General features: G+C 33.6%; 7 protein-coding genes and 2 pseudogenes across 13 annotated transcripts; 7 read left to right on the top strand and 2 right to left on the bottom strand.

The window, feature by feature from the left end:
* Positions 1 to 18,625: 18,625 nt before the first annotated feature.
* LOC110670433 (transcription factor MTB1) lies at positions 18,626 to 21,339 on the top strand. Its single transcript, XM_021832477.2, has 2 exons — positions 18,626 to 18,836; positions 18,964 to 21,339. The coding sequence occupies exon 2, from the start codon at positions 19,181 to 19,183 to the stop codon at positions 21,038 to 21,040; it is 1,860 nt and encodes a 619-aa protein (XP_021688169.2). The 5' UTR covers positions 18,626 to 18,836; positions 18,964 to 19,180; the 3' UTR covers positions 21,041 to 21,339.
* A 2,964-nt stretch (positions 21,340 to 24,303) lies between these two features.
* LOC110670474 (protein DEFECTIVE IN MERISTEM SILENCING 3) lies at positions 24,304 to 27,245 on the top strand. 3 transcript variants are annotated; one of them, XM_021832537.2, is made up of 6 exons: positions 24,304 to 24,439; positions 25,412 to 25,517; positions 25,675 to 25,909; positions 26,102 to 26,293; positions 26,368 to 26,688; positions 26,863 to 27,245. In XM_021832537.2, the coding sequence occupies exons 1-6, from the start codon at positions 24,419 to 24,421 to the stop codon at positions 26,909 to 26,911; spliced, it is 924 nt and encodes a 307-aa protein (XP_021688229.2). In that variant the 5' UTR covers positions 24,304 to 24,418; the 3' UTR covers positions 26,912 to 27,245. The 3 variants fall into 3 exon arrangements, with proteins under 3 accessions (XP_021688229.2, XP_021688227.2, XP_021688228.2); XM_021832535.2 differs by having other exon boundaries at positions 26,858 to 27,245; XM_021832536.2 differs by having other exon boundaries at positions 25,668 to 25,909; positions 26,858 to 27,245.
* Positions 27,246 to 27,950: 705 nt separating this feature from the next.
* LOC110670450 (uncharacterized) lies at positions 27,951 to 30,122 on the bottom strand (annotated as a pseudogene).
* Positions 30,123 to 30,913: 791 nt separating this feature from the next.
* Positions 30,914 to 38,595, top strand: LOC110670473 (cytochrome P450 703A2-like; annotated as a pseudogene).
* Positions 38,596 to 41,473: 2,878 nt separating this feature from the next.
* LOC110670442 (aspartyl protease family protein 2) lies at positions 41,474 to 43,215 on the top strand. The gene has a single exon (XM_021832501.2). It carries the CDS (start codon positions 41,556 to 41,558, stop codon positions 43,005 to 43,007), a length of 1,452 nt encoding a protein of 483 aa, XP_021688193.2. The 5' UTR covers positions 41,474 to 41,555; the 3' UTR covers positions 43,008 to 43,215.
* A 5,262-nt stretch (positions 43,216 to 48,477) lies between these two features.
* LOC110670441 (E3 ubiquitin-protein ligase SINAT3) lies at positions 48,478 to 53,120 on the top strand. Of its 2 annotated transcripts, none has more exons than XM_021832500.2 (3): positions 48,478 to 49,235; positions 50,425 to 50,811; positions 51,907 to 52,576. In XM_021832500.2, exons 1-3 carry the CDS (start codon positions 49,008 to 49,010, stop codon positions 52,171 to 52,173), a joined length of 882 nt encoding a protein of 293 aa, XP_021688192.2. In that variant the 5' UTR covers positions 48,478 to 49,007; the 3' UTR covers positions 52,174 to 52,576. The 2 variants fall into 2 exon arrangements, with proteins under 2 accessions (XP_021688192.2, XP_021688191.2); XM_021832499.2 differs by lacking the exon at positions 51,907 to 52,576 and adding an exon at positions 52,584 to 53,120 and having other exon boundaries at positions 48,506 to 49,235.
* A 1,076-nt stretch (positions 53,121 to 54,196) lies between these two features.
* Positions 54,197 to 57,584, top strand: LOC110670446 (E3 ubiquitin-protein ligase SINAT3). Of its 3 annotated transcripts, none has more exons than XM_021832505.2 (3): positions 54,197 to 54,840; positions 55,996 to 56,382; positions 56,975 to 57,584. In XM_021832505.2, the coding sequence occupies exons 1-3, from the start codon at positions 54,619 to 54,621 to the stop codon at positions 57,335 to 57,337; spliced, it is 972 nt and encodes a 323-aa protein (XP_021688197.1). In that variant the 5' UTR covers positions 54,197 to 54,618; the 3' UTR covers positions 57,338 to 57,584. The 3 variants fall into 3 exon arrangements, with proteins under 3 accessions (XP_021688197.1, XP_058008469.1, XP_021688198.1); XM_058152486.1 differs by having other exon boundaries at positions 54,206 to 54,840; positions 56,996 to 57,584; XM_021832506.2 differs by lacking the exon at positions 54,197 to 54,840 and adding an exon at positions 55,024 to 55,118.
* Positions 57,585 to 58,658: 1,074 nt separating this feature from the next.
* On the top strand, positions 58,659 to 64,595 carry LOC110670468 (uncharacterized). Of its 2 annotated transcripts, XM_021832528.2 has the most exons (6): positions 58,659 to 59,038; positions 59,141 to 61,115; positions 61,404 to 62,050; positions 62,645 to 62,854; positions 63,411 to 63,634; positions 63,775 to 64,595. In XM_021832528.2, the coding sequence occupies exons 1-6, from the start codon at positions 58,796 to 58,798 to the stop codon at positions 63,815 to 63,817; spliced, it is 3,342 nt and encodes a 1,113-aa protein (XP_021688220.2). In that variant the 5' UTR covers positions 58,659 to 58,795; the 3' UTR covers positions 63,818 to 64,595. The 2 variants fall into 2 exon arrangements, with proteins under 2 accessions (XP_021688220.2, XP_021688219.2); XM_021832527.2 differs by having other exon boundaries at positions 58,659 to 61,115.
* Positions 64,596 to 64,753: 158 nt separating this feature from the next.
* LOC110670469 (phosphatidylinositol 4-kinase gamma 4) lies at positions 64,754 to 67,488 on the bottom strand. Its single transcript, XM_021832530.2, has 2 exons — positions 65,639 to 67,488; positions 64,754 to 65,353 (listed from the first exon to the last, which is right to left on the bottom strand). Exons 1-2 carry the CDS (start codon positions 67,010 to 67,012, stop codon positions 64,967 to 64,969), a joined length of 1,761 nt encoding a protein of 586 aa, XP_021688222.2. The 5' UTR covers positions 67,013 to 67,488; the 3' UTR covers positions 64,754 to 64,966.
* Between the last annotated feature and the right edge of the window lie 3,466 nt (positions 67,489 to 70,954).

Genomic DNA, 70,954 nt, shown 5'->3' with positions numbered 1-70,954 from the left:
TTCTTAAATATTGTTCCACATGCCCTCCAAGACCGAAAGGACGGCATTCTAAATTCAAGAATGTCTCAAAGCTTGGATCTTCCTCTGTCACTGCTGTTACTGCTACTGAGGGTTCTACTGCCATCACCATGAGTGATCTTGAGGCACTATTCAAACAGGTTATCTCTTCTAATTCTCTTGCTGCCATGTCTGCCACTCCGGGTAATTCTTATTGGCTTTTTGACTTTGCATGTTATAATTATATGACCACTAATGTTAAATTCTTGTTTTCTGCAAAACCTGTATCTTCCTTACCACCAATCCATACTGAAAATGGTACTAAAATGAACATTACACATACTGGTCATGTGTCTATCTCAAATCTTCATCTCCTTAACACCTATTATATCCCTAATTTGGCACTTAATCTTATTTCTGTTGGTCAGTTGTGTGAAAAATGACTAAATGTTATTTTTTTCTCCCCATGGTGTCCAGGTACAGGATCCACAATCGGGACAGATTCTTGGGGAGGGTCGCAGAGTGGGTCGATTATTTGAGCTTGCATCTTTACATCTTCCTCAGAGATTTGTGTCTGCAGCTACAATCCCTAATTCCTCCATTCACCAATGGCATCTTCATCTTGGTCATGCTTCTGCCAGTAAAATTCAACCTTTAATTTCTCGTGGATTATTATGATTTACTAAGTTTGAGTCATTTAATTGTTTAAATTGCCAGCTTGCAAAACAACATGCATTATCTTTTTCTTATAATAATACTACTTCAGACACTCCTTTTGGTCTAATTCATTTTGACATTTGGGGTCCTTCTCCTATTTCTTTAATAAATGGTTTTCGTTATTTTGTGATATTTATTTATGATTATTCTCAGTTTACTTGGATATATTTTTTGAAACATTGATCTGAGTTATCACAAATTTACATCACATTTGCAAAAATGATTAAAACTCAGTTATCTTGTGACATTAAAATTCTCTGAACAGACAATGCTATGGAATATCGAGATTCTTTTTTATTTCAGTTTCTTAGTCAACAAGGCACTGTTGTTCAATGTTCTTGTCCTCACACCTCTCAACAGAATGGGCGAGCCGAACGCGAGCATCGCCATATTCTTGATTCTGTACGTAATCTTCTTCTTTCTGCCTCATGTCCAGAAAAATTTTGGAGAGAAGCAGCTCTTCATGCTGTTTATATTATTAACCGTCTTCCTACCTTGGTTCTTCATATTTTATCTACTTTTGAAAAGTTGTTTGGACAACCTCCTGACTATTCCATCCTCAAACCTTTTGGATGTGTTTTTTTTTGTTCTTTTACAACCTCATGAACATACCAAATTAGAACCCCGTGCTCGTCTATGTTGTTTTCTTGGTTATGGCATTGAACACAAAGGGTATCATTGTTGGGATCCTGTTTCTAATAAGTTACGAATCTCTCGTCATGTTACCTTTTGGGATAATATTATGTTCTCTTCTCTTTCCGAATTTCATCACTCTGTCAATACTGACTCTCCTTTTTTCACTGACTCCTCTAAAGAGCTGTTTCCAAGTCCTGATCCAGGTGATTGTGATGTGCTCAATATTAGCCCAACTACACTTGACCCTGTTGAATCTGCACCAGTTGTTGATCCAGTACCTGCATCTGCATCTCCTCCTAGCACTACTCTTCGTCATTCTACCGTGTAAGAGAAACTCCTCATTATCTTTCTGATTTTCACTGTTACTATACTATTGCAACCCTTCATGAGCCTTGTTCTTATCATGAGCCAAGTACTGACCCTCTTTGGCAGCAAGCTATGACTGATGAACTTCAGGCTTTAGAGAAAACTCATACTTGGGATTTAGTTGATTTTCCAACAAATAAGACCCCTATTGGTTGCAAATAGATTTACAAAATCAAGACCCGTTCTGATGGAACTATTGAACGCTACAAAGCTCGCTTAGTAGCCAAAGGGTACACTCAAGAGTATGGTATCGACTATGAAGAAACTTTTGCTCCAGTGGCCCGATTAACATCTATTCATAGTCTCTTAGCTATTGCTATAGTTCGTAAATGGAAACTTTTCCAGATGGATGTCAAGAATGCTTTTCTTCATGGTGATTTAATAGAAGAGGTTTATATGTATCCTCCTCTTGGTTATCATTCTCCTCATAAGGTTTGCAAACTTCGGCGAGCCTTATATGGATTAAAACAAGCTCCCAGGGCCTGGCTTGCCAAATTTAGTTCCACTCTTGCTCAACTTGGTTTTCTCTCTACTCTACATGATTCTGCATTATTCACTTGCCGAACTGACAATGGTATTGTTCTTCTGTTGCTTTATGTTAATGATATGATAATAACGGGAGATGATTCATCTGGTATTTCAGAGTTACAATATTATCTCAATTAGCATTTTGAAATGAAAGACCTGGGTTCTCTTAGCTATTTTTTGGGTCTTAAAGTTTCTCAAAATTCTAATGGCTATTATCTATCTCAAGCCAAGTATGCATCCGACTTACTTTCTCGAGCAGGCATCACTGATAGCAAAACAGTATCAACCCCAATGGAGCTCAATTGCAAACTTACACCTCTTGATGGCACTCCTCTTGATGATCCTACTTTATATCGGCAGCTTGTCGAGAGTCTTGTTTATCTCACAGTTACTCGACCTGATATTTCATATGCTGTTCATCTGGTTAGTCAGTTTATGTCTGCTCCTCGCTCAACTCATTTCTTTGCAGTACTTCGAATCCTTCGTTATATCAAAGGCATTCTTTTTTATGGTTTGCACTTTTCCGCTACCTCCTCCCTAGTATTATCTGGCTACTTTGATGCTGATTGGACTGGTGATCTGACAGATCGTCACTCTACAACTGGTTATTGTTTCTTCTTGGGTAATTCTCTTATCTCTTGATGTAGCAAAAAGCAAACTGTTGTTGCACGTTCTAGCACAGAATCTGAATATCGTGCTCTTGCTAATGCTACATCTGAATTACTTTGGTTACGGTGGTTATTAACTGATTTGGGTGTCACTCATTCTTCTGCTACAATACTTCATTGCGATAATAGAAGTGCCATACAGATTTTCTCATAATGATGTATTTCATTAGCGTACCAAACACATCGAAATTGATTGTCATTTTATACGTCATTATGTTGCTCATGGCACCATATGTTTGATTCCTGTCTCCTCTGTCAGCCAAACCGCTGATATATTCACCAAAACGCATCATCCCGCTCGCTTTCAGGATCTCTTAAACAAACTCAAGTTGGCACCTGTGCTACCACCTTGAGTTTGAGGGGGGGGGTGTTAGCATAATTATAGCAATTAGCATGATTATAGGAGATTTGTGTAGCATAATTACAGCAATTAGCATGATTATAGAAGATTTGTGTATCATAATTATAATAATTATTATTCTTGTCTAAATTAGCTTATATTCTCATGTATAAATAGATGTAATATATCTGTAAATAAGACACAGATAAATACACAATCATTTCCTTCATTACTTGTATTCTTTCTTCTAAAAATATATATATAATTAAGTGACTTTTTGAAATAATACATGAAAATCAATGGCTTTGAGTAAAAGTAATCCAAAGAAGTAAAGAATATGAAGATTAATATGAAGCCAACTAATGTCACAAGTTTTGCCCATGCTTTTATTCTATTTTTCTCTATCTTTTTCTGCAGTGGTTTAAACTCTGAATGATAGTAAAATTCACATCTAAACTCAAACTCAACCTTAAAATCCAGTGCTAAAGCTAAGAAAAACTCTTGTTAACAGCTCACTTCCACGAAAGTCTACGAGAAGCAACCCAAAGAAAAGAATTAAGTTATAATACCGTCTTAAAAAGCCTAAGTCCAACCTTAAAACTCAAATGTTAAAATCAGGATACTAAAAAATTATAAAGAAGTTTTAAAATCTATAAGTAAGCAATTTGAAATAAGAAATTAAGAAAAATTTTTGTTAACAAGCTTAAGTAACGGTAGTATTATAAGGTATTTTGGTCCTCATTGAATTTAATTTTTTTTTTCTAATTTAATATCTTTGTTATTGTTGAACACTTTTTCTTCCCTTGATTTCCTTTTATTTAAATATTAACGTCGATACTCATCTTTATTGTTGCCTCAACATGATCAAGAGTTAATGAGGAATGCAACATTTAAAGCTAGGAAACCAATAACGTATATGTGTACTTTACTCACAATTTTGAATTTTTTTGCAAAAATTTTATTACTTAAAAAATTAAAAATAATGTGCCATTAAATTTTTAGTTTAGTTAGATCAATAAAAAAAATATATAAATTTAAATTATTAGAATATTGATCATTAAATTTTTTGTTCAATGATGTGAATAGAAAAATATTAATCAATAACAGATGCAATATTTAGATATAGGGCCAATGATGAATACAATATTTAAATTGTCTTGTGTACACTACTCAATTTTTTTTTTATTACTTAAAATGAAATTTAAAAAATATGGGTCATTAACTTTTCAACTTAGTGAGGTCAATAAAAAAACTTTTAAATTATTAATACGTGGGCTTTTTTTAAAAAAGAAAAAATTAGCTAATAAAAAAAATGTACCTTTTAAGATTTTGTTATAAATTTGGGTAAATGTGAAATTATTCAATACACTCAGTACATATGTACCCTTACTTGTATTTATGTGGGGTCTATTTTCCTTAATTCACATAGGGCTCACATTTTTATAATTGAGGAGCATTACACTCAGCATATACAATAATCTACCCTATGTAATACCCTTAATTTTTAAATTAATTATTTTATGAGTAAATATTAATATTTTATTTTATTTAAATTTTGAGAAATTATTTGAAATTTTTCGGATTTTAGAAATCGGATTCGATTTTCCGAACAATGTAAAACTTTGATGATTTTTAAAAAATTAATTTAAAGACCACGTAATAAAACTAAAAATATATTTAGATTCTACGAATTTTTTTTTAGTTTTCTAAAATTTTTTCGGAATTTTTGAGCCTCTGTTTTTGTCCCAGGTCTGAGTAAAAAATTTAATTTCCGATATCTTGAATCGAATCGGCCGAATCGAACCTGACTGGGTTGGACTGACCCAATCAAACCGGTCCTTTTCTTTTTTCTTTCCTTCTCCCTCGCGCGTCCCGACTCTCTCTCTTCCCTTCCCTTTTTCTCTCTCCTCTCTCCTCCCCACTGTAGGTCGCCGCTACCCAACCCTTCCCCTTACGCTGGCGACCACCCTGGTACCCTTCCCCTTGCCGACGGCCCCCTGAAATCACCGGAAAATGCGACCCAAAACTCCTTTTCGCATAGCGCACCACTTCAGCTTCCCAAGCTGATTCAGACCGATCCGACTACCGATTGGACCGGGTCTTATCTCAAAACTCATCTACACCTCGAGAGCTTTCCATAGATAACAAGAACACCAAAATCCATCAAGCAGTTTGTCCAAATTTTGTCCGGAAAGTTTTAGCACATTTCTAATTTTAGACTAAATTTCTCGTAAATCGTGAACCCCACAAAAAATCTAAAAGTACCAGAGTGCTCCCCACGGTAAGAGCTGCGCGAAAATACCTATTTCGAATTTTTTCGACATCATTTTTTGATGGGTCCCATAGAACTTCGCAATTTTTTTCGAGCACTAAATGAGCTTAATAAATTCCGTAAAAATTACGTACTAACCCTCGTGTTGTGAGCTTTGCGTAAGTACCTTCAATTCTCGGAAATTCAACAGTTGCTTGGGTCTATAATTTCAGGTCGGACAGGCAGGCTACCGAAAAAGTTTCAAAATTGGGTCGAAATTATAGGCTATCCCACCATTTTCAAATGTTTTGGATGCGTCCCCAAGGTCAGAATTGGCATAGGTAAACCCAAACCTTACTTTTTCTTAATTATCTATTGTTTGATTACGATTAAAAATCTATAAAATATTTGTGCTAGGTTAAAAAATTATAATTCCTTTTGCATTAGCTTAATAATATTGTTAAGGACCGCAGGGCCAAATTTTAGAATTTTTAGAGTTCATTTGGGTAGTTTTTGCAAAAAGGTTAATTATAGAAACTAAATTATAATTTTTTAAATTGTGGCAGTTGACTGTTTGGATAGGCCCAGGAGGGGCCATGTGATGTGATTGAGTTATGGATGTGTGACTTGTGGATATAGAAGTGTATTTTGAACCCTTTTTGCAGGTTGAGTAGGTCATAGGTATAGGGAAGACTCTGCCAAATTTTTCTGCATGACTTAGGGCGTCTTTGATCCTTTCTAAACTTTTATTGTGTCAAATACATTAAATAATTGCAATGAAATTGTCAGGTGAACTGGGACAGCCTTCCTCCTTTGCCTAGTCGCCGCAGTGACCTTGGTTCAAGTCTGTTAGGCATGCCCATGCATCACTTATAAATATGTATCTATGTAGTTAAACACTAGGCACATTTTATATTAAATTCTTAATTGATGAAGTGCCATGGATATTGTTTATGGTAATTTGGAGCAATGGGCGTGCGTGTGGTGTGTGGTATTGGATATGGATATGATGAGTAGACGTGGCTTGAGAGACACTCGCTGGGATCCGACCCTTTATGAATAAGTTGGGATAGGCACGGCTCAAGATGATCTCGCTGGCCCCCGCATTTGGTTTATCAAGCGAAAGTCCGGCTTGAGAGACACTCACTGGCAGAGGTTGGATTAAGAGAGCTGTATAGTGATTTGCTCCCATATATGTATTGTTTGAATATTATTGGGTACGTGAGTGCTCCAAATTGCCTTTTTGTTGTTATGATGTGATTTGTATGAAAATTATGATGATGTTGCATTCCATCCTTTAGGATGCATTAGCTTTAGATAACCATAGAAATTGTGGTTAAAATTGATATTTTACTCTCTGAGTCGAACGCTCACTCCTGTTCACCTTATTTTTCCATGATACAGGAGATCTCTTGTTGAGTTCTAACCTGCTTCTCTCCCTCGCAGGTCATCTTTTTATGTTTGTGATATTTTGTATAATTTTGCTAACTTCTAGAATTTTGCATGTGTTAAAAGTACTTACATGATTTGGGTCTATATTATAATTGTCATGTTAGACCTGTAAACGTATTAAATGCATGTATGATTAGACTGGATGAGGGAGCTGAGCTCTCATTTGATTCTACGATATTATGAGTATGTGGAAGGTAAGTTGAGCTCCCTATATTGTTATATATTGTGTTTATAAGTTGGGCGAGTCAAAAACTCCCTGTTGTATGGTCTACATGATGGCCAAACTCTGTCCTATTGATTCTTGAATTAGGCCTAAAATGAGCCTTATGATTGGGTTGAGGAATAGTTAAACTTACTATTGGCCTCGGGGGCTTTAGGCTAGCTCAGGTCCTAGTGCCAGTCCAGCCCATAAGTTGGATCGTGACACCCTAAGTGTGAAAGTACTATATTAAGGATATATGCACATTTAAACAATTCTAAATTAAAATTAATTTTTGCATGAAAAGAATGACACCCTTTTGGCCTAAGTCCGATATTGTACAGATGCTGCATTTGGACCTAAAACTCATGTCTCACAATTTAAATCTTTTTAAAATTTATTTTTATTATTTAAAAGTAAATTTTAAAAATGTAGCACAGTAATTTTTTCAATTTAATTAGACCAATAAGAAATAATATTTTAAATTATTAGAATATAAAATTATTAATTTTTTTATTTAATTGGATAAATATAAAAACTCCACTTTTTATAATTTCATTAGAAATTCTAAGTTTAAATATAGATTCTGTTAAATATATTTGCATATTTTAACCAATTCAAATTAAAAATAAAAAATTTAGCATTAGTTTTTTTATTTAATCATACTATTAAAAAATTTTTAACTTTTTAAACTTTTGTTAGAAAGTCTTTAAAGTTAAATGTGAGAATCTATAAGATATATGTCTATATTTTAATTCTTTTAAATTAAAAAAAAAAAATTAATGTCTGATATCCATCGTTGGCCATATTTAAAAAAACGAAAAATTAAGCTTACCACTAAGTACACATATTTAATTTTAACAATTCCCTATAATATATATACTCGACAAAAAAGTTAATCCCATGCCTATATATATGCACTAGGATTTCAATAAATATATATATATATATATATATATATATATATATATATATATATATGTTGGGGCAATCGATAATACCATTAATTGGAAGAGCTTATGGGGGTAAAGGCCAACTAAATACATGAGACACACATCACGATCCTGGTACTTGTGATTCACCTCTCTAATGTCGCGATTTCGATTGGCTCCCATGGGCACATCTAGCTGTTTCCTTATTGTGCCCATCTCTCCTCCCTCTCTCTGTCTCTCAAGCTTTTCCAAGCACACCCCCCCCCCCCCCCCCTCTCTCTCTCTCTCTCTCTCTCTCTCTCTCTCTCTCTCTCTGAGGTGGAGTGAAATTAGGGTTCTGTAATTAGAAGTTTTTTTTGGGTAAAAAAAGAAGAAATCATTATTTTTGAGACCCTGTTAAATTAGATAACGCTGTTAAGACGCATGTTACTCTGTATAGAATAATCTATATATATAAAAGTAAATACGTATTCTTAAGAGACGGGTATTTTCTTTCATATTATTGCAATGTGGTATTTTCATAGATATAAATTATTTAATAGTTATTCTATTAATATTATAATAAGTATATATTAAACATATATTAATTACATATATTTATATATTTATACTTATTGTAGATTAATTTTTTATTTAACGTGCTATGCATGCTATTGGTATTTGTTAATAGTATTTGTAGTCTAATTTTCTTTATATGTAATTTTTTAATAATTTTTAATATATCATATTAGATTAATATTACTTAATTAAAAAATAAATATCCATTAAATATAAAAAATTTTTAAATTATAGTATTTTAAAATATTAAATTTTATAAAATTTTATAGTGAAAGTTAAAAACAACTTTTAACTAAAAACTCTATCTTATAATAATAACAATAATAATTTTTTCTTTACGTACATTTTCAATTATTCTCTTTATAATCTACATATAAATATTAAATATTAAATTTCATTATTAAATTAAAATAATAATATTAATGTTAATTTAATTAATTTTATAAATAAAAATTTTTACTAAAATAAAAATTATAAAATATCTATTAAATTAAATTTTATTATATCTTTAATTAGTTTATAATTTTATGAAAAGTTATCTGTTATAATTAAATTTAATTATTAATATATAATAAATAAATAAGTAAAAATATTAATTATTACAATGTAATCTCAATTTAGAGGAATTATCAAACTGAAATAAGAATTCTAATATTATTGTAATTTTATGTCAATTTACTTTCGTAATATATGCATGATTTATTTAAATTTTGTTATCATCAATGTGTTTATTAAATTCTAAATTTTTAAATTTAAATTATAATTATGTTAGAATTATAACTATAATTATAGTCATAGAATTATAAATTGACATATAAATACTTTGCTAGTAATAATTTTCTAACATAATTTTCAATAAAAATCAATTTGAGCAAAAAAATACAATAAAAATTATTATAAATAATTGATATTAAATAACAAAAAATATAATAATAATTGTTGTTATAAATAATCAATTAACTTTTATGATAATAATAAAGAATTTTAATTAGAGTTTATTAAAAAATAATTTTAATAAATTGCTAATTTATTAAGTAATCGTTTTGTTAGAAAAAAGAATATGGCACATAGTAAATTAGAGTTTAATATTTTGCTATGCTGAACTATATACATGTGTTGTTATAAATAGAAATTAAACTCTTATGATTTCTATGCTGAGCTATCTACTTGACAATGGAATCGAATTGAAATTTTAATATAATTTTGATTTGCTTTTTCAATATTTTGATTTTAATTTGATTTTATTTTTTATATTCAAATTTTACTTCGATTTAGTCAGGTTGCAGTTCAATTTTTTATTTTTGAAATAATTTTATGCAATTGTTATTATAATATTCATACATTATGATTGAAGTTCTAAAGCTAGTTGTTAATATATAATATATCATATAATATAACTTAACGTTAAATATATTATATAATATATTAGAATATTTATAATTAAAATTATAAAGTAATTTAATGTAATTATAATTAAAATTATTAAGAAAAAAATAAATAAATTTTAATATTAAATTTTATATTGAATATTGAAATTTAATATAATATTGAAACATTTGTAAGTCCTGAGTCTTAAACAACCTACAACTTGTAAGGAAACTCGTTACAAGACGATAGACTACAACTTACAAAAAAATTGCTACGAGAAGATAAACAACAACTTAAAAGAAAAGAAATATTATAAATTGATAGGCAGTATAATGCTAGTTGTATAATATTATTTGTAGCAAATTATAATTCTAAGGTAATTGAAATAATACAGATATATACAAAAAATATTAAAATATTTTTAACTTGTAATTTTTATCTAAAATGCAATTATTTTTATTTAATTTTATATCGAAATTAATAGGAAAATATTATATCGAAATCTACATGTTAATATATCATATTTAAAATGAAAATATATTGAGTTTTTATAAATTAAAATTAATTATATAAGAAACCAATGTAAAAAAATGATGTATAATGTTTAAGAACTTCAATTAATTAGATTAAAAAGATGAAAGGAAAAATAAAAATAAATTTATATGAATGTGATTTATTATATTATGTTGTTATACTTTATTAAGATTTTCTTTTTTTTTTTAATTTTAACATTTTAATTCTTTAAAAAAATAAAAATTTATATCCAATTAAATCTATTTTTTATTTATTGTGTCATAAATAAATGAGAAAATAGAGACACTAAATGATAGGATTTTTACTTCCTCATAAGTAAATTATAACTAAAATTAAATTTAAATGTTTATAATTTTAAATTTTTTGTAAATATATAAATTTAATAATATATGTTTAACTAGTCAAATTATGTATTATTATAGTAAATATTTTTTAAAATTTTATATTTTAAAATGTATTTTTAAATATTAATTATAATTATATCACAATTTAAGTATATTTGCGAGATTGAAATTAAAATTTTATTAAGATAAATTAAAATTTTATTGAGATTATAATTACTTAAAAAAATATGAAATTAAAATTTTTAAATAAAACCCTATTTATAGTTTTTTTTTTTTAATTACAAGATTTTGCATAAAAGTTGGTTGGATTTTATATAAACTTCTACTGTAGCATGGCATTGAGTTTGAAAGATTGAAAATGATTTTATGAATAAAAATATCATTTTAAATATTCTTAAAAAAATGTTATTTTGTTATTAATTTGTAAAAATAAAAAATAATTAACCTTCTTTGTATATAATAAATACCAAGACAATAGCCCATACTCGAATTTGATTAATCATCAGCCCATAAAATTAGCTTACGAGTGTAATGGGCCTAACTGCACAATCTTACTTCCTTCAAGTCCTTTACAAACATCATAATCCCACTTATTAGCACTTTCTTTGTTTATGAGAAATTAAATGGGCTATAACAATTTAATTGTAATGCTTTTCACTCAAATAAAATTGAAATAATTCATTCATTATGATTTATAAAAATTGTAAGAGAAATTATAAAAAATTTTTTATAAATTATAAAAAAAGATTTATGTGATTTCACTTATTTTTATTTTTAATTATTTACTTTATAATAAAAAGTACGTTGAAGTTTCAACGGATTAATGATTAATAAATCACGACTTTCTATCTTTGTTTTATCAAAAGTTATTAATGAATTAAATAAATAATATTTAACATATTAAAATGATATAAAAATGAACAAAAGTTAAATTACAGTGAATGAGCTACTGCCATTTAACTCATATGCGCTGCTGCATCCCGCAATTCTTATTCCTGCGCTAGTGAAGACAGCCGTCGACTCTCATTAAGTGATGAATCTCTGCTGCAGCCACTGCTGCGTTCCTTCCTATCTGCAAAAGATTAGTTCGAAAGAAATGCAATAAAGATTTCCAAATATGGAGGAGTAACACACCTTAGCTGCATCCAATCCCTTGCCTTTGTCAAGTTGAGCCATCTGTACGTATAACCAAGAAGGTAAGTTCTCTGAGTATTGATCTGCAACTGAAACTGTAGATCCCATCTTCAGCAGTGCAACAACTACTTGCTCATCCTTTGCAGTGCAAATTCGACGTCGTGTGATGGATTGGTTTATGTTGGCATCTGGTGTGTATATATATATATATATATTCGTTAAATTATTAAAAAATAATTTTATATTTTTGATAAATTATTTTTTTAATTAAAAGTATTGAATTTTAACGACAAAAGACGGAATAATGCAAAAGAAATTGAGACCCGTTTCCGTTGTTACATACTTCAAATGCCACCAAGGCCTGCTTTTAGGAGGTGTTGAGGCCCATGCCAGGCATGAGGATTCCATCTTTGCACAAAAATGAATATAACAATGGGGGGATGATGTGCACTGTTTCCAAACAAATCATTTCAATGAATTATAAATTAATAAATAATAAGACTATAAATTTGATTTCACTAACTTAGTAAAATTTACAACTAAATATCATATTCTATATTTTATATTGGGGTGTGCAGCTTTCAGTGTAAACTGAAAAACCAAACCGAACCGAGCCATTCAGTTCAATTGGTTTGGTTCTTTAGTTCTGTCGGTTCGGTTCGATTTAAAATTTTTAATATATTCGATTTTTTATTTAATTCGATTTTTTATCAGTTAAAACCGATTAAACCAAATAGTAAAGGGCCCAACTAATTTTTCAGCCCAATATGTATAAATTTCAAGGCTTAAGTTGCATAAGCCTAAACCCAAAAAGTAAAAAATATAATATTTTCAATTTAACAGATCAGAACTGAATTGAATCATTATTTTTTTAGTTTGGTTCTGTTTGATTATTTTTAGGTGATCGATTCGATTCGATTTACATTTTTAAGTGATTCAAATTTTTATTTTCAATATTCAATTTGGTTCAGAATCGAACAAATTGAATGCTCTTCCCTAATTTTATAAATAAGAATCTAAACATTGCGACAGGTGAAAATACTCACAAATAATCACTCACATAAAAAAAATAAAGAAAAAAAAATAAAAAATAACTGATATTAATTAAAAAACTTTGACATTTATTTCAACGATAAGTATCTATGCTTAAAGGATGCTTAATTTGAGAAAACAATGTTCTTTCAATTGAAGTGAACAATAATATTCATATTTAATTATATTATAAAATAATCGAAAATTTTTTGTTTTGGCGAAGACAACTGAAAATAAACATATTAATTATTATTAATAATAATAAACTAACGATGGTGCTTCATAATAAAATATAAAACCCTTCTATGGCTTTGAGCTGAATTTCCTAACACAAATTATTAACTCTTAATATTAAATTAATTAAAATCAATTATATACAATTTTATTATTTAATTTTATTTAAAACTTGTTTCATATAAGTATTAAAAAATTATAAATATTTTAAAATTATTTTTCTTCACACCATTTTCTTATAGGCAACGGTAGGAATAAATTAAAGGAATTTAATATTAAAAGAATCATATGCAAGATCGAAACCCAATTATAAAAATATGAAATATTATACTTTATCTTTTGATTAAGGGCTCTATGTGCCATCTTAGTACCGGTTTAGCATTATATTTTGAGGCATCAAACTACTTTTTTTAATAAAAAAATATCGTTTTAGGTGATTTTGAAAAAAATAATTTACAAAAAAATTATTTTATTATTTTTTAATTAAAATTTATCAAATATAATTCAAAATTATTTTTTAATATTTTTTTAATAATATATTTTAAAAATTAATTTTCTTAACAGCATATTCAGTTGTAATACCAAACAAACCCTCAAATCTTAATTTATTTATTGTGGTTACATATTGTCTTTCAAGTTCTTTGTTTGCTTTCAATCAAATCTTATTTAATTACTAATAAATTCTATTACTGTAACGAGTTGATAATGCTAATGCTCCATCTCTAATAATTGGAACCCAAAAGGATTCATCTATTACTTGTTTAATCATTCACTTGGCCACCAGGTGATGCTGCTCTTCACATGCAATATTAAATAACCAAGCTTATAGATCATTTATGTAGCTAACGTATTGCCACTTGTACTCCAGAATGGAAATTATCAAACTGACGGGAGCTTTGATCTTATTAATAAAGTGGGTCCACTTAATATGAATTAAATTTTTTAAATAAAATATCGAAATTCCTAGCTAATTCCCTAAATTGCTTTTGAAGATCCTCACCGTCACCCCCGAATCCATTCTCACGCTTCATAATTATTCACTGTCAAAGCTTTAAGGTTTTCCCCATCAATCTTGCCTTTTTTATCTTCACTTTAACTTCTAGGTTTTGCCCAATTATTTTCAGCAAGCATTCTTTCTTGGGTTTGCTTCACTGGGTTGGGTGTTTTGTGTTGGTTTAGCTCAAAGTCAGGGGCTTTCATATAGTTGATTTGTCTTTAGTGGGTGGTGGAATAGGCCCCCAAACGTCCTTAATTTTATGTGGTCTCCTCTGATTGCAAAACTGGAGGTGGTGTGTTGATTCTTTTGCAAATTGACAGCAACGCTTTTTTCCAAGCGGGGGAAGATGATGTGATATCCTTTGATGCCCAAATCGATTCTCAATCACTAAAATTTCCAAACTGTACTAAAATATATTTTAAAATAGCACGAGACAACACGGAATTCACAGACGTGTATGTCACGTCAGCAATTTTTTAATCAATATCTTTGAATTTTGTTGTTTTGGGGTCCCTTATTATTAAGGAGTCAATTACACATAAGTCATGACTTCATTTACTATTGGACCAAAATTTAAAGAACTGTTTGGACCTTCGGCCACGATATATTATCCGTGTGGGTCTTTCGTCCATTTAAAATTGAAATTGAGAGGAAAAAATAATTTTTTTTAAATTAATTCTATTAAAAAATATTTAATTATTTTAAAATTTGTTAAAAAAAAAAATCTATGCTACTGTGATCTAGATCATCAAATCCACGAGAGCAATAAAAATAGGTTAGTCACAGGTTGCCTAACCGTGTTGCTGGAATGGAGTCAAATAGGTTAATTTACTATATAACTTCTTAATTAATTGCTGATTTAGTCTGAATAATAATTTATGTATAATTTAGTGAGAAAGCCACTTTCATTAAATAACTCTTATAATACAAATAATAAATTTATAACTACAAACTTTTTATTAAAAATATATAATAAATATTTTTATTACAATAATACAATATATAGAAACTTATTTAATCAATGGTAAAAATTTAATAGTGCTAAATTAAATAAAATAAAAAATAAATTTCAACAAATTTATTTTCATAAAAATAATAATAATTTTTTTTAATAATAATGCTGAAATTTCGTTAAAAAAAAAAATCATCGTGATCATATATTAAAACAAGGGCTTTGACTACTTCTGTGTGGGTCCGACGTAGGTACGTCAAGGGCAAAGTGAGCACGTGAACCGTGTGGCCTCTTTTTCATGTTGAAAATTCAAAAAGCTCTAAACTCGCCCCTACAGTGCAGAAACTATTGAACATCTAAAATGAGCATCATTGATCATAGACTATCATTGGAATATGAAAATGGTTTTGTCTTTTTTTTTTATTTCTTTTAATTAAATTGCAAAAGCTGTGCATTACAAGGCCTCTTTTCATTATCCGGTTATAATTAAATTAAATTTATAAAATTTAATTATTTTATTAAAAATAATCATAATTCGGTTCGATCACCAACTAAAAACAAGAGTTTTTTACCATAGGAGTGAAAGGAGAAAATACTAACAAGAAGGGATTTATTGGAAAAAAATTACGAATTGAAGGTAAATAAAAAATAAAACACAAATTATATTATCATTAATTAAGCAAGACGCTAATATTGATACCACTTATAAAAACTGCATCGAAATTACCCAATTATCACTTCTTTATGGGATAAGATCTCGAAACGTATCAAAGACGCTCACCATGTAATGCACGTGGACCGCGTGCGCGGTGTTAAACGTGTATGCTTTGCAGTGGATTGATAGAGCCGCCCAAAACGCGTGACCGTGGAGTTGGCGTCGCGTGATAAATGAATTTTTTGAATGTCGTGGGACTTTTAGAAGGCTGTCAGCCTGTCATGTTTGTTGGAGATTGGAAGAAGGAAACGCGGATATGGACGAGCCTCCTTTTTAAAATAATAATAATAATAATTCAATTTTCTTTTAATTAAATAATCATTTAACAAATTATATCTAAAAATTCAAAAAAAAAAAATCATTCATTATTTTTTACATATTTAATAATAATTATTGATTATTATATATTATTTAATTTTAATATATTATATAATTAACATAATATATTTATAATTAACATAATATATTTATAATTTTTATATATGATTCCTCATAATATAATACCTAACTTTGCTACTACTCAAATGTTAAAATATTAAAAGTTATTGGGAAACAAAGAGAACAAGGAGATTAACGTTGGTTTGGTATCCCTTTCAACTTCAAATTGCATTAGATTCTAATGGGGCATTGCATAAAGCATAATTGAGTGAATAAATCTCGATAATATTAATGTAGTATTATTTTATTAAGCTTCAAACCTCAAACTTATCAAAAATTTCTGGTTTATCTTTCAACGTCATCATGTCCCCAGGCCCAACAAGAAGCACCGGTGTGAATTCTGGCATGTGATTGTGATTTTATTGCTTTTACTTAATCAACACAACCAATAGGCCCCACTTTGGTCAACCTCGTTTACTTTCGCTATTCCGTATTTCTTCTTATCCCTGTACTTACTGTACCTGATTCCCAATTACACTTAATTTGAACGAGTCTTTGCTTCATTAACTTAAATTAAATTTATTAAAAAAATTTAAAATAATTAAATAATTTTTTAAAATGAATTTTAATCTCTCAATTATTATTCGAATCCTACATACAAGCGTCAAGCCGTTCTCTGAATCACATACCTATACCAAAGCTGAAAGAAGACCTTTTTTTTTTCCAGATGTAAGAAATTTTTTATTTTATTTTTTGTAAATTAATAATTTTAGTTTTTATATTACCATCACTATTAATCTATTATGTTCATAACATTAAAAAAAATAAAATATGATTTTTTTTGTCATAATAATAACATTTTTTTTTGGTCATGTGTTGACTCCATCTTGAATTAAAAAATAAATATAATATTGTAGAGCAAAAGGAAAACAAGTAGCATTATAAAAAAGAAAATTATCATTTGGTAATCGCTTAAACTTCATAAATGATTTGCCTTTTTAAAGTTAACAAAGTCACCTTCATGTTTCACTTTCATTTTAGAGCAGGTCAACAAACATAAATATTAAATTAAAAATTAAGACAATAATTTATAGATTAAATTGATAATGCCAAATAGAAAGTGATTTCTGAGAAAATATTTCATGCCTTCATTTATAGTGTTTTCAGTTAAAAGAAGATAAGAAAATTATCGAACGTTATTAAAAAGGTAAAAATTGCCATTAAAAGGAAAAAAAATTAACAACAAATGGTTAGATGAAACGGATTTTAGGTGAATTTTTCCTAAAATATTAGAGATTGAAATTGTAAAGCTCATTTTGGAATTGGATAGTATTATTTGCTTTGGACAAATAGATCTCACTACTTTATCCTTTGAATCTCTTCTTTAAGGTTTAAATGTGCGCTATTCAGATTAGAAATTAGATAATTAATACATAAAATATCATATAATATATATTAGTTATTTTTAAATTATATAATTTTTAACTATAAAGGGTACATATAATTTAAAATTATGTATATTATATAATATAATAATATAAATATAAAATATAATACATATTTTAATTATTTATTAATTATATAATATTTAATTATAAGATATAAATATAATTATAAATTAACATACATATAGTATAATAATACATTTATAATTAAAAATTTTAAAGTAATTTAATAAATTTATAACTGAAATTATTAAAAAAATAAAAAATAAAATATAATATTAAGTTATATTTAATTTATTATTAAATATACATATGTAAATAATATAATTATATTAAAAATATATAATATATAAAAAATAGTAAAACACATATATAAATTTACTTTTTGAGTTAGTTTTAATTTTGTATAGTATTATTAAAAAATTAAAATTAAATTAAAAAATTAAAATAATTTTAATTTAATATAATTCTTATCCATTTAATATAAATTTTCAATTCGGTTCAAGATTATAAGACTAATCGTGTACAGTCTTAATACTGAGTACAAACATTAGAAAAAAAATTAACCAGCAATTTCAGATGATGTGGAACAGGATAAGCCAATGAGAGGGACTCCCAGGGGTGTAATGTTCTAGCTTTTTTTAGACCAACGAACAAACCACACGAAAATCGTTGCCGACTCCCGCCTACTCCTCAACCTCCAACAAAAACACTTTTTTAACTTTGATTTTTTATTTTTCTTTTTTTAATTTTAATTTTCCTTTCTTTTTTCAACCCGTGGCTTAACCATGGTTACTTTTTTGGTCTATTCTCTACTTAACCATGGTTCACTTGTGCAGTTAAGGAGTTAGAGAGGAGGAAAGTACAAACCCATTCGCCTCTCTGTCTCTCAACTCAAACTCCAAAACTTTGCTAGAAAGAGAGAAAAAGCCTTTTTAATTTCCCCATTCCTTATGGTTTGGCAAGTTAATCGATTGTTTTGCTTTCCGGGAAAATTTATTCCTCAACTAAACTGTCACTTTCCTGGGAAAATTTACAGCACCTGAGAATATCATTCCGGTACCTTACCCAACTGTTGTCTCATGATTCCAATTTGCTTGCTACTGGTGTGTGTAGTTATCTTTCAATTCATTTCCTCTTTGCATTAATTTTACTTTACTTTTTCTGGGTTTTCTTTGTAACTTAGCTCCAGAGCTCACGAGATCTGAAATTATTGTGCAAGAGAAGGCATGTGGGGGAATTTTATTTTGCTGAATGCATTAGATTTTAGACTCTAGCTAAATAAACTCACGTTTCTTTTTTCTCAGTATTTTGTGGGGTTTTGTACTAAGGTTTAATTTGGGTGTTAAAATTTGAGTTTTTTTTTTTTTTTTCGGGGGGTACTTTCATTCTGGGGTTTAGGGATGAAGATTGAGTTAGGCATGGGAGGTGGGGCGTGGAACGATGAAGATAGGGCCATGGTTGCTGCTGTTTTGGGTACAAAGGCTTTCAATTACTTGATATCAAACTCAGTCTCGAATGAGAATCTGTTAATGGCTATAGGCAGTGACGAGAATTTGCAGAACAAGCTCTCAGATCTCGTGGAACACCCCAACGCCTCAAACTTCAGCTGGAATTATGCAATTTTTTGGCAGATTTCATGCTCCAAGTCCGGTGATTGGGTCCTTGGTTGGGGAGATGGGTCCTGCCGGGAGCCCAAAGAAGGGGAAGAGTCTGAAGCCACGAGAATTCTAAATCTACGGTTTGAGGACGAGACCCAACAGAGGATGAGAAAGAGAGTTCTGCAGAAGCTGCACACATTGTCGGGTGAATCGGACGAGGATAATTATGCTTTGGGATTAGACCGGGTTACTGATACTGAGATGTTCTTCCTAGCATCCATGTATTTCTCATTTCCTCGTGGAGAAGGTGGCCCGGGCAAATGTTTTGCGTCCGGGAAGCATGTGTGGATAACTGATGCTTTGAGGTCGGGGACTGATTATTGTGTGAGGTCTTTTCTTGCAAAATCTGCGGGGATTCAGACCATTGTTTTGGTGGCAACTGATGTTGGAGTTGTTGAATTGGGGTCTGTGAGATCCGTTCCTGAGAGTATTTTGATGGTTCAGTCAATAAGGTCTACCTTTTCGAATCATGATACAGTTACGAGGGCCAAATCTATTGTGCCGGTATCAGCTCCATGCTTACCTGTGGTCAACGAGAAGAAAGATGAGAATTCCCTGTTTTCCAATGTGGGTTTTGTGGAGAGGGTTGAAGGAATTCCAAAGATTTTTGGGCAGGATTTGAACAACTCTAGTCATGGTCATGGACATGGTTTTAGGGAGAAGCTAGCAGTTCGAAAGATGGAAGAGAGGCCATCATGGGATGTTTATCAAAATGGGAATAGGCTTGCATTTCCAGGTAATCGAAATGGTCTTCATGGTTCAAGTTGGGCACATAATTTTGGTTTGAAACAAGGGAATCCAGTAGAGGTTTGTGGTTCACAAAACACAACAAATAATGTGCAAGAGCTTGTTAATGGGGTTAGAGAAGAGTTAAGGCTGAATCAATTCCAGCCACAAAAGCAGGTGAATATGCAAATTGATTTTTCGGGTGCAACTTCGGGGCCTTCTGTGGTTGGCCGGCCAGTTAATGTGGAATCGGAGCACTCAGATGTTGAAGCGTCATGTAAAGAAGATCGACTTGGCACAGCTGATGACAGGAGGCCTCGTAAACGGGGCAGGAAGCCAGCAAATGGAAGAGAAGAACCCCTCAATCATGTTGAGGCAGAGAGGCAGAGACGAGAGAAGCTAAATCAGCGATTCTATGCCTTAAGAGCTGTTGTTCCCAATATTTCCAAGATGGACAAGGCTTCCTTGTTGGGGGATGCTATTGCTTATATCAATGAGCTCCAAGCAAAGGTCAAGTTAATGGAGGCAGAGAGGGAAAAATTTGGAAACACTTCAAGAGAGGCATCAACTTTGGAGGTTAGTTCAAATGGGAAAAATCATAGCCAAGCTCCTGAAGTTGACATTCAAGCTTCCCATGACGAGGTTATAGTAAGGGTGAGTTGCCCTCTGAATTTACATCCGGCTTCAAGAGTGATTCAAGCTTTCAAAGAGGCACAGGTCAGTGTGATGGACTCAAAACTTGCTGCAGCAAATGACACAGTGTTTCATACATTTGTGATCAAGTCTCAAGGGTCTGAGCAACTTACAAAGGAAAAGTTGATGGCAGTATTTTCCCTTGAACCCAACTCATTACAGCAATTGTCATCCGTCGGATAGTTCGCATTTAACATATAGTTCATAGGAATGCGCATTCGTGGTGAAGAACCCTTTTGAAAGCTTCTTCAGAGTTTTTTTATACATGGGAAGAGAGGGCATCGCACAAGGAGCCAGCGAGAAGTAGAAAATAACGAGCTATTGACCAAGTAGTAGGGCAGCAAATTTTCTGTGATTGTTTATAGTATATACATAGCCCGTCATAAGGAAGTATTCTTGCAAGAAGAATTAAATTTGTAAGTTTTAACCAACTTTGCCATTGTTGGTTAATTAAGAATCTGATATATTTGTTTTGTTCTTTATGTTTTATTTTTCTAATTCTTTTGTTCTTTGCTAAATTATGTGTGCATCATTGTCATCTCAAATTCATATGTTTATCTCAAAGGTTGTTGATTCGGTTAGATTCATCAGTGTGAATGCAAAAGACGCTAATTTGTGTGTTTCTAATTTTGTAACGCAATGTCGGAAGATTGATGTAAAATGATATTTGATGACTAACTTTTTGGTGTGGAAGGCATTATTCCGTTGCCAGTTCTGCTTGTGAACGAGTTTCACGATTGTCACGTGCTTGGTGGGTCGGTATAAAACTCGTTTTTGTACCCTTACGTTACGAACGCTGAACACGACTTCCACGTGACAACAATAATCTTAGAAGAATATATTTGCTGGGTGGAAAATTTTTAGATAAAAAAAAAAAAAAATCAAATAATCATGTTTCATATTAGAATTTATTAAATGATGTGTCATTAATTAGATGGGTGTATTTTGCAGAACTCTCAAATAACGTTTAATTGTTAAATGTGAATGTGTGGAGTATGGACCTAAAATTTCTTTCTTTTATAAATGAGTGAAACATCTATAGTTTTAAATTTTATTTTTTCGTTTTACGAGAGACTGAGAAATTTATTTACTTGCTTTTCTCTAGGCAATCAAATGAAGCTTCTTTAGAAGCATATGAAAAGGAGGAAAAGAATAGATCCTGTTCTCAAATTCTTGGTCAAGTCTCTTTTATTTCCTCTTTCTATAAAGGGATTTCAGGTGCTCTAACCTTGGCAGAAAATATGTTCTTTTATGAAACTAACGACATTCTAATATATTTTCAATGCACTTGTATTTTATATTCATAGAGTTTTAATTATTATTATTATTTTTTTTTGTAAATAATAATAATAGTAAGTCATATACGTACGTATTTCAAATAAATAATATATCATAATTTTGCAAGCTCGTTTTTAACCTTTTCGTAAGAAATTAAGAGGAGGTGAAAACATCATTTGGCACCAATTATTCAATAATTATTACGAGTACAGGTGTTATTGTTCCTTTTTCCTCCTTTCACCCTCTCTTAAGCAATTCCAATTTCGTGCTTTTTTTTTTTACTAGATAAATAGAAGAAGGAAAGGGAAAAAAAATTATATATAAAAAAAGAAATTATTAAGTGCAAATATGTACTCTCTCTCTCAAAATATAAATAACACTTTCTCGTAATTAAAAAAAATTTATTTTATTATAAATAAATTATAAAAGTCTGGGATACCTCATTTGGGAATGCACCAAAAAAAAAATTTATTTTATTATATTTAAGGGAGCATATGCTCTCAATATATACAATAATTAGCTGAAAAAAAAATACATTTCTAATTCCCATGATTTCATGGAATTCTCCTTACAATTAATATATATTTAAATTTGAATTTAATTTTCTCATTATAATTAATATTCAAAAGTTTTTTGTTTAAACATAAAAATAAAATGTAAGCTATATATAAAAAAAAAAACTAAAATTATGTCATTTACACTGTATTTAAATCATGGTTTCTCATATCGTGTAATTTATCTCATTATTTATTTTGATTATTTTTTAATAAGGTAACTATCACTTTAGTTTAAGTTTTCAAACTATAAAATTAATAATTTGAGGTAGTTTAAAATTTTTATATTTATATTTTATTTTTATATAATTTATAAAATTTTAATTATATCTTATTTTTTAAATTATTTATATATTTAAAACATTAATAGAGTATTTTAGTAATTTTATATTTATTTTACCTTAACGTCTAATTAAACAAGAAAATATTATTAAACCATCCTAAACCATATCATATTTCCACACCTATTAATTAATAATAAAAATTATACCATATAATATAAATTGATATTAAACAGTAATAAATCATATTGCACTTAATCCGAACATGTGTTAATGTATTGATTTCATGACAAGTTTGAATTAAGTAATTCTTTATACTACTTTTGTGCTATTATAAATATAGACAGAAAATAAAATTGTGTATTAAGCCTCTATTTATTTCATCGAAAATAATTTATATATAAAAAATATTTTTTAAAACAATATTTTTCATGAAAATATTTTTTATTATTTAGTTAAAATATTAAATTAATTATATGTGTTTATTTCATATATATATATATATATATATATATAAGTATGTTCACATTTTAATTAGAGTATTAAAGTTTAAAAAATAAAAAAATAATTTCTTTTAAAAAATGAAAATCATTTTCTTTAAAAATGACTTAATTTTTTCTTTGACTAGAAAAATATTTTTAGTTAATTAATTTTTCTAAATATTTTAAATATTAAAAAATATGAAAATAATTTTTAAAAAAAATATTTTTTTGTGAAATAAAGAAAGCCTTAGTATGTAAAAAAAATACTAAACATTAACTAAATTAAATTAATTGTCAAAATTTAATGTTATTTGTATTAATATAAATTATTTCCTCAATAACATCATCCAATTTAATCTTAGTTTGAAGTAATTATGGTTTTTAAATTTTATTTTATTACTAAAATAATAATTTAAAATTTATATTTAAAGTAATTATCTATTTTACATTTTAAATTTATATTGTTTAATTATTATAATTTACTATGTTAAAAATAAAATATTACTAAATATCTTCTTAGCTTTTTATAATATATAGTTATTTAAATATAAAATATTTTTGTTTATATTAATTTATTTTATGAATAAATATTAATTATTAAAAATATTTTTATATAATTAATTAATTTATAATTTTTTAAAAGACAAAATATTTCCGATGTCAAATCCACCCTGAAAAGTCACGTAGATTCTTGGGCCGAAGAAAAGGCCCGTCATTTAACACCAGAAACAAGCTTGCGCGTAAATAAGGCCGCTGGGACCCTTTTTTAGCAATGGGTCCCAACTCCCATTTTACTTTGCCGTAGAATATACGCAACTAGCGCCACCGATTTAACTTGCAATATATATAGAAACGGACCTTTGGGTTAAAAATTGGGATTGAAAGAGCTAATCACTTGGAAGCAGATAACGGTAGGAGAAAAAGAAAAGAGGCGTCTCTGAATCTGATTTTCGTCATTTTCGCAGCATGTTTGGTCCCAGCAGCTTGGTTATTTTTCTCCACTCACTTTTTTTTTTTTCTTTTAACGACCTTGCCATTGTAATGCTTGCTTGTTTATTTTCCTCAATGTTTGGGTTCTAATTTCACCAATTAAAATTTTATTTTTCTATTTTTGATTCAGATAAAAAAGTACATTAAAGTCATTTGATTTTCAACAGTTGTATATTATTTTTTGAAAATTTTTTAGATAAATTCAGTTTATCACACTTTTAATTAAATTAGTATAATTATTTTATAGCAATTTCATTGTCTTTCGGTATTTATAAAATTATAGATAAATATATATAATGCAGAGTGATTTAATTGATTTTATTTAATGTGATAAGCCCATTTGATTGATTTTATTTAATGTGATAGACTGAATCTATTTAAGAATATCTTATCTTTTTTAAATTTTTTATTTGAATAATAATTTTATATTTTTTTTAGTTGAAGTTTGTAAAATGATTGTTCTATGCAAATATCAGCCGTTGCATGTCTATGTGGAGTGATTCAGATCTTGACGAACGTATGTAGGAAAATAGGCCTTCGTTTTAAAATTTTTTGGTGGAAAGCTTATTCCGGAAATTATATTTCATGGTCATTTCAAGAACTTACCAAACACGGTCTCAATTGGGGTTTCTTGTGGATTGATTTGACGATGAGTATCAATCGAATAAGTTATCATTCTTATACCACTTAACTAAATCCAATTGATTGTATGTTCATCAATTTGATACCTCATACTCTATCCCATATGCCTTAAGTTCAAATGATAAATTGTTAATAAATGAAACAATCACGTGGTACATGTATTATTTTTGGATTACCTGCTAGGTGCTTGCTGAATGAGATTGTGAAGTTTTAGATCACTGCTTTAATCTGATAATGAATTATGTCATAGCTATCTGCTGGAATTATTTGTGCACTAGTCAGCCTGCAAGTGTAGGTTACTAATTGGTTCATTTAATGGCAATTTAGGTTGATTTTGAGATGTTGAAGAAAGATATCAAAAGGCATGAAGACAACCTAAAATTTTTGAAGTCAGAGGCAAACCGTTTAGATGAATCTATACTTGACTTGCAAGGTTCGTCCTGTTTTCTGTAATTCCAAACATGAACTCAAATCAGGTCTGATAATTGAGAGGAGATAAATGAAGCTTTGATGGGTTTTCTATGCTCGTGTACTTTATAGTCAATATTATGTGGTATAGATTTGATACTGTTTACTAACACAGTTTTCAGTGACCCTTGGGAAGTATCATTCCACCAACACACCTCAGAAAGCAACTAAAAATGGTGGCTCTCGCAATGAGGAAGAGACAACGGAACAAATTCTGAAGCAAGAGATAACAGCAGCTGCCATGTTCTGCCAAATAAAAACTCAACATGCAACTCTGTTGTCAAATTTGCCATTGACTAAGGATGTGCTAGGTGTTGTGGCAACTCTTGCCAGAGTTGATAATGATAATCTTAATAGGTCAGTATCTTTCCACTTGAATTTCCTTCTGCCTTTTGATTACAAGAGGCCATTGGGTTTTCCAAGTATGTGGATTTCTCCAATTTCCCGATTGAATTGCTACTGGTTTAGTCATTTTAATGAGCTACATCACTACCAGTTGCATACCTTATCTTTTCTTGAGATGTTGACCTTATATAACCCTTAAACCAGGCTTCTCTCGGAGTACTTGGGACTGGAGACCATGCTGGCACTAGTTTGTAGGTCATTTGAAGGTGTCAAGGCTTTGGAGAAGTATGATGGGGAGGGCAAAATAAACAGCAGTGCTGGTCTACATGGTCTTGCATATTCTATTGGAAGGAAAATTAATGGCCGATTTCTTGTCATTTGCCTAGAAGATTTGAGGCAAGAACCAATTTATTATCTTTAGTTTTTGTATTCATTGCTTTTATAGACATTTGACTATAACTTGTTAGCAGGCCATATATTGGTGGTTTTATAGCTGATGATCCTCAAAAGAAGCTTGTACTTTCAAAGCCAAAGCTACCAGATGGGAGCTCCCCAACTGGCTTTCTAGATTTTGCAGTTAACATGATTAATTTGGATAATGGGAATTTGTATTGTATCACTGCCAAAGGACATGGTCTTAGAGAAACACTATTCTATGCCCTATTTTCTCACCTTCAAGTATACAGAACCAGGACGGAAATGCTACTTGCTCTTCCATGCATAACTCATGGAGCCCTCTCTTTAGATGGCGGGATGATCAAGAGAAATGGTGTCTTTGCACTTGGAAATAGGTAAATGAGTTAATTTCCTTCTCATATCATTGAGGTCAGATACTGTTTTTTAACTGGATTTGCTATTTCAATTATTTTATGTAATGATCTTTTATCTTGTTTCCTGTTATGCTTCTCTTATTATTTTTCATTGGTCATCTTCTTTACTATCAACTCCTTATGCTTCCAGGACAGATGTAGAGGTGAAATTCCCAGTAATTTCCAGCAGATGCTTACCTGCTGACTACACTAAAATTGAAGATGCAGTTAGGATGCTGAAATGGGAACAAGGTAATATTGCCGAGGATATGAGAAGAGAACAATCTTTGTTGGACAAAGCAAAGGCTCAATTGATGGGCGAGTCGAAAACATAAAATGTTGCTGGACACCCTATTTTTTGGCGCGGTAAAGCTGGGCCAGTGTAAAGAAAAGTTGGTGCACATTATTTTTGGGATGACAAGAAATTTTACACATATTTTTGAGGCCCTTGAAGTGTATGGTCTCAGCTCAACTTTTAAACTGAAATATCGAGTCAAGGAATAGTTGTTTAGTAAGAGAATTTACCGCTATTTTATGCAGATTTGCTTAGCTCAGAAAATGAAAATGATGAAACTAGATGGTGAGCAAGTTTGATATACGCAAGCTTATGCGGTAGCCAGTGTGGCCGATTTTCATAGTGGGGACGCAGGAATTTTCAGTCGCCTGATAACCAGCCTAAAGTAGAGATCATTTAACTTTTCAAAGCAAATTACAAGATCCATTGAAAGAGACTGTGCATCAATGTGCTCATGACATTGGTAATCCGTGGCTATACTTCTATCCTCCTCTAAAGACTATGACTAAATTCAGTATAGGATTTTATATACAGATGCGTACAGCATTTCAAACAGAAAAACTGACAAAATTTGAGAGGAAAAAGAACACAAGACTGTAGTAGGCCCGTGCTCGGGTAGTACGAGAAAATCTATTTTAAGAAGGGTGACTGGTCAGAGCAATAGGCCAATTGCATAATGGACTTTGTAAATACTGTATCCGTTTTGCCCCGTCAGCTACGGGTTCTAATATTCTACAATAGCCGTTGGCTTTTGCAAAGAATGGCTAAAAACAGCTGGAACTTGCAAATCAATGCAAAACTCACGGGAGGAGGAATACACCTCAAAGCCTTTGGTAAGTCTCCCGTGAAATATGTATCGTGAATCTTCTTCTGTACCCACCAAATGAGCAATAATAGAGCATTTCCTTGCTAGAATTCAAAACAGGCATTAACTCCCTTGATTGGCTACTTAACAGTGCTCTGCCTTCACTTCTGTAACTGCACGCTTATTTGATTTCTCCTTGTCAAGCTTCTCATTAGCTTCCTCGTCAAACTTCCGGTGACGACAGTGCTTAGAAATATGCCCTTTTTCCCACAAAAGTAGCGGACCAAAGCCTTGTTATCTATCTGTCTCTCGTTTCTTCCCATTCAATCTCGCTTTCTTCCCATCTTTCATCCTTGGTCCTAGATTCTTGGCATGACGAGAGCGTACAGAATTGGAAGGCTCTACTTGTTTGTCTTGGTTGCGAGACTGTTCCTCCATCCGTACACGTTCCATCAACATCCCGAAAGGCAGATATTCCTCACACATTAACTTGATGCAGAAATCTTTCCATGATGGGTGAACCTTGGAAATGATGGCACCAACATGAAATTTCTCATCGAAAAAAATTCCAGAAGCAACAATAGAATCTGCAATGCTATCAAGTTCTTGAACTTAGTCAAGAATTGGTTTTTCATCTACTATCTGAAATTCAATGTAATTTCTAACTTGAGATCTCTTCTTTCCCAACTCCTCATAAAGATAAACTAATTTTGGCTCTTCCCATGGTTCTCTGGCGCTCTTAGTCTTCTTTGAATATTGATAATAAAGAGCATCAGATAGAGAAGTCAAAGATGTTGTAGCGACACAGATGATCATCACTAAACCACTTTGCTCAGAAGCTTTGTCTTGTGCAATTTCTTCAGCACTTGCTTCTGGTCTTACAGCAACACTAGGGCATGGTTTCAATCTTCTATTGCTTTAAGAACAATTCCTTAAGGGTTGCCCAGAATTGATGATTCTTCCCATTAAAACGATTGATCTCAATAGGAATAAATTCATGAAGAGAAGAAGCAATCACTGAATCAGAAACTTGGACATTTAGGTTCATTAGGAGTAGAATTAGTCACTGATGTAGAGACGTGTTCATTAAGTTCATGAGCCATAGAAGCAGTCACCAAACTAGAGGCTTCTCCATTTAGTCCATGAATAGAGGAAGTCGCCAAGTTAGAGATTTGCGTATTAATTACACAAGGAGTAGAAGCAGTCACCAAATTAGAGGCTTCCCCATTAAGTCTATGAGTAGAAGAAGTTGCCCTGTTAGAAATTTGCCTATTCAGGCTATGTAAGTATAATACTAATGTATCATCTTTAGTAAGCTTTTATAGTAAAAAAAAAAAAAAAAAAAAAAAAAAATTCATGCAATTATGCAGTTTGCCTTCTTTACACAAAAATCTCTTGTGCTTTATGTTCATTGTATGGGCTTCAAAGATGGTAAATCACAAAAGGTTTCAAATAATATAATAATACTCTCACCATAACTTTGATTTCATCCTTATAATGGCTTCTTCTATCAAAGGGATACTCTTCCTAAAGGCTGACCATTGTTCAGCTGTCAAGCTAATTCCTGAAAATACAGCAGCAGTGAAAAAAAGCTTTCAGCAAAAGTGCAAATCACCAAAAATATAAGAAATTAAAATAGGAAGGATAGAGAAGGCCGTTAAGCAATCCAAAATTTACTAAAAAGAAGCATGCTTTGTACCATTGTTTCTTAGATTAAAAAAAGAGCCAAAGTTATCAGCTTTATTAGAAGGAAGATGTGTTCCATCGTTATGATAAAATTCCCTTATCAATACAAAGTCGTCAACTCAGGTTCTATCAACTCTCTCCCACCCGAGTACAGTTGAGCATCATCTGACATGAAATCGGAAAGTATACTTATTAATAGCAATTTGAAATTTACTTTCTTTGTTAACCATTTACCTACAATTATAATCTATTTACCAATTCTGTTTTACGTTGCTATAATAATTTCCAGCCAACAAAAATTAAAAACCAGCAAGATAATGCAATTTCAGTCCGTATATCAAATTCCTTCCTTGGCATTGACTTTTGTTCTTCTCCTGTCATGTGTCTCCTCTCGACCTGCATTGAAGAGTTCCGCCTCTTTATCCTCCTTTCCACCTATCACCATTGTAGAGAGCAAAAAGGACTCAATCACCGCTCTGATCAATGTCTTCGATATATATCAGATAGGTGGACACCGATTCTCTCGGATGCCGCAACACGGACGTTGAACTCTGTCATATAGTCCATGTCAGCCTTCTTTAGTATGTCAATAACAGCTTCCTCCATTTTCAGCAAAATCTCAGGTTCCATCGTTGCGGAGAGTTTTAGGAGCTCAGTTTTTTAAGTGTTCAACCCGCCTCCGCACAAACGAAAGTCATTCTGTTTTAGCTAGAATCTAGTTAAAAGATATTAAAAATTAAATTTAATATATTTTAATTTTAAAAATATAAAATAATATAATTAATTCTGAAATTATTATTTTTAAAATATTTCATTAACTAAAATAAAATATAAAATAAAATACAAAATTATATTTTTATATAAATAAAATTACTCACTTATTTTTTTTTTCTTAACTGCGTATTATTTAGTTATTTCTAGACTATGAATTATGGATTATTTCGAGAAAATTTATTAGCCTAACGGTGGAGTTTTTATCTCACGCAATAAAAGAAATTCAAAATCAAAATCTTATTAATTTTCAATTCTTTTAATCAAATAATAAAAATAAAATATATTAAAAGAATTAAGCAAAAATTTATTCATAAATAATTTATTTTTAGAATCAAATAAATATTCATGGAAGGATTTTAAAAATATAAAATGCAAAAAATACTTTTCGAGAGTCTAATGTAAATTTTTTAAAAAAAAAATAAAAGGAAAAGAATGCAAAGATTTGGTTTGAGAAAAATAAAGTAGAAAAAATAATAAAAGTGAAAAATAAATTATTTTTTAAAGTAAAAAGGTAATTATAGAAAAAAAAATCCAATTCCACTTAGATTTGGACTCGGTTACTCACTGGGTCCAAAGTCCAAGCCACTAAATCATGCACCAACGTTGTTTTCTTTTTGCCATATTGCAATTTAAATATATAACAGAAGATGGGACTCAAATGGCCCATTGGGCTATTAAATTTCTGGACTCCGATGTTCAGCAAGACAGCAACAACGTTCTTAACGCTTAGCTTCATTGCCTCTCCTGGGTTATGCAAATGCTATGTTTTTGAAGGAGGACACATGATAGAGAGGCCTCATGTGTCGCATGCCTAATCACTTAGCAGCCAGATGTGATTTAATCTTATAATATGATATGGATGGCGGGCTATAATTTCTACATGCCGCACTTAAAAATTTTATTAAATATATAAAATAACCTATGAGTAGACTCTGGATATTAGTGGATAAATAGTAATGCACTATTTATTCTTCATCGAACACGCCTTTGTCGAAGCTTAAATATTGACTTGATACTCTTTCTTATTAATTTATTGGCTTTCTTTAGACGAGTTCATGATATAGCTGATTATAAATGGGGACTTTTGATGGATTTCTTTGCCTTCTCTTCAACCATCCTCTTTGTAGCTCTCATCATCAACCTCCTTTAGTGGCAGAAGCAAAACTCTAAAAGGCTTCCTCTAGGCTCGCAAAGATGGCTTGCATTCAGCAACCTTCTTCAGTGAGGCCACTTACTTCGTAGGGACTCTACATCTTTGTGTAATAAATATGGGCCACTTGTTTACCTCTGCCTTGGCAATGCAGATGTCATCATCACCAATGATCCTGAAATTATATGCAGTATACTCTACTAGGATGATATCATTGCTTTACGGCCACGGAGGACTCTGGCCTCCAACTGTTTAGCATACAAGTGTGGAGGTGTGGCATTGGCCCATTAAGACCAAATTGGAAGCGAATGAGGAGAATTTATATGGAACATCTACTAACAACGAGGAGGCTTGATTCTTTTGCCAAGCACCATGCCGAGGAAGCCCAGCATCTGGTGCGAGATGTTTGGGCACAGGTCCAGACTGAAAAGCCTGTGAACTTAAGAGAAGTACTGGGTGCATTTTCTATGAACAAAGGGACTCGAATGTTGTAAGGGAAGCAATACTTTGGAGTTGAATCGGCTAAAATAAAAGACAGAGTATATATAAAAACAAATAAAGAAAGTTGAAAATCTGGAGAATTGTGAGAATTTTATTAAAGTATGTATTAAAATTACAATAATTAGTTAAATTTATAGACTAAAAAAAAGAGTAACTGATATTTCTAGAAAACTCACATAAAAACCTAACAAATCAGAATAAAGTATTCTTTTATTAACACTTCACTATTTGACTAAATCTAGCCCAAGAAAATAGTAACAGAAAATTGACTTGGCAAACACTAGTAAGCTAACACAGTAAGATGCACTAAATCGTATCACTCCCCCTTAGTGCATGCTTACTATCCATAACTCCAAGAGCTGCTCTAAAACATTCAAACTTAGGCTTCCCTAAGGCCTTTGTAAATATGTCAGCAACTTGATCTGATGTGGAAATTCCCTTCAGCTCAATTTCTCGATCCAGCACCTTCTCTCGAATGTAATGATGACGAACTTCAATGTGTTTTGTTCATGCATGAAAGACTGGATTTGCAGCAAGTCTAACAACACTCTCATTGTCACATTGAATTTGTACAGCATAATCAACTGCACCAGAAATATCTCCCATCAAACGCTTCAGCCAAACACATTCTTGCGCTGCCATTGTTGCTGCCATATATTCAGCTTTAGTGCTGGACGGAGTAACAGTGGGTTACTTCTTACTACATGAAATAACAGCAGAACCAACACTAAAACAGTATCCTGAAGTTGATCGACGATCATCTGCATTGCCTGCCCAGTTTGCATCAGTGTATCCTTTCAATAAAAAACTACTTACTTTCTTATACAAAAGACCATAATTAGTAGTTCCCGTAACATATCGTAGAATCATCTTAATAGCATCTAAATGTGAAGTTCATGGATTTTGCATAAATTGGGAAATGACACCAACTGAATATGCAATCTCAGGTCTTATGGTAGTTAAATAAATTAAACTACCAACAAGTTGTCAGAATTTTCCAGTATGTTTTAAATCCTGTCCTTCATTCTTCCTTAGCTTGAGATGTGGCTCTATTGGAGTGGCTTTTTCTTTTGACTCCCCCATGCCAAAACGCTGCAAAAGCTCTTCTGCATATCTTTTTTGAGAAACAAAGTATCCTTGATTTGATTTTTCTACTTTTAGACCAAGCAGATGCATATTTGTTTCTAATTTAATAAACAAACTAGAATCTGCCTCATAAACTTTGAATCCACAAAAGATAAAGTATTGAGCAATTTTACCATACCAAACACGTGGTGCTTGTTTGAGACCGTATAACGCCTTCTTTAACCAACAGACATGATGAGGATATTGCTTTGAAACATAGCCTTTGGGTTGTTCCATGAACACTTCACGATCCAATTCTCCATAAAGAAATGCATTCTTTACATCAAGTTGCCATAACTTCCAATTCTTAAAAGTTACAAGGACAAAAGTGGTTCTTATTGTTACCATTTTTGAAACCGGACTGAATGTCTCCTCATAATCCAATCCATAGTTTTGAGAAAAACCATGAGCAATAAGCCTGGCTTTGCATTTATCAACAGTCCCATCTGACTTCCTCTTTAGGCGATAAACCCATTTACAAGTAATGGGATTACAATTTTCTGGTCGTGACACCAACTCCCATGATTGATTTTTGTTTAAAGCCTCAATTTCTTCTTGCATAGCTACTTCCCATTCTGGACAGTCTTTGGCTTCCTCATAGCTCTTTGGTTCTTCATCTACTGCTCTAGTGAAGAAGCATGATGTAATAGTGCATTGATTGATTTGCACCTCATAGTCTTAGAGATAACTTGGCTGTCTTCTCTCCCTTGTAGACCTCCTTTGTTCACCATCTTCTGAATTTGAGATCTTTAAAGCTGGAAATTCATTATCAATGGGAACCTCCATGTTATTTTCTGGACACAGCTGCAGATTCTCTTAATCACCATCAAGAGTGACTTCTTGAATGGTGGTTTTCTGCACTGAATAGTAAGATGACACTTCATCGAACACCACATCTCTAGAAGTTACATACTTCTTTGTTTCTGGATCCATACACCTCTACCCTTTTCTGCATGAATCATAGCCAACAAAAATACACTTTTTTGCTTTCGGGTCAAGCTTAGTTCAATTTGATTTTGGAATATGAACATAACAAATAGAACCAAATACCAGAAAGTAATTTACTTTTGGCTTTTCATCATATACAAACTCAAAAGGAGATTTCTCTTTACCTGGCCATGGAGGTAGGCGATTTATTACATAGCATGCGCATTGAATAGCTTCAGCCCAAAGTTCTTGTGGGAGATTTTTATCATGCAGCCATGAGAGACTCAGAGAAACAAGATGAGCCAACTTCCTTTCAGAAACGCCATTTTACTGAGGCATATTCGGACATGTCATTTGCTGTAAAATACCATTGTCGCTGCAGTACTGAAAGAAATCCACTGACATATATTCTCCTCCATTGTCACTCTGCAGGCATTTGATCTTCTTCCCAAATTCTTTCTCTGCAGCATTTCTGAATTCAGCAAACTTTGATAAAGCTTCACTCTTCTCTTTTAGGAACTTCACCCAAGTGTACCTTGAGAAGTCATCTACCAACACCATGATATAACGATATCCACTATAACTTGGTGTTTTTGTTGGTCCCATCAAGTCTGTATGGACCAATTCAAGCATGGAAGATCTGCGATTTGATGACTTTGTAAACGGAAGATGATGTGACGTGCCAAATTGACACCCTTGACAAATTACATCTTCATGAATATTTTGCAAGGCCGGTATACCATCCACCAACGTTTTTAAGGAGATTTGCTGTAATAGTTGGTAGCTTAAATGTCCCAACTGATTGTGCCAAATTGTTGCATTTTCAGTTTGGCTTGTCTTCTTTACATAGGTTTCTCCTACTGACATAACAAATGAAGAACCTTTCTTCTCACCAGAGGTAACAACATCAGCAGATATGGTTTTTACATTATCAAGAACTTTTACATCCTTCGGCCCAAACAAAACATACTTTCCAGAATTTGTAATTTGAGAAACTAACACTAAATTTCTCTTCAAACCTGAAACATGGAAGATGTCATTCAGCTTTACCATGCTTTTGTCATCCATGCCAATCTTAACGACTCCTTCTTTTACTCCTGGATAAGTTGAATTATCAGCTGTAACAATGACCCGCTCTCCTTTGTGTTGACGCACTTCTGAGAGTAATGAATCATTTCCAGTTATATGATAGAAGCAACCAGAATCAATGATCCATTCATCTCTGCAGATTTCATGGTTAAAAAAAGCCTGAACTTGTGTTGATTCAACAGTGACGTTGTCCCTTCCTTCAGCTACTTCTACAGTGAAGCACTGCTCCCATTTTAGCTGATCTCCATCTTCTTTGTCACTTGCAACATTTGCTTTAGAAAGCTTCACTCTACAATTTTTCTTGATATGCCCAATTTTACCACACCTGTAGCACTTGACAATGTTTGGGTTTTGTGAATTATCAGTGGCAGCTTTTCCCACGTTTGGCCCCTCTTTATTGATCTTGTTCCCTGCTGACGTGTTTTTCTTGTCATGCTTTCCCTTCGAGAAAAGAACAGCCTCTGACTCAAAATTCTTTTCCATTTGCTTTGCCAAGGCCTCCTAGTTAGAAAGCAAGGCTGTTTTGCCCATCCTTGAATGGAGGTAACAAAAGGAGTGTACTCCTTCTTCAATCCTCGAATGAGAAATCGTCGCATTATGGTTTCACTAATCTTCCCATCCGCATCTAATTTTGAAATTTCAGCACAAATGCTTTTAACTTGTAAGAAATATTCAGAAATAGACATTCCTCCTTGTGTTGACATAGCCAACTCATTTTCCAGCAATTGTAACCTTGCTGTATTCTTTTTGGAAAATAACCTCTCAAGTGTCTCCCACACTTCTTTTGGTGAATTGATATCCCGAACATGATAAATGAACTCTTTGCTAATTGAAGTTCTTAAAGCAAAGAGAGTTTTACCGCACTTGATCTTCCATTTCCTCCGTGGTTCAGAATTTTCTGAAGTATCTGCAGGAATTTCAACATCGACTCCTTCAACTAAATCCCATAGATCTTGACCTTGAAGATATGCCTCCATACACATTCTCCAGTACTTGTAGTTTGTCCCTACAAGCTTCTTAACACCGTATTGTGTGCTTGAACTGCTTCATCCATTTGCTAACTCCATCTCTCTCCGCAAATTTCAATCTCCTCCAACAAGACAAATAACACTTGATAGACAAAAAGAAAGAAAGAGTGGTGAAAATGCTTCAGCGACGCTCTGATACCATAAACCAAAAGATAGAGTATATATAAAAACAAATAAAGAAAGTTAAAAATTTGGAGAATTGTAAGAATTTTATTAAAGCATGTATTAAAATTACAGCAACTAGTTGAATTTATAGACTAAAAAAAAGAGTAACTGACATTCCTAGAAAACTCACATAAAAAGCTAACAAATCAGAGTAAGTATTCTTTTATTGACACTTCACTATTTGACTAAATCTAGCCCAATAAAATATTAACAGAAAATTAACTTGGTAAACACCAATAAGCTAACACAATAAGATGCACTAAATCGTATCATCTGCATCCCCAAGAGGCTATGGAATTTATGCATGGAACTTGTGAGTTGTTTAGAGGCTTTTGGGTGTGTGATATATTTGAGTCATTATTTGCCATTTTGGAGGTGGATTGACCCTTATGGATGTGAAAACCAAATGAGGGAAGTAGAGAAGATAGCAGATGATTTTCACAAGATTATCGAAGAATATAAGAGGCAAGGCAGATGAAATAGGGAAATGAAGTTGGAGAAGGAGAAGAGATTGATTTTTCGGCGTTTTATTTTCATTGCCAGGCAAAGAGCACATGGATGTAAAGATCAAAGCTTTGATTTATGTGATCATACGAAGATGAAGTTGGAGAAGGAGGAGAGATTGATTTTTCGGCATTTTATTTTCATTGTCAAGCAAAGATGGGAAAGAGCACATGGGTGTAAAGATCAAAGCTTTGACTCATGTGGTCTTTATGTGATCATACAAAGATAAATATATTCACCGTTAGATTAAATTTTTTATATAAATTTATATATTTTATACATACACTTTAATTAATTTCATATATATTTCAATATAAAGATATAATCTAATATTAATTAAATTCACTCTTATATAAATTTAAACTTATATTAAATTTAATCTTCAAAATATTATAAAATTTCTCCAGAAACTGAAAGAACGCAAATTCTCCCCCACACACGTTACTATTAGGATATGATAGCTGCTGTAACCGATACCTCAGCTGTGACACTTCACCTGTGACTGTGACTAATGAATGGGCCATGGCAGAGGTGATCAAGCATACACGTGTCCTCCGCAAGATACAAGAGGAGGTTGATTACGTTATAGGACCCAATAATATGGTGACAAAATCAGACTTGCCATAACTTTACTACCTACATTGTATTGTACGTGAAACATTCCTGATGCACTCGGCTGGGCCCTTTCTAATCTTGGACGAGTCCCTACGTGCCACCACAATATATGGCTACGGGCTACCGTATCCCGCCAAGACTCGCACTTTTATTAATACTCATAGTTTGGGCCGAAACACCAAGTCATGGATGTGGAGAGTTTTTTTTGGGCCCGAGAGGCATTGGGCGGAAGATGGACGCCGGTAGAGATAAGCTATGGAGCTGATTTCAAGATATTGCCCTTCAGTGCTGGAAAGAGGAAGTGCCCCGGTGCACCCCTTGGGGTGACTTTGGCGCTAATGGTTTTGGCTTGACCTTTTCACGCCTTTGATTGGGCTCCACTCAAGGATGTCCTTACCGTGGCCGAAATAGCTGGCATAAATGGAGCCAAGCACACAAGCAGCTTCATCCCAATTTGTCACAGTATCACCCTAACTCATGTTCGTGTTGAAATGGAAGCATTGATAGCCATAATCTCAGCCGGCCTGACAGTGTATGATAAGTGCAAGGCTGGAGGGGAGTGTACCATGGAAGAAATATTGGAGCTAGGTTGAGCCAGTATATGACTCAGAAGAAGACAGCACGCAGATGGTCAGGAGCAGCAATTGTTGAAGCAACATATATGGAAAGGAGTGTGGTCAATTGATACAGGGAAGACTGAAGGATTTGATAGAAGAATATAATACAAATTATTGAATGATGTGAGGTAAGTGCATTATATCCGCAAGTACTCCATTTCTCTTTTTCCTGACGTTTAATGTTCCAATGAAATCTTTACCATTAAAATCTGTGGACTTCTATAGCAAATGCTAACATGATTAATCATCTTTGGTTGATGATTCTGGTGATGAAGACAGTTCACAAAATTTCGTTCTCCTGTTTCAGTAGCCATAGGATTTGATTTCTTCTTCAATGCCTGAGTATATTTGTTCCTTATTTCTCTTCTTCTTCCTCTCCTGTTAATATTTTGAGTATTTAATTCTCCCCCTTGATTCAATGCGCATCTTTTGGTGATAAGGATCTGATCTTATGATAAATAGTGCGTTGACTGACTTATAATTTTCTTCCTTGTGACCTTGGGTTTGGTGGCGTGAACACGTTTTCTGCAAATAAATGTCTTCATTTGGGAGATTTTTAACTTGATGAAAAAGCCAAGGATCATAATCATTTGTGGTCTCTTTTTTTATTCTTTTGCCTCACGTATGGCTTTTCCAAGTCTTATCACTAATGCTTAAACTTTGCTGCTCTTTCCCAGCTATGATTCCTCTTTATTGTCTTTTCTATTGCTTTTTCCAGTTATTTATTTACTTTAGGGAAGTGCTTTAGTGTTTGCCCCACACGGTTTTAACTTTAAAAGACTGGCAAGATATTGTTGATATCAGATGAATAATAACATGGAGTCATATCTACATATGTGAGGGAAAGCACACTACAATTGATGAATTAATAAATTCTGTGCCATTTACCTAGCAGGTGAGTTAGTAGTTTAAAGTGTGGAATTGCGCGGAGCTACTACTTCTACTTGGCAGTTGGCATTTATGTGCAACCAACTGGCCTAAAGGAAAAGATAAATGCTGGTTCATTTGATTTCGCTTGTGAATCACCGATCCACCATTTTCTTACAAGAATTTGGACACGTATTAATATAGATGCATAACGTAGTTAGGTTGCATCAAAGCTTAATTAGCAACTTGTGGAGCCTACCTACATGTGCCTGCATGATCTCCTAAATTGATCTGATTAACACGTTTCACCTTGTGGAGTAAGTTTGTAAATCTACCCTTTTGACTAATTGTGCAATTGGGCACTTTACTCGCTACCAACCAAACGTCCCCTCCCCCCTTCACACCCATATTACCATCAAGAGGAGTAATTTTATATTAAAACTGTTATTCCATGCAAGTATATTATATGAAAAAAGAATGATAATAAAAATAAAAAAATAGTTATTATTTTTAAAAGAAATGATTATACATAATTATATTTTATAATATTTATTATCACTCATTTGATATTTTATCACTGATTTATCATTTTATATATACAAAAAATTAAATAATTATATTTTATAATAGAGTTCACCATATTTTATGGTAAGATTCATTATATTTTTAGTGACATGCCAATTTTTAATTAGATAAATATCTACCCTCACTCGAGTAAGAGTCACTCGTCTTACCATTTTATGTAAATATGTCTACGAAGAATCGCTAATGGATAATAAAATTTCTCACGCAAAAATATTAGTCATGCATCCCATCATGAAAAATTATAATATGAAAAATAATTTTTACATAATTATGAAAAATTATATATGTGCATCGAAATACATTTAAGACTGAGCAGAATTCGATTCAAATCAAAAAATCGAATCGAATCAATTCGTTTTAATCGGTTTGATTTTAAAATTAAATCGGTTCGGTTCGATTTTATATTATAAAAATTTTGATTATTTCAGTTCGGTTCGGTTTTGAAGAGAAAAAATCTGTTAAACCGAACCGAATAATAATTTAAATAGTCAAATCAAATTAAATCGAACCGAATTGATTTTTGAATTGATTTATTTTAATAGAAAATTTATGAATTATATTTAATTTTATATATATTAATTGTTTAATTTCATTGATTAATGGTAATTAGGTTCAAACCAAAATTAAAATTAGATCAAATAAATTGAAAATCAAGTCTAAATTAAAAAATCAATAAAAAATCAAACAAATCGATTTAAATCGAATCGAACTAAAATAGAGTGGTTCGATTCGATTCGATTTTTTATCCATTTCGATTCGATTCGTTTTCTAAAATTTACTATTCAATTTTTATAATTTAATTCGATTCGGTTTGATTCGATTTAAACCGAATGCTCACCTCTAAATACACCTAATAATTTTTTTTATAATACCTTGCCACGTATGACCATTTTTGTCACTTCAGATACTGGAAAGTCCGCGTATGACGCATTTTTCTTGCCACGTTTTGAATTCAAAAACTGATTCATAGGAGAAAAAATCACAATCGAATAATATCAGGGTTGCACAAAGATGCAAGAGAAAGAAAAGCGTTAGGGTGCCCCGTGTAATGCAATTAGCAGTTAAAAAAAAAAAAAAAAGCGTTTGGGCAGGTTTTGTGACACTGCAAATGGTTATGGGTCGCATTAGAATTGGGTCATTGACATGATAACACGGGATTGAAATATATGAAGCTTCCTGCAACCTGGCAACACAAGAATGAAATCGAGAGAGGTCAGAAATTAATCAGATGCCACATGGTAACATGGGAAACAAATATAAATCAACAAAAATATGCGAAAAAGAACAAACAAGAAGGAAAGCAAGTGAGTGACCGAACAAGTAACATGCTGCATTATAATTTCAATAGACCTCTTAGATTTGATAGATAATAGATTATAATTCAATCATGGTCCGCCTGTAATGTCTGCTCACTGTTTACTCATCAATGAAATTTTGATCTTTGGGGAAAAAAATAGGCACACTTTCTATCGTCTATCAATGATCAAACATCATTTCTTTGAGGAAAAAAAAGTATATCAAACATCATTTCCCTTTATATACATGATCTTAAATTTTGGATAATTGACTGTGATAAGCATCTGATCTTAACTATGATCTGTATATCGGTGGATTTTAACAGATTAACTAACGCAAAAGTCGACAAAACTTTGGGATATTTGTCCTCCCTAGTCCCCATCACTCTCTTTTCGCTTTCCTACCTATTATAATTACCTCATTAATTATACTATAATGTCAGTTAAAATAATTGAAATATTATAATTTTTTTTTTAAATTATACGAATGGAAGAAAATACATTAGCATCGACGAATTAGGAATTAATGGTCATTAGATTTGTTTTTTTATGTACTTATATTTTCTAGAGTGTTATTTTGAGTAACAAGTTCCAGATTAGATTTTTTTTTTAGAGAGAAAACTGTTTTTTTTTTTTTTGGACTGCATGACTTCAAGTCTTCCACTTAAAAAAGAAGGAATATATGCTATATTACCTCCCCGACAAAAATAAATTGATAATTTCGCTAAGAGCCGCTTTTCCCACTCGCTGTTTCAATTATTTATACTCTCTCACCTCTGCAAATCTCTGCACCCCTCACTCTCACATTACTTTCTGTGTCCATGGAAGGAAAAGCGAAAAATGCCCTTCTCCTCTTTTCCTTCGCCATTTTCCTTTCACTCTCCACCACTTCCTCAACCCCACTCCACTACCAGATCCTGGTTCTGAACCCTCTCCCTAGCCAGCCCACTATCTCATGGCCAACCTCCGATGTCGATCCCGATTCCGACTCAGAAACTCTCCCTGCATCCGTCGCCACCGAAACAGAGTCCACCTTATCCATACAGTTACATCACATAGACGCATTATCCTTAAACAAAACCCCTCAGGAACTCTTCAGCCTGAGGCTTAACCGTGATGCTTCGCGAGTCAAAGCTCTGTCCTCCCTTGCTGCCTCAGCAGCAGCAGCAGCCGGTGGGAGCGTCACAGGTGGGTTTAGCAGCTCCGTCATATCTGGCCTAGCGCAGGGTAGCGGCGAGTACTTCACGCGCATAGGCGTGGGTACACCTCCCAGGTATGTTTACATGGTGCTGGATACTGGAAGCGACGTCGTTTGGATCCAATGCGCCCCGTGTAAGAAATGCTACTCTCAATCTGACCCGGTTTTCGACCCGCGTCAATCTAGATCTTTCGTTGGGATTCCGTGTGGGTCCCCCTTGTGCAATAGGCTTGATTCACCGGTCTGCAATACTCAAAAGCAGACCTGCATGTACCAAGTTTCCTACGGTGATGGATCTTTCACTTTGGGTGACTTCTCCACGGAAACGCTGACGTTTCGCCGATCTAGAGTTGGACGTGTCGCGCTTGGATGTGGCCACGATAATGAAGGCTTATTCGTCGGTGCTGCGGGTTTGTTGGGACTTGGCCGGGGAAGGTTATCTTTTCCCTCACAAACCGGTCGCCGGTTTAACCGGAAGTTTTCTTACTGTTTGGTAGACCGGTCTGCTTCTTCTAAACCATCCTCTGTGGTTTTTGGAGACTCGGCCATCTCTCGAACCGCCCGGTTCACCCCGTTGATCTCAAATCCCAAGCTAGACACTTTTTACTACGTTGAACTCCTGGGGATCAGTGTCGGTGGCACGCGTGTTCCTGGCATCACCGCATCTCTATTCAAACTCGATCGAACTGGGAACGGCGGTGTGATTATCGATTCGGGCACGTCCGTGACTCGTTTGACGCGACCCGCTTACATAGCCCTTCGGGACGCTTTCCGCGTCCGAGCTACCAACTTAAAAAGGGCACCCGATTTCTCTCTATTCGACACGTGTTTTGATTTGTCCGGGAAGACGGAGGTGAAAGTTCCAACAGTGGTGTTGCACTTTCGCGGTGCTGACGTGTCTTTGCCGGCGTCTAATTATCTGATTCCTGTGGATAGTAACGGGAGCTTTTGCTTTGCGTTTGCGGGTACAATGAGCGGGTTGTCAATAGTAGGGAATATTCAGCAACAGGGGTTCAGGGTCGTCTACGACTTGGCGGGCTCAAGGGTCGGGTTTGCTCCACGTGGGTGCGCCTAAACTCTGAAGGCGTAATCAGTGGGCGTTGCGGTAAGGGACAAAAGGTTTTTTCCTTTTTTTTTTTTCTTCTAATTATTTTTTTTTTCCGTTTGTGGGTTGTCAGAAGGAGTGTAGGATTTGGGATGATATCCACCTGTTGGTTTTATGTTGTAACTTAAAAACGACGGTAAAATCGTTATATAAGTTCAATTTTTAGCTTTTGAATTAACGTTATGAGAACGAAAAATGCAAATTTTCTTTGATTAATACAACCTAAATCGTGTAGGTGAAAGATGTAATGCTGTGGTTCGCAAATGTTTTTGGTAAAGAAAATATACTTCTTACGAGTTGCTATAATTTGGTAAACAATGCAAATATGTTGTCCAAAGAATTACATTCATTTGCATAAGGTAATAGCTCTGTGAGATTTGTGGGGACATTTTCTGGCTACTTGCTAGTGGTTACCCTCTTTGGCAGGGTAGCTTCAAATTCAATTTAAAGTTAGGTAAAGGCATTAACTGGAGGGTCTATTTCAGTGTAGAACTGGAAATCTCATTAGGCTGTAATTGCTCTTCGATTTAATAAATCTCTCATCTATTAAAAAACACTTGAAGTTCAATTAGTGCCATTCATAAAAATAATGTTTCCTGTCTAATTACTGCCACTCATTAAATTAGTGTTTTTGATGCTTTTTCACATCAATGGAAACCCAGTTGTTTCAGACTGGCTTTTATTTTGTAGTGAATGAAAGGAGGAGTTGAATATAGGAGGAAGCAGATTTTTGGATGTTATCTCGTTAAACATTTTGTGTACACATTAGTTTTAACAATATTACATTGTGTTCTCTATTAAATTTGTCGAATCTCAGCCGAGAATGGTGAAAATTTGATGGTTGACGATGTCTTTTTGCAACCACAACCAGCAATGGCAACTAAATGGTGGGGCTGTATACAGACCCATAAATTAGATATGCAGCATCATCTTCATCTTCAACGGTGAACCGTGAAGGAAAACAAAAGCTTTGGAGGTCTCCATTTCTTGTGGGCCCTCATCAACAGTGCCCACTTCGTAATGGAATTTCACGAATCCAGCTTTCGGTGCATGTGCATATGGATATAGAGAGTAGGAATCAATTACTGTTAGCACAGTTCTGTCCAAACTATCAACTTTATACATAGACTTCACTATTCATGGCATGGAGTATGGGCCTATATATCATATAACAATTGGAGCCTTGTGAAATTACGACTGGGAAAGCACATACGCCACATGCATGATGATGCAACTGCCCGCCCACATCGCAGATGCCAGCGGCGGCAAGTCAAAGAAAGCTGCCAACTACTCTACCCTATGGTATATTAGCAAAGCAAAGTCATTTACTCTACGACCTTCACAGAATTCTACCCTTTGTGCTATTCTAGCTGGAGAAATCCCGTGGAAAAGTTAGAAAAGCGCAACAACAGATTGGTAGCAGCACTACCAAAAAAGTTGCACATATTGATACTGTGGATGCTCAAACTTCTTCCTCACTCAGAAAATAATCATATTTCCGAGAGTATTTTAATTATTCTTATTTCTTAAATTAAAGAGGTCAAAAATAGATTTCAGTCTTAATCAAAAAGGGCAATAGAATCTAGAGCTGTCATGAATAGAAATTGGTGAAGCTTTGATGTATGGCGTGATAATTAGAAAATTTTTATATGTGAAATTTATATATTTAATAAATAAATTTTAATATATATTTTATAATTTAAATATATAATTAATTAAATTTAAATTAAAAAAATTTAATATGGTAGGCCATTTAATGTTTTAATTAGTGTTTGTCTACAGGAAATATCAGACTAATCGTAAGTTCATCCACCTGTGCACATGGCAGATTTTTTCCTCCTAAATAATCTGCCGTTTGAAGATATGCAATGAAGCGTTCGCCATTAGTTATGCTGGTGAAAAGTCAGAACAAAGAAAATGAGTCTGATCATAATGACTAAAATAAGATATCAAATAAACTAACCATTATTTTATCTGATCAGATCATAGTATAATTTACAGTATGATCACGAGAAAAATGGAGCATACATCCATTCCATCTCTCTCTTAATACATGTGCCCTGGGGTGTCACCGTGTCAGCAAAGTGAATATTATTTCTCATTTCTGTTTTTATTGGAATTTGATTATTTGTTTATAATTTATATCACACCATGTGTAAAAAATTGAAAAGAAATAATAATTTTAATTTAATAATATTAAAATTATTTCAAAATTACAAAATTTTGAATTTAAATCTCAATTAAAATTAATTGTATAAAAATTATATTTTAATTATTAATTATTTTTAATTTTTTATAATTAAAGATTTTAAATTAATTTTTAAATTAATTTTAATAATTTATGATTAATATATTTAAAATATAATTTTCTCCATAATTACCTATACATATATCTCATCATAACAACGTTATGCTAGTGCCACATTCTTTCCTTTTCATTTTTCTTTATATCAATTAATTTTTTTTTCAAAATTAGAGCAAGAAATCTAAGACAATAAACATTTAAAAATATATATCTATAGAGCCTGTGGGCCACAGTTTTGGAATTTTGGTACGTATAAGACCTAGGTAGCTCAACAAAAATGATTTTCAACAACCTCTATGCGAAGAAAATGCACCCACTGTCCTAGCATCAATATACGGACTATCCTATGGCACAATTGGAATTAAAAAAATAGGAAAAAAAAACCACGAAAATTATCCTACTTCATTAGAATTTAATTAATATTATTAAAATTTAAATATATTTTAAATTCAATTAAAATTTATTCTACCACTGAACGTAATAATCTAATAGTTAACTTAGTAAAATGGCATTGTTCTATCCGGTTCGATTCCTCGTACTAGTATAATGATTAAATATTATTTATACTTAAGAGTGTAATTAGAGGCATGACGGGTTGTCTAATGCATGGTTCACCTCATTGGGTGTCACTTCGGGTTCGGTGATAAGTCTCTTTACATTAGATTGGTGACTCTGGGTCTCGGATCTAAGGGAGTAATGACAGTCATGCATGCATGGAGAGCCATCATTTTTGGCAAGTAATAAAAATTAAAATTTATTTTCAACTATCTAAGTTAGTCCTAAACCTGATTATTATTATTCAAAACATACTAGAACTTAATTAATTTTATATATTTTAATTAATAATTTACATAAAAATTATTTTTATTAATAATTTATATTTTAAAATTTAATAATTTTATAAAATATTTTAATTTTATTTTATTTAAAATAAAGTATATAAATAATTATAAATATTATTATAAAAAATATATATTTTATATTTAATTAAGTATACATATATAAATGAGTTTGGGTAAGGTAAAACCTGAATGATTCACTGTAGCAAGACAAAATGAGACGTCGTCGGAACTGCAGCTAATTTCAGAAACTAGAGTCCTAAATTATGCAGCAGCTTATGGAAGCTGCAGATTATTTGTTAAATTATGGACGTCCTTTAGGTTTTTATTATTGCTTTTTAAAATTAGAGTGTTCTTTATGAATTGAGGAAGTTATACAAGCTTTTAGGGACAAAGCAGAACGTTTAAGTCCAATTGTTGATCTCTATTCTTCTAAAGGTTGAAGTAGAGGATACTTTGGAGATTGCTTTCTGAATGAATTCATTGATATCCAGAATCGTGTCCAATATGTGAAAAAGATATGTGCGGAATCAGACTTATGCTCGTCCAGACACTACAAAGCATAAAAAGGAGAGGCTGCTGAAAGCAAAATGACTTTTTCCCCCATGTTTTGTAAGGGTGAAAGTGAGGCTCCTGAAAGCAGTAAAGGCAATGCAAAAATGTAATGAGTCATTGGGTTGTGAACATGTTGGAACTGATTCAAGCTCACTGGAAGTAAGCCCTTAGCTGAAGCTCCAGTTATAAGGTGGGGCCATGTCCTGGATGATTTGGGGTTTCAGATGGGGATGGTCTGGCCAAAAAGAGAGGCAAGGAACTTGAAAATCACTGGGGTAGTGTAGATTATGATGCAGTTATTCTAAAAGAAAAATAGCAGAGCAAACTATTTGCGCACTATTTAGCAAGAAGAGTAAGTAGAAACATACCCATATTGAGGTCCATTGCGCAATGTGAATTTTGTTAGAGAAGAGATTTTAGATTTTGCCATTTTCCGGGACCCATCATACCCCGAGACAATGAAGAAAATTGTATCAATCAGATCACTTCAACGAGTTTCAACAAGTGATGCAAGTCTAGATTCTGATTTTAGTAGAGCAATTAGCAAAACAAGCTGCAAAGAATGCTAGGATAGAGATAATGAGGAAGCTAGGAAAAGAAAAATGGATATATATTGTGTAGTCAGAAGCATGCTGCACTTGCAGAGATTTTTAAAGTAATGAATCAGTTTTAAGGCTGTATTGGCTTTATCTTTAAATTCTGCGTTTTTGGGGGAAGATGTGAATGCAACCATTGGGGGAATTTGTCTGCCATAAGCCATAAGGAAAGCTTTGTATTGGTTTTTGAGCAAATGGGCATGACATGCTATACTAAGGCACAGCTTACACCCTGGAGATGCAAATTAGAAGGAAGCCTTCCCAGATCATTGGCACACTTTTGTGCATTTGCAGAAAATGGTTTCAATTTGAAGGAAACGAAGAATATTGCTTGCAAAAGATTGACTGCTACCAAATGGTTGGCTGTGAATATTTTATGAACTCAGATATCTACTCATTGCACTATTAGGGATTCTGAAAAAGAGAAGCATGGAGAGTGCTTTTGTTGGCAACTTTTCTTGAGGTTTTTGTTTTTCCCCCCCGAAACATTTTTGTAACATATTTTAACCACCGGACACGAATAAGGAATTGCACGATAAGAAGTAAATGAAGTCTACAAAGAGCTGACTTCTGATACTGAACACTTACATATTTGGTTTGGCCCTAGTCAATCCCAAATAATCCAGTTCCGCTGATAGCGAGTGAATCACATGGCAGTTGCTCATGGAACAATAGATGAATCAAAGTAGTTAGTGGAGTAGGTAACATCCCTTCTCAAGCCAGACAAAAGTGTTAAAAGTGGCATTGGCAATAGCATCCTTTTACACCAATAATAGATCTTTCATCTTGAAGTAACGTCGAAACTAAGACATCTTTTATGCCATTATCATCCCCAATTCTTCCTTCCAACCAAAACAGCAGAAAATGAACAATCAGTCCATGCTCCACAGACGACAAATATATTACTTGGCACGAAGTAATGGTAATGGTGTCTTGATGGACCCATATTCAGTAGTTAAAACACAAAACGACATTACCAAACAAGAAAATCTAATGACTTTGGAACCGTTAAAAAGTACTTGGATGTGTTTATATGTCTAATTGTACATACTTATTACCAGACTAGCAGGCATACGCTGGCTAATAATAACGCGCAGAAAAGAGACCGAGGAAGAGTCATGAGCATGACTTCATGGTGCCTTTTTTCCATGGATGTAGAATAACAGGGCGCTAACACAGCTCACCCACCACCAGCAGGGAAAGTGAATAATAATAATTCACATTATTTAACTCAAATCACAATAATAACACTTACCCTTTAATTATTCCACCAAATACAATCTCCTACGAAAGCCTTTGCGCCTCTCTCTCTCTCTGTCTCTCTCTCCCGAAACCAGTTGATGTTCATAGGTGACTCTTGCACGGTCCACCTTCATTATTTCTCTCTCCCTTGCCGATTAAGAAAGTCACTTCACCTCTTTATCGTAAAGGAAATCTTGTACATACAGAATCAATCACTCTCTCCCTCTTACTTCATTCTTCCAAAGTTCCGACCTTACATCCCAAAGAACACGCCTATCAAAGAAAAACACGCTTTCGTTTGAACTCCTACTTTGTTTGTTTTCTTCTAGGAATGAAGGATACAGAATTGTGAATACCCATCAGAGAATAAACCTTAAATTTGAAAAATTACCTCTCCTTCTCTCTTTTTGGGGGTTTGGGGGTAATTTTATGAATGGAATTGGATAGCATTGAAAGTGTGCCATCCTCAGATTTGACAGACGAGGATGAGATCCATCACCACCATATTCAATTCCCTTCACTTCCAAAGCCTCAAAGCAACAGCAACAATATCAACATCAACAACAGTAATAGTGTTTCCTCAGCGATTCAGTCCATCAGTGTTCATGAGTTGCTTGAATGCCCTGTTTGTACCAATTCTATGTACCCTCCAATCCATCAGGTTTGTACTTTGTTGCAATCTGGTTGTTGGGTTCCCAATTTGTCTCGATCCGTTTGTTGCTTTTTTCTCTGGGGGATTTTTGGCTGTTGAATTTGTTCCATTTTCGTGGAGGATAAATGCAAGTTTTGTTTTTTCCGAATTGCTTTCAATTGAACTCAGGGTTATTCTTTTGTTGTTCAGTTGGTTGATATGGTTTGAATTGGACTTAGGGTAAACTGTGGGGGCGTTTATGCGTTGATTGATTTTTTTTTTTTTTTTTTTTTTTTGAGAATAAAGATCATTGAATTTTTTAATTGCGGAATTTGAGTATTTGAGACTATCTGTGTGGTGTTTTTATTTTGACTTATATGGGTAAGACTAGGGGAATTTTTGGTGTCAAATATGTTACACAATACATGTGGTTCTTTGCCTTGCCTTTGTACAACAGGTCAGATGCTTTGTAGTTTTTCATCGGGAACTGATACCAACATTATCATATCTTCATTGTGCACGACAATGAAAACTAATGTAAGACTACTAAAAGTGAACTGATAAGTAGCGTGCACGGTTCTCTCCAGTTCTAATTTGGCAAGTAGAATTCTTACTTGAAATTATTCCCTCCCAGTATGCTACCTTCGCTTTCAAAATTACTAGCAAAAATAAGGGAAAGTTGTTTGAGATTTGCTGCTCTCAGCCGTCTGTAGATTCTTTATTGCTTGTTTATGGCAAGCAATAGGAATCACAGTGACCATCTGCTTGCATCAGACACTTGGAATCACTGAAATGAATCCTAGGACTGCTGAGTGTAAGAATTGGTTATAATTGTTCATTACAGTAAAATAAGTTCTCTATGCAAAATCCTGAATGACTTAATTGGAGATGGTTTCATCTCATGATTGTATGAACCTATGACATATATACAAGTGAGATCATGGTCGATTTTATTGGAAATATTCTGGGATAATTAGTAAATACATGGAAGGAGATTGAGAGTTAAGACATGAAATATGACAAACTAAATGAGTATGGACTTATTGTATGAATCTTGTAGCTTCTGTGTGTTTTGGAGGAGACAGTTCTGCCTGTCCTAGATACTCAGATATTTTCACTTGATAGAAGACCATCAGATGGAAGTAGTTTTTCTGGCTGCTAAATTTCGATCATGCTAGCTTGAAGATTTTTGCTAATTTGATCATTTTTTATTGTGCAGTGCCACAATGGGCATACTCTTTGTTCGACTTGCAAAACAAGGGTGCACAATCGGTGTCCCACTTGCAGACAGGAGCTTGGTGATATCAGATGTCTCGCATTAGAGAAAGTAGCTGAATCACTTGAACTGCCTTGCAAATACATGTCACTTGGATGCCCAGAGATTTTTCCATACTATAGTAAACTCAAACATGAAGCTTTGTGTAACTTCAGGCCGTACAACTGTCCGTATGCTGGATCTGAGTGTGCTGTTGTTGGGGATATCCCATTCCTTGTTGCTCATCTGAGGGATGACCACAAAGTAGACATGCATTCTGGATGCACTTTCAACCATCGCTATGTCAAGTCTAATCCTCGTGAAGTAGAAAATGCAACATGGATGTTAACTGTAAGTATTTGTTTTGTCCCATTTAATTACTTATAAGGAAAAAAGAAAAGCTTATGTAATTAAGTTGATTGGATAAGGACATACAGTAAATTTTGGATAGCCTAAATGATCATGACATGCTTCTTGCTTATGGCTAGATCACGGTAATGGTAAGTCAGGGAAAATGATTTGACAATTCTTTTGTCAACAAGATAATCCATCGTGCCATTTATAAGAAGGCATTTTGAATTCCAGTTGTGTCAACCACTCACCATCATGATTTTGAATAATGTAATGGCCGTTATTTACGGATTTTTAAGGAGCCGTTGCCCTTTACTCCGTTATTTAAAAGAAGATGCTGTATTGCATTAGTAATGGCTGTTACCATTAACGGCCATTATTTACCATTAAGTAATGGTAACGACTATTATTTCAATAATTCAGTTGACAAAGAATATATGCATACAGTGTTTTCTTTAGTTTTTTTTTATTCTTTGTGTATTCTAATCTTCCAACTACTATTTCTGTCACATTTTTTCTCAAAATTTCACCTAAACTTCCCATTCTTTCTACAAATCTCTTCCTTATTCTTTTTTAGGGTAAGTTCATCAAATATTCATACTCCACAACTACTTCTTGCAAAAGGTGAGTATTATTTGTTATTTTTTTGCATATGTGTTGAAGAAAATTTTGTTTGATATTAGATTTGTTGTTAAATTTATAATATGAAGCATTGGATTGCCCGATCTATAGGTTTATGTATTTTTTTTTTCTAATTTGAATTATTTTTCAAAATTAATTTTACTAAAATACGTTATTAATAACATCTAATTTGATATATTTATACTTATTATATAGTTGTACATCTTAGTTTTACTTGTATCTACTAATATCTACTCATTTTATGAATTTTGCAAAATTTTCAAATAAATTTGCATAGCGCCGGACTGTTACCATTATGACCCTTGACCATAACTGCAGCTGCAACCGCGATTTAAAACTATGCTCATCATAGATAATATTGTGTGACTTATGTGCATTCCCACAGATTTTAATTGCTTTGTTGACTTACCGGTACTGTATATATGAAGCCCAACGGTTTGTTTGAATGGTTAGGTGAAAGCATGTTGGGTCATTGATCTCATGAACTCTCAACCTGAATTCGAACCCATCACAAACCTTTCACTGGACTTCCTCTCAGGATTTATCCTGGTAGTTGCATGGTTTGGAGTAAGGAGATTGCATGTACTAGGTGTTCGTCAGGTGGTCAAGGTGTTCCAAGAAGACGAGGGAAAAGGAAGGAAAAAAGAAGAGGGGGGAGGGGTTTCTAAAATTCGTTTAATGAGTATGATTCCAAAACATAGTAATTTTAAGTGTTTATAAAAATATGCCATGTGTTTTTACCTTTTTTTTTTTTCTCCCTTATTGGTGTTGTTAACTTCTTGCTACTGTTCTGACTATATTGATGCTGATGCTTGGATTGTAAAACCATAATTGGATAACAAATGGCATAAATGGTAAATTATGATGTGGATATTTTATAAGGTCATTAGCATAATCTTTATTTATTATGTTTTGCCTTTTGAGTCTGTTGGTTGATAGATCCAGATTGTCCTAATGAAGAATGGATTGTTATCAGTGTAACTTAAAAAATGAACTCACACACAGTATTTTTCTTTGTGCGATTCGTAGCCAATTTTCCTATACTTGTGTTAACCTCTAATCTGTAGATCTCACTCATAGGTTCAATTTCCAAGTGAGTAAGGAACTATCCTTCTGATCATATTGTGTAGGTTTTCCACTGTTTTGGCCAGTACTTCTGTCTGCATTTTGAAGCTTTCCAGCTAGGGATGGCACCTGTATATATGGCATTCCTTCGTTTCATGGGTGATGAGACAGAAGCCCGTAATTACAGCTACAGCCTGGAGGTTGGGGGAAATGGCCGGAAACTCATTTGGGAAGGGACCCCGCGAAGCGTTAGAGATAGCCACAGAAAAGTTAGAGATAGCCATGATGGTCTCATTATACAGAGGAACATGGCGCTTTTCTTCTCTGGAGGGGATAGGAAAGAGTTAAAGCTTCGAGTGACAGGACGCATATGGAAAGAACAGCAGAACCCAGAAGGTGGGGCATGCATACCCAATCTCTGCAGTTAGGATGGTTTGCACTTTCTCTTTCCCCCTCCCCCCCCCCCCCTGCTGTGTGCTTCTTTTGTAATATTAGCATATTCAGATATGTTGAGAATCCATATGTATGAATTCTGGAGGCATGAGCTTTATAATAAATTGCCAATAAACTATCCAACGAAGTTACTCTGGGTTTGCTGTGAATTTACCATTTTAGCAGCTGCCTCAATTCTCATGGTGTGCTTCTTTTTGTACTTCTTCAATTTGGGTACAAGTTGAAGTTGCTGCTTTAAATAGCCAGATAAGGACAAGATAACTTCTTACATTGCACTGACTTTCAGCCTATGCTTGTCCATTTACTTGGAAACTGAGGAATAGAAATGACAGACAGAATCACTGCATATTCAAGTTCAGATAGCTCGTATTCTCCTGTTGATTTGCTCTGGCCAGAAGTTCATCTCCCTGGGATTAAGGCGGTGCATTGGAGTATTCAGGGGTAACCAAAAAGGAAGTTAATTGACATCACTTATTTCCAATCATGTGCTATTGAGTGCATGAGTTTTTCTTTTTTTTTTTTAAGCACATAAAGACTCGTTTAAATGAGCACGTTAAGACTTATTTAACAATTGCACTGCTTTTTCATTGCTAAAATCAATGAACTTGAATGAGGAAGAGATGTGCAACTTTTTTCAAGTAATGTAATTTTTAAATATTTTTTAAATCGCGATTAATGATTTTCTCATAAATTTTATTTTTCCTTATGCCAATAAGAAAATTGTAAAGAAGATTTTAATATTAGGAAAAATAAAAAATTATTAAAAAATATAAAATACATTTAGTTACAAATTTAAAAAATAAAGTTAATTACAAAATTATCTCCCTATTTAAAAGTCCAATTCGGGCAAAAAAAAAATTTTCAACATATAATTTTCCATTTTAGGAAAAAAGACATTGAAGTGAAAAATACAAAATATTTAGCAACCAAAATGTCATTTTGCTGTAGCCTTGCCTCCTGATAATCTTAATGGCAGTTAAAACAACAATAAAAATTAATTGACTAAAAAATGAATCTTTCCGTACATTCTCGTTGTTTATATTAATTTAAATAATTAAGTGATTTGTAGTAAATTATTTTAATTTTAATTTTAGTGATTTTATTTATCAAATTGGCTCTGAAATTAAAAATATAAACCAACGAATTTTATCAAATTGATAAAATTAAATTTTAATTAAAATTGAAGATAAAAATTTGAATTTCTTTAACTTTTTTGACCTATTAAGGAAAAAAATTGAAAAATAGAATTCTTCTATCAAAGTCTCTCTCTCTCTCTCTCTCTCTCCCTCTCTCTCTCGCTCGCCTGAAGCCTTTTGATCTTGATGAGCTGACTCTGCAATGTCGACCTTCATTTTTCCCTCGCTCACCTGTTAAGAAAAGCTCCTCTTTTTGATTGAAGGAAATCTTATACAACACGTACTCTATCAGTTTATACTCTTTTTCTTTTATTTTTGTTTTTTTTTTTTTACCAAAATTCCGACCTTATATCTCAATTACACTTAGAACACACTCTCGTTTGAAAAATCCCCTTCTATTCTGTTTCTCTTCTTCAAGCATGGAGTATACAGAATTGTGAATACCCATCAGAGGATAAGCCTAAATTTGGAAAATTACCTCAATCTTTCTCTCTTTGGGGTAATTTTTTGAATGGAATTGGATAGCATTGAAAGCATGCCATCCTCAGATTTGACAGATGAGGATGAGATCCATCACCACCACCTTCAATTCCCTTCAGTTCCTAAGCCTCAAAGTAACAACAACAACATCAACAATGGTAATAGTGTTTCCTCAGCGATTCAATCCATCAGTGTCCACGAGCTGCTCGAATGCCCCGTTTGCACCAATTCTATGTACCCTCCAATTCATCAGGTTTGTACTTTGATGCAATCTGGTTGTTGGGTTCCTAATGTTTCTCGTTCTGTTATTTTCTTTTTTCGTGGGATTGTATTTTTGGCTGTTGATTTTGTTCCTTCTTTTATGGAGAATAGATGCAAGTTTGGTGTTCAGTTTGTTTTTTATTTAAGTGGCTTGAATTGAACTCAGGAACAATCTTTTGTTGTTCAGTTGGTTGATTTGGTTCCAATTGAAGTTGGAGTGAATTGAAGGGGCATCTGCGATTTGAAGTTGTGGGATTAGAGAATTTGATGGTATTTGTGTATCATTGTGGCGTATTACTTTGACTTGTATGTTAAGAGTGAAGGAATTTTTAGTGCAAAAATATTCAACATGTGGTTCTTTGCCTTACCTTTATACAACATGCGATCTGCTTTGTAGTTTTCAGTCATACACAATTATTATTAAACTTCTTGATGAAAATTAATACAAGCCTTCTGGAAGTGAACTAAGAAGTAGCATGCATTGGGCTCTCTATTTGTCAATCCCAAGTTGTGTTTAGCACATAGCATAACATATTCCTTCCCAGTTTCCCTTTCAAAACAACCATCCAAAGGAAACTTTGATGTCAAGTAGGAAAGTCACAGCCTGTTTGCATAAGTTACTTAGAATTCTTGATGTAAATTCTAGGGATGCTAAGTGTGAGAAATCGGTAGATTGCTAGGTTTTGTTGTTTATATTTGTACTTTATATTTTACAGTAGAAAACCTTTCCCTCACCAAAATCCCGAAGAGCTAAAGAGATGGATTCATCACATTTATTTGTGTGAGGCTGTGACCATATATAAAAGAGAGATAATGCTGGGTCTTATTTGAAATATTGGGACAATTGATAAAACATGGAAGGAGGTTTTGAGTAAAGACATGAATTATGAATAACTAAAGGAGTATAGACTTTTGGTGGCATCTGTGGGCTTTGGATGACACATATATCAGATCCCCTGGACTCTCGGTCACCTGATAGGGAGCCATTTTTGCTCACTAGCATCGTTGAATGAGAGTTGTGAATATCTTTGGCCTCACTCACCATCATAACTGTTTTGCTATGTCTTAAAATTCCATCATGCTAGCTCAGAAGTTTTTTTCCTGACGTGGTGAGATTTTTTTTTTTTTTTTTTTTTTGTTCCTGCAGTGCCACAATGGGCATACTCTTTGTTCAACTTGTAAAACAAGGGTGCACAACCGGTGCCCCACTTGTAGACAAGAGCTTGGTGATATTAGATGCCTTGCATTGGAGAAAGTAGCGGAATCGCTTGAACTGCCTTGCAAATACATGTCACTTGGATGCCCAGAGATTTTTCCTTACTACAGTAAACTCAAACATGAAGCTTTATGTAACTTCAGGCCATACAACTGCCCATACGCTGGTTCTGAGTGTGCTGTTGTTGGGGATATTCCGTTCCTTGTTGCTCATCTGAGGGATGATCACAAAGTAGACATGCATTCTGGATGCACTTTCAACCATCGCTATGTCAAGTCTAATCCCAGGGAAGTAGAAAATGCAACATGGATGTTAACTGTAAGTATTTGTCTTATTTAATTACTCGTTAGGGTAAAAATTCTTATCTAATTAACTTCTGATAGGAAAGGACAAACTAATGAATTTTTTATGGCCTTAAATGATCCTTGCTTGCCTCCTAAAGTTCGCTTGGTTATGGTAATGGTAAGTCATGGAATATGATCTGGGCATATTTTTTTCAACAACAGAACCCATCTGTGCCATTTATAAGTGGGAATTCTAAATTACTTGATCTTCTGCATGAAATTGACCATAAATACTGTGCTGCTTATGTGCATGCCAGAGACTGTAATTGCTTTGTTGACTCACCTATAATATATAGAAATGAAGCCCAACAGTTTAGTTGAATGGTTGGTTTAATCTGTATTTAGCCTTTTTTTGTCTTCTGTATGATGATTGATCCAAATGGACTATGTTATCAGTGAACAGATAAAATGAATTTTGCAAACAGATAGTATTTTTCTTTGCCATGATTCAAAGAGTAGCCACTACAGAGCACTGTTTTTTTATTTTCAGGAACCAATCTCTGAATCTCACTTATAGTGCAATTTCTTAGCGAGTACTGCCTATCTTTTCTGATAATCTTGTGTAGGTTTTCCACTGTTTTGGCCAGTACTTTTGTCTGCATTTTGAAGCTTTCCAGCTTGGGATGGCACCTGTTTATATGGCATTCCTTCGTTTTATGGGTGATGAGACAGAAGCCCGTAACTACAGCTATAGCTTGGAGGTTGGGGGAAATGGCCGAAAACTCATTTGGGAAGGCACCCCGCGGAGCATTAGAGATAGCCACAGGAAGGTCAGAGATAGCCATGATGGCCTCATTATACAGAGGAATATGGCTCTTTTCTTCTCTGGAGGGGATAGGAAAGAGTTAAAGCTTAGGGTGACAGGGCGAATATGGAAAGAACAGCAGAACCCAGAAGGTGGGGCATGCATACCCAATCTCTGCAGTTAAGGCGTGCTATATGCTTTTGTAATATTAATTTGTTCCATATATTGAAATGCATGTGTGAATACTGGAAGACTGAGCTATATAAATTGTCAATAAGCCATTGGAGAAGTTATTCTGGCTGTAGTTTGAATTTTTTTTTCCATTTTACCACCTGCTTGAAAGTGTAATGGTGTGCTTCATATTGTATTCTTCAACTTTGATGCATATCGATGTTACTGCTATAAATAGCCAGATCAGTTTTTGAGTCTCACACCAACTTTGGAACCTAACATTTGTACATTTACTTGAAAACTGGGTAATAGAAATCACAGTCAGCAGAATATTCCTGTTCAGTTAGCTTGCATTCTCATGTTTCAGAAGTCCATCCTGGCATGAAGCTAACCTGATGTGGGAGTTGAATTTGGAGTGCAGCTTTTATCAATTGGGTGGTTTAGTGCTTTCATATACTGGCATCTATTTAATGTATGAATCTCGTCCTTAAGCAAGGACGCTAACGCCTAACCTACCTAGGACACAAAAATTGAAGAGATGCAGACTGTCCACTGAATCAAGTCAGCTGTCTGATAAGGCCTCAAGGCCTTCTTAGGGTGATAAGTGTGCTTCCACACACAGGAACATGACAATCATTCTCAGGCTTAATTTTAACCATGATAATGTGCTCAAATTTATTGATAAATTTAATGCTGATATATGAAATTAAACAATATTTGTCAATGCTCAAGAAAGGATTCGTATGGAAAATGAATGTAAGCTGTTGGACTTGGATCCTCTATTTATGTGAAAGTGAAATTTTAATTTTAAAGACGCTAGTTATATATGAGAAAATAAAATAATATTGCTCATATGACTAATTTGAATCGTTATCTTTTGGGCACGTTAATTTGTAACAATTTTATTTAAAACAAAATAATATTTCGCAAAAAATTATAACCATAAGTGATATTTATATTTTTTTCTTACAAAGTTATCATTTACAAGAGAATATTAGGTTTAAAAAATGAAATTCACAAAATATGCAAAAAATATATGTAATTACATTTTTTTATAAAATAATGTAACAAAATATTATATTTAAATCAATAGCAATGAAATGAATTATTCAAACTCAATAATAAAAATGTAAATAATATTATTCATCATTATCAATTTAAAATAATTTTATTATATTGATTTTATAAAAAATTTTATTTATAAATTTTATTTTTCTGAACAGAAAAATTTTCATATTCGATGACTTTTGCATAATAATAATAGTAATTATATATTTTAAAATTTAATAAAATTAAAATTATTAGTAAACACTTTATTATATAATCTCTTCTGTTCATGCTCTTCCGCGAACCAAAGAGTGCCCCAGGGTTTTTAGCAGCAATGGCCAATCTCTTCAAAATCCATAAACCTCTCTTCTCAGAGTGACGAAGTCTGGTTTTTTCCCGTTTCTTTAACCTTTCATCCTGAGTAATGGAGCTTCCCAGTCCTTCAGTTTCAAACAGAAATCTGTTTGTTCCACGCTTTTCCTTCTTCACTCGCAAATTTTCCTTTAAAACTTGCAACACCAAAACCCCCTCCAAATTCCACAAAAACCTTTCTACTCCATTCCATTTATCATTCTCAACCACCAGAATTGTGCATGTTTCGGCCCGTTTTGGACGACCTACGAATCGCAGGAATTCCCTAAGGAAAAAGCTCGTTGATTATCAACAGGTGCGTCAAAAGAATCCTATTTCTCTAAATCCAAGTTCTGATTGTCAAAACCCGAATCTCCATTTTGATAATATTGGTAATACTCAAGAGAATTTGGATCAGGATAGTCTGAAGGAGATTGATTCTAGTGATGGTGTTGGTTTAGTTGAATCCGAATGTGAAAAAACTTGGGAAACACAATCGAAAGAACTGGGTGAATCAGTTTTGTCGACTAAGCTCGATAAGTGGGTGCTTCAGTATAATAAAGATACTGCATATTGGGGTATTGGGTCTGGTCCCATTTTTACTGTTTTTCATGATTTAAAAGGAAATATCAAGCGGGTTTTAGTTCATGAAGATGAGATCTTAAAGAGAAGCCAAGTTGAGAAGCGAGAATTGGGGGATTTAACAAAATTAAATTCTAAAATTTCGTATGCAAAGGATTTGGCCAGACAGATGGAGGAAGGGGGAAATGTTATTCCTAGAAATAGTTCAGTTGCAAAATTTGTTGTTTCCAGGGAAGAGTCTGGTTTTGTAAACGCAATTCGTGATGTTATTCCGCAGCCCGAGTTTGTCCCAGTCCTCTCGGGGCTTGCGAAATTGACATTTTGTTTTTTTGTTGCAATTTGGGCACTGAAGAAGTTGTTCACTTCGGGAAATAAGGAGGAGCAGTTAACAGAATTGGAGAAGGAAATGATGAGGAGAAAGATAAAATCTAGACAGGAAAAAGAAATTCGCAACAAAGGTAGAGTTGAAGTTGTCCAAGAACCTTCTGAGCTACCAATGTTGTCAACTGAAAAACCTAAGCTGGACAAGCAAGAATTAATTAGAAATATACTTGATGCAAAGGCATCAAAGGATAAATTGGTGTTGGTAGATTCTTCTGGTTCCCAAACTACCAGTGGCATGGATTTTGATGAAAAAATTCAAGAAATTAGAGCAATGGCTAGGAAGGCTCGGGAGATTCAGAGCAGAGGAAAGCCATTGGTTAATGAGGATAGAGAAGAAAAACAGTTTGTGAATGATGAATCATCTGGTAGGATGGAGATGTTTGAAGAGTACACAGAAGGGGTGAGTTTTCTAACTGACATTCAAAATGGAGATTCTGATCAAAGGAGGGATATGGATGATATGAGAGTGGAGTTATCTTTAGAAGGGTCAGAGGATGATGATACCAGGCATCTAAATAAGGTGTCCTCTGAAAAGAATAGGGTCATGCATTCTTCTAGCACTTCAGGTGTAGAAGTTTTAAAAGACAGGCAAACAATGGCAAGAGGAGAAGTTACACATTCCTCTGATACTATTGATGATGAATGGTGCTTGCCAAAGGCAAAACCAAGGATTATACTTTCAGTCAAAGAAGCAAGGGAATTCCTTGCTAAGAAAGATAACAAATGTGCCCAGGAACCCAAAGTTAACACAGTGCAAGAAGAAACATCTATGTTAAGTCCATCTAGTGATAAAATATCTGGTGGTAAAACAAGCCAAAGAGTGGAAACAGGTAGACCGCTGTTTGAACCTGTCAATTCGGGCAAAATGTCAGGTCCTTTGACTGCTGTGAATTTTCTCAAAGATTCAATTCCAGAGGGGAAGGAAATTGTTTCAAACCAGAAAGATGATTCCAATGATTCTGAGGAAGAACATGGGTTGCATAATCTTCAAAATTCCCAAACACTCTTAAATAAAGACATTAATGACAGCATGGAGAGAAGACAGCCTGTACAGACACAAAACTGGATGGAGAAAAATTTTGTTGAAGTTGAACCCATAATTAAGAAGATTGGTGATGGATTTAGGGATAATTACAAAATTGCAAGAGAAAATGTAAATCAACATGCAGGTATTGATGTAACACATCTTAACTATAGTGAAGATGATAGTGAACTTGAGTGGATGAAAGATGATGATCTTAGAGAAATAGTTTTTCGAGTCCGAGAAAATGAGTTGGCAGGGAGGGATCCATTTCATTTGATGGATGCTGAAGATAAACTTAAATTCTTCAAAGGTCTTGAGAAGAAAGTTGAGAAAGAGAATGAAAAATTGTTTCAAGTTCATGAATATCTCCATTCAAATATTGAAAATCTTGATTATGGAGCAGGTAATTGACTGCTTGTAAACCATATCATTAACTATTTTCCTTGTCCTTCAGTCTAAAAAAATTAGTTGCATAATGACTTGGCTATTATATGTTATTGACTCGGATGCCCTTTCTTTCTTGTTTTATTCTGAGGACTAAAGATTTTCCTGTTGTAGTGGTTCCAAATGGCTGAAAATTCACATCACTAAACCAATTGGTTGAGTGTAAATTTACATGTCACTGAAAGCATTTTTGATCTTTTTGTTTTAATCAAATTAATGCTATTATTTTCTTCTGCTCATCCTGTAGATGGTATCAGCTTGTATGATACTCCAGAAAAGTTTATACCTCGCTGGAAGGGGGCTCCATTAGAAAAGAATCCTGAGTTCCTCAACAACTTCCTAGAACAACGTAATGCATTTTTTGCTCGAAATGCTGGCACTTTGTACCTTGTGAAGGAGGATGAACGAAACTTGATTCAGAAATCAACTGAATCTCTAGCAGATGAGAATACTGCAACTTCCTTGTCAGAAAACGCTTTAGAGAAGAATTTACGCAGTAAGAATTCTAAAGATTCTAAGACAGTAATAGAAGGTAGTGATGGTTCTGTTAGACCTGGAAAAAAATCAGGCAAGGAATATTGGCAACACACAAAGAAATGGTCCCGTGGGTTTTTGGAATCTTACAATTCAGAGACAGACCCAGAAATGAAATCTGTCATGAAGGATATAGGAAAAGATTTGGATAGATGGATCACTGAAGAAGAAATACAGGAGGCAGCTGATCTGATGAAGAAACTTCCTGAGAGAAATAAGAAGTTCATGGAAAAGAAAATCAATAAGTTAAAAAGAGAAATGGAATTGTTCGGACCACAAGCTGTAGTGAGCAAATACAGTGAGTATGCAGAAGAGAAGGAAGAAGATTACTTGTGGTGGTTAGATCTTCCACATGTACTGGTATGTAGATATCATTTTACCTTCTTTCCTATGGTTAGGTAAAGCTTCTAGTTTACAGCCAAAGAATTATCCTTGCCATGGATGTTGCGACAAGCATTGCACTAGATTTGGCCGTGGACCGGTTAAAATCGGATTGGCCAAAATCAGTTTTTAACCAGACCAGAACCATTAGTTCAGATACGGGCGAAACCGCATTTTTAAAAAAATAGAAAAATTTTGAAAAAAAAAAAAATCAACCAAGGGGTTGAGGGGTGTGGGGGGGAGGGGGAGGGAAGGAGGGAGAACCTTAAAGGCCGTTTATAGGCCCTTGAACCGGAACCACGGGTTCATGCCCAAAACTGGACTGGAACCTCCCTAGGCCAGCCCTAAAAATCTAAATATTCTAACTTCTATCATAAGTAAAACCCTAGGGATGGCATATTACTTTTTCATAATGCTCTGATTCTATATTTTCTTAGAAATACATATATTTTGGTCAGGTACCATGATTAGTATTTCACTCTTTTAGTTTTATGCCATTTGGTTAATTAGAGATCATGATATGGGATTTCTACGCGTGCATAATAATTGAACCGATTCTGTTGCTATTTCTAGTGCATTGAATTGTACACAACTCAGAATGGGAAACAAGAGATAGGATTCTATTCGATGGAGATGGCTGCAGATCTTGAATTGGAACCAAAACCATGTCATGTGATTGCTTTTGAAGATGCTGGTGATTGCAAAAACCTATGTTGTATTATTCAAACTCACATGGATATGCTTGGAAATGGCCATGCCTTTGTTGTTCCAAGGCCTCCTAAGGTAGAGATTTTTATTTTTGCTAATTATAACTTTGACATTTTCAGAAGAGTTCAAGAGAATCTTCTGTCATGCTAACATGAACATCTTTCTTTTGATTTGTAAGAAAGAGCCTTATTGTTAGCTGTATTTAGAAACTAATTTACCAAACTGGATTTGTCATTGTAGCACTTAGTAGATTCTCAAGAATATGTGCTTGTGTCAGTGTGTGCTTGTGTACTTTGAGAATTATTTTTCTGAGTTGTGCGCATTTGGGAGACTGGAATAATATCATGCTTTCAGATTTGATAAATGAAAAATATGAGCGGAGAACTCTATAGTGGAACCAACATTTATGAGTCATTAGTATTTCTTTTCTCATCACTTTCCAGCGGAATATAAGCAACCCTCTTGATCAACATCTTATGCTCTTTTAGCAATTGTGTCCTGTTAGTTGAAACAATCTCATGCTGAATGCTAGGTGTGTTACTGTTTTGATTGAGGAGTTGAGCATTACATTTCTACTTTCATTTTTTTTTCTTTTTTACTCCTTTTATGTGGCTCTAACTGTTGATTTTAGGATGCCTTTCGGGAAGCCAAAGCAAGTGGTTTTGGTGTTACTATTATCAGGAAAAGAGAGCTAAAGCTGAATGTAGATCAAACCCTGGAAGACGTGGAGGAACAAATCACTGAGATTGGAAGCAAGATGTATCATGATAAGCTCATGCGGGAGCGTTCTGTTGATATAAGTGCACTGATGAAGGGTGTTTTTGGTGTCGATGGCCAAAGTGCTAATGCTAAAAGGTATTTTTGATTTTGCTTTGGTTAATCTGGCAGGTGTAACCTATCAATTGGGAGGAGAGGGGGAGGACATGTGGGTGGACAATAACAGTGTAATTTGCAAAATAAGAACCCTACGTATTTTTTGATTGTTTTGTTATCAGAAAAAAGCCAAAGCGGAAGCTGAAGAAGCCTAGCAAGGAATGAAGATGATTTGTGCCTAACCAAGCATGGGTGAGTGGTGATGACAGTTGACCATGACACCATGTAAAAGGTTGTTGGCTGTGTACGCTGCTTCACAAGGTCTGGGTTTTTTGTCTTGCTTCCAGTCAAGCAGATCAGGAGCACATGGAAGACCTTTTGTCCAATGCTGAATGCTTTACCTATCACATATGTTATGTCAAATTCAATCTGCTGCTAGGTCTATTTGGAGGGCCTTGCGTCATGCAGTGATGGCAGGTTGGCAACTTTGACATTCAACTTTGCTGCCTACAGAAGGATAAGCTGGATAATGGCTGGAGCTAATGCACTAAAACATACTAGCAATTCTATGTACTGCTGGGGGTGCTGCTCTGCGTCCATCAGCAGTTTCCATGACATTGATCTTCCCAGGTCTAAAGCGGGCAGAATTCTGAGTTCAACAGAAAAGGTTCTGACCCGGTAAAATTCAAAGCTGCTAGTGAAAAATGACCTCTTTATTTGTGAATCGCTTGCTATTCCTCAGTTTTGTATGGGCAATAACCAATGGTTTGCATAGTAACAAATGGTTTACATTTTCTATGTTCAGCATCAATTTTCTATTCTTAAGAAAGTGGGAAAGCGTGCATGTAATTGGTATTGACGTCGAGAAGAAAACCCTTGGCTTTCCCTGCTTTTATTTACCCCAGCGTGTCACGCAGTATAAGTAGTATGTGAATTTTATGTAGAAATCTAGTATATCTTACCAGACTGATATGGCTGATCTATATCATTTCCATTTTCTTTTCGTTTTCTTTCCTTTGATAAAAGCAGAAAAGATAAGTGCAATAAGTTATCAACACCTGAATTCTCCAGGCTCAATGAATTGGACACTGAGCCTTCTTCTAAGAGGATGGGACAAGCTGTGGGAGATGAAGATGCCACTAAAAGAAATACAGAAATAACTTTAGAAGCCAACCACATTCATGATAAAAAGACTAGGTTCCAAGTTCCATCAAATTAAAAAAAAATCTACCAATAATCATATGAAAGAATAGGAAATCAGATGCAAACAAACTATAGGAACAATTGAGCATCCCTGCCACAAATGCACATGTACGATAACGAATGTGCATGTACACATTTATAAACATGTTATCCACAAAATTTAGCAGTCCATCAAGATAGAGATCTGGCAATCTCATCAAGGCGACGATCCATGATGTGCGATACAGTTTCAAGGAATGCAACTTCGCCTGTGCCAGGAAGAACAGAATCCTGTGCTTCATGGACAATCTCCTCAATAACAGATACCTTCTTCAAGGTCTCTCTGCACATTATTCTTCCAATAGCAAAAGGTGTGAGCCCCATCTCCACCCCCTTCTTCAGAAGCATGGTGGAGATGCGAAGTGTGTATGCACATTCTACTGGCATGTCCCATCCATGGAACTTGAGAAGAGCAATATCCTCTTCAGCATCCAATGATTTTATATAGTCAACAGTACTAGAGTCAAAAGGATGACGAGCTTGAGGCCAATAGAGCCAATCAAATGTGCAATCCTCAAACTGCAACAAGCAAGAATCAATGATTAAGCCTACAAATTGACCAACATATGGTAACATAAATAATAGCAGTAATGGAGAGTCCAAACCTAACTGCTGCATAAAATGTTTTATGATTAATCTTAATTAAACGAAACATACCATGTAAAGGATAATAATAATAATAATAATAATAATAATAATAATAATAATAATAGACGAAGAAGAAGATAAAATCAACAACATATGGAGAGATGATAAGTATGAAATTTCCCGAAACTAAAAAAATGTTAAGCATACAATACTTACACTTTCAGGGAGGCAGTATCCATGATCTATTGGAATCAGCACAGTCTGTCCATCTTCTGCATCTTTGCTCAACAATATATTCCCAGCATGCCTATCTGCATTTGCCATTCTTATATCCAACACAGCGATTTTATGAACTTCCTTCACTGGAAAAGCCCCATGACCCATATCTTCACAACTTCCATTGTTGTCCACGAACATCTGCAAGGAGCCAATCTTGACAGCCACATCCTCTGGATGGTTAAACCCTTTATGAAAACACTTGATCATAACTGTAGGTGGAACCCCAGCAAAGCCTTTCTCATCACCAAACAAAGATCGGCGTCCTCTCTCTGGATGATCCAAAATATAAGCTGCAACTTCCCTAAAAGCTCCTTCTCCAACTCTTGTACCTTTCTTTAACCCTTCCTCGTCAGCAGACAATGGCAGCCCACGAGGGTTGTTCACAGCCATTGGTTCCTCATCAATCGGTTTGAAAACAGAAACAAACTTCTGTCCAGAAGAATCCTGCATGAAATAAGCACCGCCAGTACCCTCCATAGATCTGATTGGACTATTTCCACCCTCCAATCCATCAAAGGTAGCATTTACCATATTCCAAATCACAGAGGGCAATTCAATTTTGGGATTAACAACAATAGGTTCCAATAGTAAATCTCTATCAGAAGGCTTTCTTGGTACAGTAACTTCATAACTTCTCCCATCATTCCCTTCACCAACAACATATTGTCTTCTGACATTCTCTTCATCATTCAACTGTGGTGCCACAATAGACAATTCTAAATTCTTCTCCACAGGCCTCGTCCGAACCTTTGCAGATTTCCTCACCAAAAAATGAACCACAGTATCATTATTATATTTACAGATGTCATCAATAAGCCTTTGATCGTCAAGCGGTTCACCATCACAAACAACCTCTTGCTGATCAAGGTCATCAAACTCCCTCTCCTTCTTTGCAACCTGTTGTTTCACATACCCAACATGTCTCCCTCGCTCCACAATAAAGGTATATTCTTTTCCACTAATAGTTTTAACCTTTATAACCTGAAGATCGGAAAGCCTGAGAACCAAATGCAGAACATTCCCATCAGTGACACCATAGTCACGGATAAGGGAATTGCTCCTTGATAGTTCTCGGCCCGCACAGACCAGTTTTTGGTTCTTCACAACAAACCCTTTACAGGACTGAATCCGTAGTTTCACAGATTCAATTGAATCAGACTCTAAAACACGCATTGGAATCATAGACCCCCCAACAGAGAGATATATCAAGATGAACTCATCAGAGCAGGGGAGTAGTTGGGCATTGACATAATCAGAATGAAGTACAGAACCATTGTGAATTGGACTGACAGCAACACCAGCAGACGACATTTTTCCCCCGTTGTTTTTCTACACTTATATTTCAATAACTGATTTGGATTTTAGGGGAGTTCAAAATAGAAGCTCACAAGAAATTAGACATTTTTTTTTCATTGTTAATGACCATCTAATTACAACATAGATGATCAAAAAACACTACAAGACGAATGCTGAAACTTCAGTATAGGAAACCCAGAAACAAATTCTGAAAATCAGAGCCGAAACATATCGCAAACAAAGAAAAGATCAAATTGGGGGTCAACGGCTAGGAGATCAAGAAATGTAGAAAAATACAAAAGGATAGACAATATAAGAGGAGAAAAGAAAGGGAGAAAAAATCCTTACCAAGCCGGAAGAACCGAAGAGAAAGGAAGAGAAACCGGAGGTTAAATTGGGCTTAAATTTTACTAAATTAATCTGAATCACCGATGGCGTAGAAGATTTTTTGTGCTCGTGAACAAGGGAGAAGCAATTGAGAAGAAAACAAAACGCGTGGAGCCGCCTCGATTTTATAGGCACCGCGTTCAAAGTACGACTTTTGACAATAATTATTATTATTATTATTTTTAATTTTGGGGTTTTTGGTCAAATAAATGCAAAAGCATATTATTAGAGAAAGCCAGAGAGGCATACTTTGTTCATACTTGGAGTAATCTGCTCCCCATACTTATTATTATATTTATTTCTTTATTATCATATAATTAAAATTTTATAAATATTAAAAAAATAATTACACAGATATAAAAACTTTTTATATATTATTCACAAATATTAAAGAATATTTAATGATAGAGTCTAGTAATAACCGGTAATCATCTTCGTCTATCGTCCATATAAGGTGAGAACTATTTTGACTGCTCCAAAGTGCAGGAAGTGTACCCTTACCATTTTCATTGAGGGATAAATTAATTGTTTGTTTTTAAATTATTGAAATTTATTTAATTAAATTTATTTATTTACATTTGGAATAAAGTCTCTCATACAGTTGATAATTTCAAAACATTATTAGATTTGTTTGGTAGAACCTTTGTCTTTTCCATTGAGGGATAAAAGGAGAAGAAATCTCCAAAATGACATTGTTTAGCGATAGTGGATCTGAGAGCACAATGATCAAGACGAGATGTCTATAGAGGATGAATTCTGCATGATTTTTTTCACTTTTTGTACAATTGTGGTTTGTGCAGTACTCCAAGGAGTGGCCTATTTTTTCAGTATTTTTGACAAGAGAGAAGTGTATCTGAACACATGTGAAATAAAGTCTCTTAAATAGTTGATAATTCCAAGAAACTGTTAGATTTATTTGGTAGTCAGATCCTTATTTGTAAACTTTAATAACTTCTGAGCAATTTGGGGTCCATGATGATATTTTTCATTTTCAAATTGCATTCCCAGAAATTCAATATTGGTCTGAGCCAAGTGAACAGATAGTAGGCTGCTATGGCTTCTGATAGAGGCTTGAAGGGAAGATTATGATTCTCATTGGCAATCCTTAATTTTTTTCGCAACAATGAAGTAGAAGCAAATCATTCAAGGAAGCGCCATATTAGGCTCTATTGATTTTCTATGTCTCCAAGGAAATTATAGAGCCCTAGGGTAGAAACTATTCGCAGAAAGCCTGCAACAAGTCCCATTTTCAGATTAAATGCAAAGAAAAAGCCTGTGCCTATAAAAATAAGAAGTTGAAAATGAAAGAGGTGATTTTTTGTAAATTCATTGATTCGGATAAGTGTCATTAATGCATTGCATCCTAGTAGAAAACTTTCAAGTGCAGGAATTTTGGAAATAGAAGATGTGATTTTTTGTAAATTCAATGATTTGACTCAGTGTCATTGATGCATTGCATCCTGGTGAAAAACTTTTCAGTGCAAGAATTAAAAATAAAAGAGTTTTAGTGCTAGAAGACTTCAATCCTAAATCAGTCAGCTTGATAAATACCTCACAGCCATGATTCATCAAAAAAGATTCAGACAAGACTTCATGCAAAAATAAAATAGTCAAAAATCAAAAGATTGAAATCTCATATTGCTCAAATAGAAACAGACCTAGCCTATCACAAATAAACCCATACACTTGTTGATAATATGTTTTCATCTTACAGACTATCTCCTTATCAACTTAAATCATCCATGACTTTTAGACCCTCTATTTTTAATACACACCCTAAACTATCCCAGGAAACTTCCACACCTAAACAACCATCTTTTAATCCTTTTCAGTCACAATCCCAACCATCAAAAAGTATTTCTTCATCTAAATCAATGGAGGAAGAAAAGCCTTTGCCAAGATACCACAAAAATTAAAAACCTATGTATCTTTAAGACCCAACTCCTTTGATGACCATCCAAATACTATAATTTGAAACAAAAGAATCTTCTAAATCTTCAAAGGAAGAATATTTTGATTCTGACCTTAAAGCAAACTTGACAGATATTACCAATCTTCTCATGGCTACTTCCATTGAGTCTAATGCAAATGAAACCCCTGAAGAAACTATGGAAGAAGAAACACATCTTGGCCAAACTTCACAAGGAAGATCTTATACTCGTTCAACTGGTGGGCCCTAGTTTACACTTGATGATGTTCCTCCATCAAAATGGAGAGAAAGGATGCTTGAATTTAGAGCCTAGATTGATCTACAGCTAACAAAGCCTAATGCTCAATTATCAACAATTCTTCGAGAATTTACTGCTAGAATGACTGAATCACTCTGATATTGGTTCTCTTTCTTGGGACAATATAGATAGTTTCAATTTTACCAGATACTAGACACTCGAACTTTTCTAGAAACTATCCATTCAAAATTCCTTGGTAATATAGACCTGGCAAAACAACAAAAGAGGCAAGATTTTTTTGAAATAAAGTGCTGTTCCTTGAAAAGGAAAGATCTCGACTTCCACTATTAGCGCATATCCTAGCTCTTTTATAGGCTCGATGGACTGGATGATGTTAATCTCAAAAGCATGTATATTGCCTCTCTCCTTGTGCAGATATAGTCTGATTTGTATCGAACAATTCAAGCAATTGGCAATAAATTAACACGGATCTCTATTGAAGAAATTCACTGGATAACCCAATTCAAAGAAATCATAAACAAGACCAAGTCTTTGTAGAAAGCTTGCAACAAGTCCCATCTTCAGATTAAATGCAAAGAAAAAGCTCGTGCCTGCAAAAACAAAAAGAAATTTCATCAGAAAAAATATATGCACAAGCCAAAGAAAGGCACCAAAAAGAAAGTTTTTCGATTATTTAAGAAGAAACCTGTTTGAGGTAAAACAAAATCAAACAGATGTTTTATTTGTGGAAAGAAAGGTCATTTCTCTAAAGAATGTCCTCAAAATTCGAAGAAGGCAATAAAAATAATTCAACAAATCCATCAGAGCACTCATTTGGATCTGGATGATGCAGATATTGAATCCCTATTCTCAGAGCAAGATAAAACTGACAGAGAAACTATTTTTGCTCTTGAGATTACTGAACCAAAATCTACATCATCCAATGATACTGATATGGATGTTTGTGATGTAAAATTTCTAAATATTCATGCTACTTCTTTATGCTCTTCAGCTCAACTAGCTACTCTAATTCCTTTAGTCTAGATTCATATTCTTCTATTAAAATATGAATGACCTGTTTTTGTCATTAGATTCATTGATACCGAAGCTCATAAGAGCATGATGAACTATGTAGTTCTTCCTAAAGAAGCTTGGATTTCTCATTTCCAATACTTTCTAACAGCAGATGGAAAAGTATTCAGAACTGATCTTATTACCAAAAAAAACCCATTGGAATACAAATGTTCCCTAACTGTATTATCTGGACAAAGGTAATCGGCACTGACCTCCCTGACAAAGACTTATTGATTGATTTTAATGTATATCAATAAGCTCAAAAGCTTCAAATTCTACCCACTAGAATAAAATATAAAAGGTTTTTTTAAAACTTTTTACCACAATT

Source organism: Hevea brasiliensis, chromosome 9 (genome assembly GCF_030052815.1).
Source record: "Hevea brasiliensis isolate MT/VB/25A 57/8 chromosome 9, ASM3005281v1, whole genome shotgun sequence".
Lineage (NCBI taxonomy): Eukaryota > Viridiplantae > Streptophyta > Magnoliopsida > Malpighiales > Euphorbiaceae > Hevea > Hevea brasiliensis.
This window is presented reverse-complemented; position numbering and strand designations above follow the sequence as displayed.

Excerpts from the sequence above, each read along its gene's own strand:
- LOC110670433 (XM_021832477.2), top strand. The coding sequence starts at position 19,181 with ATGAAGATTGAGTTAGGCATGGGAGGTGGGGCGTGGAACGATGAAGAT.
- LOC110670474 (XM_021832535.2), top strand. The coding sequence starts at position 24,419 with ATGTTTGGTCCCAGCAGCTTG. Across the intron at positions 24,440-25,411 it reads TGTTTGGTCCCAGCAGCTTG|GTTGATTTTGAGATGTTGAA; the intron begins GTTATTTTTCTC and ends ATGGCAATTTAG. Across the intron at positions 25,910-26,101 it reads GATAATGATAATCTTAATAG|GCTTCTCTCGGAGTACTTGG; the intron begins GTCAGTATCTTT and ends CCCTTAAACCAG.
- LOC110670442 (XM_021832501.2), top strand. The coding sequence starts at position 41,556 with ATGGAAGGAAAAGCGAAAAATGCCCTTCTCCTCTTTTCCTTCGCCATT.
- LOC110670441 (XM_021832499.2), top strand. The coding sequence starts at position 49,008 with ATGGAATTGGATAGCATTGAAAGTGTGCCATCCTCAGATTTGACAGAC. Across the intron at positions 49,236-50,424 it reads TGTACCCTCCAATCCATCAG|TGCCACAATGGGCATACTCT; the intron begins GTTTGTACTTTG and ends TTTATTGTGCAG. Across the intron at positions 50,812-52,583 it reads ATGCAACATGGATGTTAACT|GTTTTCCACTGTTTTGGCCA; the intron begins GTAAGTATTTGT and ends CATATTGTGTAG.
- LOC110670446 (XM_021832505.2), top strand. The coding sequence starts at position 54,619 with ATGGAATTGGATAGCATTGAAAGCATGCCATCCTCAGATTTGACAGAT. Across the intron at positions 54,841-55,995 it reads TGTACCCTCCAATTCATCAG|TGCCACAATGGGCATACTCT; the intron begins GTTTGTACTTTG and ends TTGTTCCTGCAG. Across the intron at positions 56,383-56,974 it reads ATGCAACATGGATGTTAACT|GTTTTCCACTGTTTTGGCCA; the intron begins GTAAGTATTTGT and ends AATCTTGTGTAG.
- LOC110670468 (XM_021832527.2), top strand. The coding sequence starts at position 58,796 with ATGGAGCTTCCCAGTCCTTCAGTTTCAAACAGAAATCTGTTTGTTCCA. Across the intron at positions 62,855-63,410 it reads TTGTTCCAAGGCCTCCTAAG|GATGCCTTTCGGGAAGCCAA; the intron begins GTAGAGATTTTT and ends TGTTGATTTTAG. Across the intron at positions 63,635-63,774 it reads CAAAGTGCTAATGCTAAAAG|AAAAAAGCCAAAGCGGAAGC; the intron begins GTATTTTTGATT and ends TTTTGTTATCAG.
- LOC110670469 (XM_021832530.2), bottom strand. The coding sequence starts at position 67,012 with ATGTCGTCTGCTGGTGTTGCTGTCAGTCCAATTCACAATGGTTCTGTA. Across the intron at positions 65,354-65,638 it reads GATACTGCCTCCCTGAAAGT|TTTGAGGATTGCACATTTGA; the intron begins GTAAGTATTGTA and ends TGCTTGTTGCAG.